The sequence below is a fragment of the Podarcis melisellensis genome (assembly GCF_964234715.1).
Source record: "Podarcis melisellensis genome assembly, chromosome: 10".
NCBI lineage: Eukaryota > Metazoa > Chordata > Lepidosauria > Squamata > Lacertidae > Podarcis > Podarcis melisellensis.
Genome location: NC_138542.1, coordinates 47368843 through 47430641, shown reverse-complemented (window position 1 = coordinate 47430641; position 61799 = coordinate 47368843). Strand labels below are relative to the sequence as shown.

Sequence of the window (61799 nt, the reverse complement as noted above, 5' to 3'; positions counted from 1 at the left end):
GTTTGTGTGTTTAGGCCTCAATCAAGGGCTGTTCATGAAAGAAAATATTATTCTGTTTGATGGTGGTTTGAAATTCCTTAGCTATTTTGTGTACAAAAGCTGTGCTGAAAATCCACTCACCCCATCATTTCTACAGGGCCTTTCAGTCCTCACCAAAATTGAGATTTTCATTATCTTTTGGGGTGGCCACAAAATTCTGAAGACCTTTTGCAGTGACTGCGTATCTTATCTTAACTGAAAATAAAGTATGGGATGTCAATGGCTTTTGACTTTCTTTCTTTCTTTCTTTCTTTCTTTCTTTCTTTCTTTCTTTCTTTCTTTCTTTCTTTCTTTCCCTCCCTCCTTTTCGTTTTTAACTAGAAAAAGGCTGAGCTTTCCCTTCCTTAACAGTGTGTCCCATGGGAATGACAACACCACATAAGGTAGTACCATCTTTTCCCATGGGCAAAATTGACCTGATACATTTTGCTGCCTGAAGCGAAGGACAAGATGGTGCCTCCCTCCCATTGTACTTAGAGAAACTGGGCTGGCAGTTGAATGTTACTTCAACACTAGGGATGGAACAGAGTCCTCCACAACACCTGTGGGCAGCAGACTACCTTAGGGAGCATAAGATAAAAACAGCCCTGTGGCCCATCTAATACCAGCATCCTGTTCTCACAGTGGCCTACCAAGAAAAGCCTCCAAGCAGGACCTGAGTGAAACAGCATCCTCTCCTCCTGCAGTTTCCAGGAACTAGTATTCAGAAGCATATTGCCTCCCGACAGTGGAGGTAGAACACAGTCATTGTAGCTAGCTGCCATTTATAGCCTTATCCTCCATGAATTTGCCTGACCCTTTGTTAAAGCTGCTCAAGCTGGTGCCCATCGCAGCCTCCTATGGCAGCAAACTCCATAATTTAACTGTGTGCTACGTGAAGAAGTACTTTCTTTTGTCTGTCCTGAGTCTTAAGGACATAAGACAAGCCTGCTGGGTGAAGCCAATGACCCATCTAGTACACCTGTCGTCTTCTCACAGTGGCCAACCAGATGCCCATGGGAAACTCTCAAGCAGGAAATGAGCACAACAGCACTCCGCCCACCTCTGTGATTTCCAGCAACTGCTTTTGTTGTGTATGCAGCATGGCCGTGACCTCTCTTAGGGGCAAGCCTGGGCAGTGTGTATGGAGGTCCTGGACTGCCCAGATGACAAGACCCCCCCCTCAGCCTCACTGATGTGGTCCAAAGAAAAGCAAAACAGTACATTTGGCACCCGTTTGGCTGCAGGAGTTGCCAGAAGGAGGTGTACAAGTCGCCATCCAACACTCTCAGGGAAAATTGCAATGCATGAATCTGTCAGTTTTAATTTCTTTTCTTTCAGTCTGAAGTATTTTGTTTTTTGTTTCTTTCCCATCAGGAGTTCAGTTTACCTCATTTCTGCTTCAGCTTTTGATTATTATTTTTTTAAAAAAAGAATAAGTCTGCATGAAAATTTGTAAGCTTTTCCAAACACATTTCTTTAATCTTAGACATTTTTGAAACGGTTTTGCTTAATATACATTTTTTTGCAAGCAATTTCCCCAAATATAATGTAACGGTGTGGTGTAGTGGTTAAGAGCGGTAGTCTCGTAATCTGGTGAACCGGGTTCGCGTCTCCGCTCCTCCACATGCAGCTGCTTGGTGACCTTGGGCTAGTCACACTTCTCTGAAGTCTCTCAGCCCCACTCACCTCACAGAGTGTTTGTTGTGGGGGAGGAAGGGAAAGGAGATTGTTAGCCGCTTTGAGACTCCTTTGGGAAGTGATAAAGTGGGATATCAAATCCAAACTCCTCTTCTTCTTCTTCATTTTTGTATGCTGTTTTCATTAATATATACTGTGTGTGTGTGTGTGTGTGTGTGTGTGTGCGCGCGCACACATTTGGAGAACTGCATTACAACATTCAGAGAAGGGCAAATTGTAAAGGATGGCAGCATTTTGGTTTGTACATTGGTTCAGGATGTCTGAGTTAGGTAAGTTTGCATTAAAACTTAGGTAAGTTTGCAAACTGAATACATTTCTCCCCCATCCCTACCAGGGCTCCTTTGAGAGGAAGGGAAAGAAATGTAATAACATATATAAATAAGTAAAAGCAAAATTCTGCAATGTATTCCCACCACCTAGCAGAAGTACTCCTGGTCAGGATGACAGGCAGCCAGCCATGCCCTGCCCTGCTCAAGTAAGCCATTCCATTCCATTTCATACCCCTACGCACACTTTCCTTTTCTTGCTGACATGCAGTAGTCTGTAGCTACTGCTGGTTCAGTCTTCATTGGGCTGTTTTTGAGGTCTGAAGAGGCAGGGATTAAGATTTGTATGTGCGTGCGCTGCCTTCCACTAACCTTGAAAGTCCTTATTTTTCAGTGGCCCTGTTTTGCCTCAGTTTTTGTCAGCACTCGTCACTTTAATTCACTATTAGAGGAAGTGATGCAGTCGCACCCAGATATGTAACAATAGACCTGAAAGAGGAATGACCCATGAAGATCTTTACTGCACATGAGTGTATTGTGCTCATTGGAAAGGCAACACCAACATCTCCATAAAGGGCAAAAAATGGACAGTGTTCTATCATGGATGTGACCAGGTGTGACCAGGTGTCCTCCTTGACAAAGGGTGGCCCTCCATCTGAAGGGCTGTCAGAAGCTAGGCCTCAATTTTAAGGCATACTCTGTTTGATGGGCTGCCCAGTCCAAGTCTTGATTTAAGTTTTTTTAAAAACAAACAAACCCTGAAGAAGGGAGAGCAGGGGTGCTGAAATTGCCCATCAACAATTAGCAACTGGACAACTGGACTGTGGACTGAGGAGGCACATAAATCAGTAGGGCACAGTCTTACCTGTAGTGGTGAATCGTACTATATCCCTATTTAAATTATAGTAAAAAAATAAATAAATTATCCAGTAGCACCTTATAGACCAACTAAATTTGTTCTGGTACTGTATAAGCTTTCATGTGCATTATTATTATTATTTTATTTCAACTGCGTCAGACCAACACAGCTACCTAGGGTAAAGGTAAAGGTACCCCTGCCCGTACGGGCCAATCGTGTCCGACTCTAGGGTTGTGCGCCCATCTCACTTAAGAGGCCGGGGGCCAGCGCTGTCCAGAGACACTTCCGGGTCACATGGCCAGCGTGACGAAGCTGCTCTGGCGAGCCAGCACCAGCGCAGCACACGGAAACGCCGTTTACCTTCCCGCTATAACGCGGTACCTATTTATCTACTTGCACTTAAGGGTGCTTTCGAACTGCTAGGTGGGCAGGAGCTGGGACCGAAAGATGGGAGCTCACCCCGCCGCGGGGATTCGAACCGCTGACCATGCGATCGGCAAGCCCTAGGCACTGAGGTTTTACCCACAGCGCCACCCGCGTCCCATTCCCACAGCTACCTACCTGAATCTAAATTATAGTAATCAGTTCTAAATCTTCCTCTCTGTGTTATGGAGATCTTTGTCCTCATATTCCCCATTTTATGGCACATTACCCCACCCCTCCCAGTTATAAGAGCCACCCAAGGGAGATGCACCCTAGGGATGAGACCCTGGCAGATTGAGACTGCTGGAGTGGTAGCTGCTGCTAATAGACTGGGTTTGTGGTAAACCTTTTTGAAGCATGCTGTACAGGGAGATCATGCAGACTGATCCCCACAGGGAAAATGACAGAAGTCAAAGGAAGGCTAGGGAACAGTGCAGACTCTCCATGCCCTGCTCTGTGACCTCTAGAAGTCCTGCACAATCTCAACAGGCTTGAAGCTTTCATCAGAAGGCAAAGGCCAGCTCCAAGTTCCTGTGGACTTGCAAGCAAGAGACTGGCTGTGTGTCTAGCACAAATGCATTTATTGGGTTGGGTCCAGACTGTCTCATGCTCAAAGCAGAGAGTTTGTCACATGGACGACCAAGTCTGGAGCCACCCAGTGCAAGCAATAGCATACAACTACAAGATGCGGGTGGCGCTGTGGTCTAAACCACATAGCCTAGGGCTTAAGGATCAGAAGGTTGGCGGTTCGAATCCCCGCTATGGGGTGAGCTCCCGTTGTTTGGTCCCTGCTCCTGCCAACCTGGCAGTTCACAAGCACGTCAAAGTCAAGTAGATAAATAGGTCCCCCAGCGGGAAGGTAAACACTGTTTCCGTGTGCTGCTCTGGTTTGCCAGAAGCGGCTTAGTCATGCTGGCCACATGACCCAGAAGCTGTCTGCAGACAAACGCCGGCTCCCTCGGCCAGTAAAGCGAGATGAGCTCCTCAACCCCACAGTCATCCGCAACCGGTCTTAACAGTCAGGGGTCCCTTTACCTTTTTACAATACAATAAAAGGTGACCAAGAAATAAATTAAACATAATTTAGATCTAAATATAAAAGTATAAGAGGCTGTGGAAATAAAAAGGCCTTCAACTTGCCACCTGGGGGAAAGCATTCCATAGCTGGGATGCCAATGTGCAAATGTGCTATATTTTGAATCTTTCTTTCTTTCTTTCTTTCTTTCTTTCTTTCTTTCTTTCTTTCTTTCTTTCTTTCTTTCTTTCTTACATTTATATCCAGCCCTTCCTCCAAATGGAGTCCAGAGTGCCAAACAAGAAGAGATCATGAAAACATCTTTAAAAGGTCGGCTTAGGTGCCCGCAATGCTTTTTCCAGGTCAGAGTACAGTGGTACCTCGGGTTACAGACACTTCAGGTTACAGACGCTTCAGGTTACAGACTCCGCTAACCCAGAAATAGTACCTCAGGTTAAGAACTTTGCTTCAGGATGAGAACAGAAATCGTGCAGTGGCAGAGCGGCGGCAGTGGGAGGCCCCATTAGCTAAAGTGGTGCTTCAGGTTAAGAACAGTTTCAGGTTAAGAACGGATCTCCAGAATGAATTAAGTTCTTAATCTGAGGTACCACTGTAGACAATATGGAACTAGATAGACCAACGGTCTGACTTAGCACAAGGCAGCGTCGTACGTTCCTACCTTCCTGTTCAGAATACGCAGCGAGTTAATGCTCCATTTTGTTTGTCCCTGCCTCTAGCTAGTGGTTTATAACCTCACCATCTAGAATCTCACTGAGCAATGTGCAGTTTTTGAATTGACACACAAAATGTCTCCATCTTCCACAGAAGCTGCCTTCTATCCTCCCTCCTCACCCACCAAGCAAAGTCTCTCCCTTCCACCTCGCTACCACCCCCCAATCACCAAACCAATCTCTCTCTCTCTCTCTCTCTCTCTCTCTCTCTCTCTCTCTCTCTCTCTCTCTCTCTCTCTCTCTGGAACTTCCTTGCAGCTGCAGAGCTGGCTAGACAATCGGGTGTTTTAGAGAAATACATTTTTGGGCTAATTTGCCATGCATAAGTGTTTCTCCTACCCTTTAAAGGAAGGGAACAAAGAGCGTATTCTCCCAGCACTCTGTCCTGTTGTGAGGCGGCCCTGCAGCTGTACAGAGCTGTGCTACCCTCCGCTCTCCTGCTCCATTCTCTGCTAGCTTTGTAAAGAGATGGGCCTCTGCTTTTACCAGCGCCACGAAAAGACCATGCCGTCTCCAACCCCCTCCAATGTGCTTATTCTTCTTTGGGGAGGCAGATGGAGCAGGTGGGAAGGCCGAGATGCTGCTGCAGCAACATCACCCTACCTATAGCGCCTTTGTTTGTTTGTTTTTTAAGGAAAGCTCCTTATTTTAAGAGACAGCTGTTATTTTAAGGGATATCTCTCACTTGGTACGTTATGTCGCATTTCCAACACCAAATTTAAAAATGGGTCAGATGCAGAAGGAATCAGGCGAAAGAAGCGGTCCTCTGCAGGAAATGAAATTTAACACTTTCAGTGGTTAAACCAGGGTTGGGGGACTTTTTCAGACCAAAGGATGCATTCCACCATGAGAAACACTCCAGGAGCCATTTTCCGAGCACAATTCAAAGTGTTGGTGCTGACCTTTAAAGCCCTAAACGGCCTCGGTCCAGTATATCTGAAGGAGCGTCTCCTCCCCCATCGTTCTGCCCGGACACTGAGGTCCAGCTCCGAGGGCCTTCTGGCAGTTCCCTCACTGCGAGAGGCCAAGTTACAGGGAACCAGGCAGAGGGCCTTCTCGGTAGTGGCACCCGCCCTGTGGAACGCCCTCCCACCAGATGTCAAAGCGATAAACATCTACCTGACATTCAGAAGACATCTGAAGGCAGCCCTGTTCAGGGAAGTTTTTAATATGTGACATTTTAGTGTATCATCTTTGTTGGAAGCCGCCTAGAGTGGCTGGGGAGACCCAGCCAGATGGGCGGGGTACAAATAATAAATTATTATTATTCCAGTGGGATCAAAGGGCAAAGTAAGCAACTGATTCTAGCCATGCAGAGGTCAGAGGTATCTACACACCCACAAGTCACCAACAAGCATTATAATGGTCCAAGGACACATCCCAGCCAGGTAAGAAGATGGAGCTGGGACAATTATTTAAATTGCAGCTGTGGGAGTGGAGCAATCCCCCCTATTTACCTTCCTCCCCATACTGAAGTCATGGCAATAATCTTCCCCCAAAGCTGATATATATGTCGTAAGGAAAGTTGATGTTGACACGAAGGGCAACTTCAGGAGCGACGATTAGAAAAAGAATCCATGAACTCTGAGAAGATTGGGTGAAGAGATTTCGTACAGGACAAAGTCCAGAAGTATGACTCTACCAAAACTCTGTGGGTGGGGAGAGAACCAGGAGTTTACTTGGCCACCAGCCATACAGCTTAAGGTGATTGCTCTACCCTTCCCAGACTCAACTCCTGAGCTCTCCATAGAGTTCCCTGCTCCACCGAAGCCAATACCTGCGGAATCAAGCAGTGACTTTCTAAGAACCAATTTCAGATTTCTCGCAGGGGGTAGAAGTAGAATCCCTGGTGCGCCTGCAACTTAGTTAAGCTTTTAGTTGACATAACGCAGTGATGGCCAAACTTGGCCCGCCATCTGTTTTTGGAACTACAACTCCCATCATCCCTTGCTAACAGGACCATTGGTCAGGGATGATGGGAATTGTAGTCCCCAAACAGCGGGAGGGCCAAGTTTGGCCATCACTGACCTAAAGCATCACTGAAGCAGCAACTTAAACTCGTGGATTCGTGGACCTGCCTGACTCAGCTATGCATGGAGCTCTCCGGGGTTCTGTTTCCTTGCTGAAACTTTTGTGTCACCTTCCAAATAATCTTCACAGATTCTGCCTGGAACAGGAGAATAATGCTGAGCCAATGCTGCTTGGTGAAAAGCCTGGCTTTCTGTTGTAATCAGGCAAAGGACTGTTTCACACATGCAAAGCTGGGTTTGCCCTAACTTTACACTTAACACAAACAAAACGGAACACTCTCAACCATTGCCAGTCAGTTTCCTGGCACACATAACTGTAGCCACATGTTCCATTTTTAGGTATGTGCTTAAAATATTTAACACGCTTGCCTTAATAATGTAATGCATGAAGTCACCCCAAGGAGGATAGTGAATACTTATGGTATTGTGTAGTAGGAAAAGGATTTGCAACCCTGGAATTTGCTGGGATATGATTGGCTCCCAGCTGAAAATAGCAACCATTTGGAAGAATCTAGTTGGTTCTTCTGGAAAGGCTGACAGGTCTGCTGAGATTAAATATCAGCTGGTAATGGGGGGGGGGTCAGAAAGAGAGTGGTGAGCTATCACAGAATTTTTGAGTAACAAATGAAGGGGGAAAAATAGAGCAGAAGTGAAAATTCAATTTTAAAACAAACAAACAAAAATTCCATTATCACCATTCAAACAAAGGCAAAACTCATATGGGTAACATAGATTTCTTACCTCACCATTTGGAATTTGGGTGTTTTAGATTTGTTGGCATCTCTTGGTTGTTCCAAAATATGAAATGTCATAAGCTTTTAACTCTCAATACAAATAACATGACAGTCTACCCATCAAATACTCTGGGATTTAAATATTGCATGCTATCATCATATAATACCAATACTGAATGCCATTTCACTTCCATTATGAAATTTCAAAATACCAGTGGCTGAATATTAAATACTGAAATCGCATATTGGATGTCAAATACAGGTATTAAATATTTGGTAAAATGCCCCAGAAAATAAAAAAAGGTATTTGGCATCAATGACACAGAAGCAATTCTGAAGAGAATTTAGAGAGCAAATTTCAGCTGAAAACAATGTACCGCGAAGCAGCTGTGGAATTAATGCCACTGCATTAATGGGACATTCCAGAACATTCCAACTGTGTGGTATAAGATGGCATAAGACCCAAAGCCTTGTGGGCCTTCTAATCCTATACAAAATAGATACCATATATAGATGGATTTCCGTTGCAGAAAAATAGTTATGCATACCTATTCTTCATTTCCACTGAAGACTGGAGCTGAAATCAAGGTTGCTTGCAGATGATCCATTTGTTGAGCATTCATCTGGATTTATTTAGACAAAGTTTGCAGAGAGGCTAGATGATGTTGGCTCTTTATTGTACATTCATTCTTATTATTTTTTCTGCAGGGAAATTAGATGGCATTGGGCCTCCTCAGATGTCCTTTTTTATTGTGCGTTCGTGATCATTAGCGGTCATGGTGGTGTTTTGGGGTGGACATGCTGCTTCATTTCCAATCAGTGCATGTCCCTTAACTCCCTAATGAAACCACATAGCTTTTATACCACAAGTGTCCCCTTTTTATGTTTTGTCATGCTTCTGTTGAATGATATAGCACAAGAGTGCCACTCCAAATGGCAATAAGGGAGTAACACAGAGGAAGCATCACAGGGCAACTGATAAAATTGAGTGATGTGTGGACAGTCCAGTATAAATCCATAACAAATGCACTATTATTGTATCAATGACATGTTGTAGAATATGCTCACACAAAAACACCAGTCTGGGGGAGCCTGTTTTGCCAAACAATTGTTCTCCCACTCTTTCCATAATACTAGAACCCCCCAATTCTAGTATTATGAAAGGGGGGAAGACAACGTTTTCTCTATCCACTTCCTCCATGCCCTGTATAATTTTATCCACTTCTGCCATGTCACCATTTGCTTGCCTCTTTCCCAATCTAAAAAGCCCCAAATGCTGTAATATTTCCACATGGGATAGTTTCTCCAGCCACATAGGGATGTGAATACATCTGAATCTAGGGCAATATTAACAAGCATCTAGCGGGGAAGTATATTTTTGGGCACCATTCTACAGGCATCCCCCTAACGTATGCACGTCTTGACTTGTGTGCAACCGTGTATACGTACAGTAGAAGCAAGGAAATAATTAAATACAGTAAACCGATTTAAACTGCAAAAAGGCGCAAAAGGGACCTGAAAAGAGCAAGAAACTGCAAAAATGGCACAAAAAGAATGGGAAAATGGACAGCAATTCCAGGGGGACTTTACAACCACAGTCCCATGAGCCTTTGCACCAACCTTTGAGGCCTGTGGAGAGTTGGAATTTGAGAAAGGAGGTTTGGAGGGGGCCATTGTGGTGGAGTTTGACAGATTTTTGTGGATTTTTCAAGGGTTTCCAGAGGTATAGAGGGTGTTTACAAGCTTTTCAGATGGTGTTCCCCACTATACATGATTTCACGTATACATGCGGTACCCGCAAACGTAAGCAGAGAGACACCAGTACTCTATACTGAAGAACTGAGTACAATGAAGAGTTTGGGGTTTCACTGTGAATCTTTTAATGACAGCTAAATGCTCATTATATTAATGGCTCAGCATTGCAGGCATTAGTAAAAGAACTGGGTTTCAGCAAGCTTCCAGTTCTTGCTTATGCTGATGAAATTGCCTTGCACCGAGTCAGAGAATGGGGCCAGTGACTTCAATATTGTTCCCACTGACTGACTGCTGCTCTTCGGGGGCTTTCCTCAGCCCTACCTGGAGAACCTGAGGTCTTCTGCTTGCAATTCACACACCCTACCACTACTGAGAACCAGACCTTCTACTACAGGTGAAATCACCTGAGCTCAAGGATAAAGAAGTCAAAATGGCACGGTGATTTGCATGACGCCCTGGAAGTTTTCTGGCGCAACACCCTCTCTCCCTGGTCCCAGACTCTTGAACTAGATCTGCAGGAGCAGAGATTGCCAATGTTTGTGGTTATAGGAACGGGGGGGGGGGGGGAAGGAGATCAAGAGGGTGGCTGTTATGGGGGGGAGGGGTGTCTATGGATTCGTGCTTCCACATGATTTCCTCAGTTGTTTTCAAAGTGCTGCTGAACCACCCACACCCCCATGTGATCTCTCATTTACGAAAGCAAAGGCGTAATCAGTGCGCAGCCAGCGTTTGTTTATCATCCCACCCAACCCACATCTACCCCCAGCCCCCACCCTGCGTACGTCCATCGGCATTCTTAATATAAAAGGCACTGGAGACTTGGAGACAGCTGACCCTGGAATGTCACGTGGCTCCTTGAGGGGAATCTCTTTTTCTGGTCACTCCCTGCCTCTGTGCTCCTTTAGGGCTGTTAGGCATTGAGGATACTCCCAGGCAGAGCATAGCTCTGCTTCAAATGCTGCCCCACCCCACAGGACACCCGCAAAGGGTTCAGTGGGGAGACCATTGCAATTGATTCTGAGAAATCCCTTTGGATTACAAGGCTTTCCTCACAAGGAAAATGCGGACAAGCCTGAAATTAGCAAGGAGGCCTTGTTGGGCACAAGATTTGTGGGGTGCTAGGTCTGAATAGGGACGTGGGTGGCGCTGTGGTCTAAACCACTGAGCCTAGGCTTGCCAAACGGAAGGTCGGCAGTTCGAATCCCCATGACGGGGTGAGCTCCCGTTGCTCGGTCCCAGCTCCTGCGAACCTAGCAGTTCGAAATCACGTCAAAGTGCTAGTAGATCAATAGGTACTGCTACAGGGGGAAGGTAAATGGCGTTTCCGTGCACTGCTCTGGTTTCGCCAGAAGCGGCTTAGTCATGCTGGCCACATGACCCGGAAAAACTGTCTGCAGACAAACATCAGCTCCCTCAGCCAGTAAAGTAAGATGAGTGCCGCAACCCCAGAGTTGTTCGTGACTGGACTTAACTGTCAGGGGTCCTTTACCTTTTTTTTAAGGTCTGAATTACGCGCTGTATCAAAAGGCCACAGAACAAAAGACTGTTCAGATTAGCTTCACTTCTGTGTAGATAGGAAATCTTATTACATGGTTTCAATATTGGCCATTTCTAATAAGCAGAGGGACAGGATTGGTTAACAACAATAATACTATATATAACAGGTCAGGTGCATTAGCAAGTTAGTATGGGTGGAAGAGGAGCGAGGAACCTCTACCCCAAATTAGGTGCACCAAGCCGCCCCATTTGGCCTACAGAGCCACGTGGGCTAAGCCAGGCCCAGTTGCCTTACATATATCATATTGATGTCAGCTACTAGGCAGGTAAAGCTATGGTTGGATTGAAAGGGAGGTTTCCACCTGTAAGACTGATTGTCTGGGCTTGCAAAGGGCCATGCTCAACCCTTTGCAAGCTTTGGAGATCCCTTGCATAGCATACCCTTCAACTATTCCAATTTGAGCAGGACATTGCAGAATTACAGAAGCCATGCCAGCTTCTGATTGGATCACAGGTGTGTCCCATTTTGGCTCCCACAAGAGCACAAGCCCAAAAGATGTCCATTTTGGGGAGCCGTGCTCTTGCACAAGTCACCTGGCTCCCACAAAAGAGCGCAACCTCTCAGCATGGGGCCCACTGGGGTTGACCATCAATCCCCACCCTCCCTGCTTGCTCTTCTTCCTCATCCACAGCGATGCTACCTGCTCACCTGTCCTCTCCAAGTGATTGACAACAAGGAGGATGAGGAGGAACATCCACTTGCCTTGCCCTCTCCTTCTTGGCAGAATGAGCTCATAAGAAGAAGAATGAATGAGGAGTGGTAACACAAGCAAGGGAAGGAGCCTGCTCAGTGTGGGGGACCTGTTAAGGACATCCTGCTCATTGGCCTTCCAAAATCTGGGGGCCCCTCCCCTTTCCCCAGTGCTTCTCCACTCCCACTGCCTTCCAGATGACTGTAGTCACCTGGCTTAACCCAGCATAGACAGAATAGATAACAATTCCTTGGCATGAGTAACAGAGCTGTTGCTGTGAATTGGCGGAGGGGGAAATACAGAATTTCCTACAGAATGAACTTTTTAAAGGAAGGAGGAAAAGGCTTTACAGCAGGGCTGGGGGAGCCCGTGCCCCCCCCCCCAGATGTTCTTAGACTTCGGTTCTCATCTGCCCAGGCTGGAATGGTCAACAGCCAGGGACAATGTAGTCCCACCACATCAGGAGAGCCACAGGTTCCTCATCCCTCCTCTTCAGACAATTGATACAGCCAGGATAAAGAGGGACGCTTTTCTTATTTTTAGCCAAGATTGCTCATGAAATATATATCATTTATTATTAGCAATGATCTGATACGATTTACCACGAGTAACGAAAGGTCTGTTGCAGGCTCAATTTGTAACTTGTCAGTCACCACTCAATTAAATGTTTGATGTGGGAAGACCAACCGCAACCAGGCCTGCTAATGAAACCCTCAGATAATCTATTGGCTGGGGACATTTGGCGATCTGGGCTTTAAAAACAACAGCAGAAGTGCCTCAATAGCTTCAGAGTTCATGCACATTTAAGACTTTCTCTAACAGGCCATCATCTTCATCCATGTTGAGATCAGTCTTGGCGAGACGCACAAATACCTGCCTCCCCTCATGCAAAAATAAACTGTGTCAATAACAAAAATGAGGAAAAAGTCTAGGATTGCGGCACCTTCCTCCTACGCCTCATGTGGCCTCCATGAAGGGTTAATTCAGCCAGGCTCTTTTTGCTCTGAGTTGTTTTTTAAGAAACAGAAAGAATAGTTCTCTTGTTACAAACATGGCTTCTGGGCATTTAGTGATGCTTTCTCCCCCCCCCCAACCCACCCCACCCCACTCTACCACAAAGCCATCTTTTGTTCCCTCTTCCCAGTCTCCTTTGCTCCCTCCCCCCCTTCCAGCTCCCGCCTCTTCTCCTCGTTGGCTGCCAACTCACTCCAGAATGGCAAAATAAAATGAAATAAATGACCACAGCGCAGTCATGGCAAATATTTCTTTGGTGATTATGTGAGTGGGACTTTGGGGATTTCTGCACTGGGAGCGTCCCATTAGCAGGCTTCAGCGATGGTGGAGACAGGTTGATTCATCCCATAGTTTATATATGTGTATCTCATGCAAATTGTATGTCATGCCCTGTTGTTTAGGGAAATCAAGTGGACAGCACCCGTAACGAGTAAGGAAGCATAATAATATTCAGTGTCGTGTAGTACAGAGGATATTGTGCTTGTACATGGAAGACCCATGTTCAGATTCCTCCTAAGCCACAAGGGTCATAGACTTGAGCAGGTCAGTTCTTTCTCAAAGTCATTTCACTCAATGAAAACAAGCATCAACAAAATCATTCAGCCCAGACACTGAGATCCAACTCCAAGGGTCTTCTGGTGATTGTCTCATTGTGAGAAGTGAGGCTACAGGGAACCAGGCAGAGGGCCTTCTCTGTAGTGGTGCCCACCCTGTGGAACACCCTCCCATCAGATGTCAAGGAAATAAACAACTATCTGACTTTTAGAAGACATCTGAAGGCAGCCCTGCTTAGGAAAAATTTTAATGTTTGATGCCTTGCTGTATTTTAATTTGTTGGAAGCTGTCCAGAGTGGCTGGGGTAACCAAGTCTGATGGGAGGCATATAATAATAATAGCTGTTGTTGTTTAAAATGCATTCATTCTATAGCATCCTCTTTCATTACATACTGCCTTTCTTCCAAAGAAGAAGAAAGCATGCTTCTCACCCCAAACCCAATTTCATTTTCACAACATTTTCACAGCACAACCCTTTGAAATGAGTTAAGTTGAAAAAGACTATGGAAGCTTTACAGCTGAGTGGGGATCTGAGCTACTGTTTCTCTGCCATTCTCAGTCTAACACCCAGCCTTGAGGTGGCCCCAAATGGCAACCTCCAACCACACCATTGGCATCTGGTAAGTTGTGGGTGACTGTTTTGGTTGGTGCTGCTGCTTTGGGGGCTGAAATTTGACCTGGGGCAAGCCCTAGAGCCTAGATATGTCCAGGGATGCAGCCCAGTGATGTGGGACAGGTGTGGAGACAAGCAGTTTGAGTTAGGCCCTGATGGAGTCCAGTGCAGAATGTGTTGACCTAAGCAAAAAAATAATAATGACTGAAGCGAGATAAAAATGGCCTTCCCCCTTGTTTTTTGGACAACTAGACTGGAAACAAAAGGCTGGAATAGATTTCCCTGTCTTCCCCTTGAAGAGCTGGCAACCCTAATATGGCTGAAAAACATCAAGATAGCCTATACATTTTAATGCAAATTTCCTTCCATACACTAAACATATATGAGGCCATGTCCAATGCTAGTTTTACTGGGAGCAGACCCATTGGAATGAATGGACTTAATTTAGTTTTGGCCGTTCATTTTAATCAGCCTACTCTGAGTAGTACTAACACTGGAAAGGTATACTCAGTGCCTGGAATTAGCTTTGTGTTAAACTATGTGGGCTACCTTGACTTTTTGCATCCATAGGTTCTTGTTTTGGTTCTGATCACCCTAATATGATGGCCACAATGGGGAAATCACCTTTGATCATCCAGTGGGGAGTTGCCATTGCTGGAAGCAACAGAAATAGCTGGGAAGCAGGTGGATGGCCTTGCTATATAGACACTGGAGATGCTACTTACCTGGGCTATATTCTGCATGTTGGCCTGCCTTCAGTAACTGTGGACGGTGAGTCACTTACCATGCAGCTAAGCTCTGTAAAAACAAGTAAGGCCATTTGCCTTCCATGGGATGAAAACATCCAGGAAGAAGAAAACTTAGGTCAGCCTCTAGCAACCTGGTATCCTTCCAAGGTTTTGAACTGCAACTCTATCAACCCCAGCCAGCACTGTTTCTCACATGAAATGATATGTTACTTGCAGAAAATCAGTTCTGGCCAATAGTCCGCAATACATTTTAGGTCAGAAAACAGAGAGGCTAGAATTGGATCTCTCCTTCATTATAATTGTCTGTATGTTCTGGACTGCAAGAGACCTGTGAAAGGTTTACACGCTTGGTTGTGGTGGGTTTAAGGCAACTGATTTTTCTAGGCATTTTCTGACATACTGTACGTACAGTGATATATTTATGCAGGCCAGGAAATAAATGCCCAATGGATAGCACAAGTAATAATAATATCCCACCTTAAAGGTAAAGGGACCCCTGACCATTAGGTCCAGTCACGGCTGACACTGGGGTTGTGGCGCTCATCTCGCTTTATTGGCCAAGGGAGCTGGCGTACAGCTTCCGGGTCATGTGGCCAGCATGACTAAGCCACTTCTGGCGAACCAGAGCAGCGCACAGAAACGCCATTTACCTTCCCGCCGGAGCGGTACCTATTTATCTACTTGACTTTGACGTGCTTTCGAACTGCTAGGTTGGCAGGAGCAGGGACCGAGCAACGGGAGCTCACCCCATCGCGGGGATTCGAACCACCAGCCTTCTGATCGGCAAGTCCTAGGCTCTGTGATTTAATCCACAGTGCACCCGCGTCCCAATATCCCACCTTGCTGGGATGTAAAATAATTTCTGCTTTTTATTCCTTTATTGGCTGCATATTTAACTACAAGTTTTTAAAGGGTTTCCAAAGAGTCATCAATTAATTTTTCAGAGCAACAGGAGGGCAGATTGTGGATTCTTATTTAGATTACTGTACATGAATAATGAAAGGCGGGGCATGGGGGGGCTAAATAAAGCCCATGAGATCACATGTTCCGCCTTTTTTATCTGTGTCTCTCATTCCCCTTTTGGATAACAAGGCCTCCATTGATACTCCACAAGAAAGGGGTAGGGAGGGCAGAGGAAAAGGGGTGTCACTGTCACCCCAATGGCCCCCGGTCACTTCTCCACGCTCCGTAATGCGATGTTCCCACCGACAGAGAAAGGCAGAAAAACACAGTGATCTCATGATTCCAGAACTGACTCATGCAAACAACACCCAGGGATGGATGGAAATGAGATGGCGGGGGCAGGAGGACAGGAAGGGGAACAAGGTGCAGGAGGAGTAAAGGAAAGGGGGTGGGAGCAGTAGGGGAGAAACGGGGGGGGGAGTCAAGGGACAGGTGCACAGGTGGGAGGGGGAGGGAGCAGAAGTGGTGGCAGGTAAATCACAGGGAGCAGAGCGCCAAGAGAGGCCTTCGAAAGGGTGAGATAAGAAGAGAGAGGATTTAGAGGGCTTGTTGCAGACCACCAAGAAAAGCAAAGTGCAGGTACCTTACCAAACAACTGCAGACATCCAAACCTTCCTGTTAGCACCTGCAGAGATCCATCCAGCAGCAGTATTTGCAAGATCTTGTGTCTACCACACAGTGCCGGAATTACGTATAAGCTAAACAAGCTATAGCTTAGGGCCCTACTCTCTTGGGGGCCCCAAAAATATTTAAAGGGGAAAAAATGGACGTACATTTCCAAAATATAAGATAAGTTCAGCAATTACTTTGATAAAATACATATTCTGTTATGTGCAAATGGCTTTAGATACAGGTGAAACTCAAAAAATTAGAATATTGTGGAAAAGTTAATTTATTTCAGTAATTCAACTTAAAAGGTGAAACTAATATACGAGATAGACTCATGACATGCAAAGCGAGATATGTCAAGCCTTTATTTGTTATCATTGTGATGTTTATGGCGTACAGCTGATGAAAACCCCAAATTAACAATCCCAGAAAATTAGAATAGTAAATGAAATCAGGAAAACAAGGATTGCAAACAGAGCAATATTGGACCTCTGAGAAGTAGAAGCATGCATATGTACTCAGTACTTGGTTTCGGCCCCTTTTCCATCAATTACTGCCTCAATGTCGCATGGCATGGATTGCTATCAGCCTGTGGCACTGCTGAGGTGTTATGGAAGACTAGGAAGCTTCAATAGCAGCCTTCAGCTCTTCTGCATTGCTTGGTCTCATGTCTCTCATCTTTCTCTTGGCAATGCTCCATAGATTCTCTATGGGGTTCAGGTCAGGTGGGTTTGCTGGCCAATCAAACACAGTAATCCCATGTCCATTGAACCAGGTTTTGGTACTTTTGGCAGTGTGGGCAGGTGACAAAGTCCTACTGGAAAATGAAATCAGCATCCCCATAAAGCTCGTCTGCGGAAGGAAGCATGAAGTGCTCCAAAATCTCCTGGTAGACAGCTGCGTTGACCCTGGACTTAATGAAGCACAGTGGAACAACACCAGCTGATAATATGGCTCCCCAAATCAACACAGACTGTGGAAACTTCACATTGGACTTCAAGTATCTGGCATTGTGTGCCTCCCCATTCTTCCTCCAGACTCTGGGTCCTTGGTTTCCAAATGAGATGCAAAAGCTGCTCTCATCAGAAAAGAGATGTGGGGAGCCATGTCATCTTCTTCTTCTTTTTCTCGCAGTGGCCAACCAGATGCCTGTGGGAAGCCCGCAAACAGAACCTGAGCACAACAGCACTCTGCCTACCTGCGATTCCCAGAAAATGGCATTCAAAGCATAGTGCCTCTTAACTGTGAAGGTGAACACAGTCCTTGTGGCTAGTTGCCGTGCATAGCCCTGCCTTCTGTGAGCTTGTCTCATACTCCAAACCTCAGAAGTGCAAGGTGTTCAGTAACACAGGAAGAATGCATTTGTTTTCTCAGGCAACCTCCGCAGAGAAAGACTTCCCATTTTGATCTGAACAGGTGGGCAGGCTGGTCTGGGAGAAGGGAGTCCCTCAAGTATCCTGGCTGCACCCACTTATGGCATTCGAGGCCAGTATCTTAGTGGTTGTGGAAACTGTGCTGTGGTGTGTGCTCTGATCACCCAGGCTTCATGCCCGATTAATCAGTTTGATATAAAAAATGGAAAACGCAGCCTTGTGCTGAGTCAGGCCAGCGGGCCAGCCAGTTCAGTACAGTGGTACCTCAGGTTAAGAACTTAATTCGTTCTGGAGGTCCGTTCTTAACCTGAAATTGTTTTTAACCTGAGGTACCACTTTAGCTAATGGGGCCTCCCGCTGCCACCGCGCCACCGCTGCGCAATTTCTGTTCATATTCTGAAGCAAAGTTCTTAACCTGAGGTTCTGGGTTAGCGGAGTCTGTAACCTGAAGCATCTGTAACCTGAAGCATATGTAACCCGAGGTACCACTGTATTGTCTACATTGACTGACTGAATGCTCTCCTGGGGATTTCCCCATCACTACCTGGGGACGCTGCGGGTTGAATCTGGGGCCTTCTGCAGGCACATCTACTACTACTGAGCAGTGGACCTTTCAGGACAGGTGGATAAAAATGTAATCTAGTCTTTCAGGTCTGGACTGAATCAGACAAATGCTGGAGATGCAAAGAGGTGGAGGGAACGTTCTTCCATGTGCGGTGGACTTGTAAAAGGGTAAAAGAGTATTGGGAAATGATCCATAATGAATTGGAAGAAAAATGTTTAGAAGTACTTTCCTCCAAAAAACAGAGTCCTTTTTGTTGGGGATAATTCAGACTGAAATTCCCAGGTGTCAAAAAAGGTTATTTATGTATGACCTGTGTTTTGTTAGCCCCAAAATGTAAAATGAGCGAGGTCCCAACCCAAGAAGAATGGCAACTTAAATTGACAGAATATGTGCAACTTGCAGACGTAACATATAGAATTAGAGAACAAGAAGAGCATATGTTTAGAGAAGACTGGAAAATGTTTATTGAATATATGGGAAATAATTGTGTACAGCTGAAAACGCCGGCAGCATTAAGATAAATTCAACAGTGTAAATAAGTTTTGATTGATGCAGGAATAGACTACTGAATGGTATAGTTTTTGTAAAAGAGGCAGGGATTTATGATATGTAAAATGAACCATCAAAAGAGAAGAAGGGAAGTCATTGATATCTTAAGGATGTAAAAATGAGAATTTTAAATTGTAAAACAGAAAATTTAATAAAAATTATATAAAAAGGGGAAAAAAAGAATTGTTAATCTAGTCTTACTGGGACCCCACCTGCACCATATATTTAAAGCAGTATCCTACCAATTTATACGGGACGCAGGTGGCGCTGTGGGTTAAAGCCTCAGCGCCTAGGACTTGCCGATCGAAAGGTCGGCGGTTCGAATCCCTGTGGCGGGGTGCGCTCCCGCTGCTCGGTCCCAGTGCCTGCCAACCTAGCAGTTCGAAAGCACCTCCGGGTGCAAGTAGATAAATAGGGACCGCTTACCAGCGGGAAGGTAAACGGCGTTTCCGTGTGCGGCTCTGGCTCGCCAGATGCAGCTTTGTCACGCTGGCCACGTGACCCGGAAGTGTCTCCGGACAGCGCTGGCCCCTGGCCTCTTTAAGTGAGATGGGCGCACAACCCCAGAGTCTGTCAAGACTGGCCCGTACGGGCAGGGGTACCTTTACCTTTACCTTACCAATTTATACAGTTATGGCTTCCCCCTGAAGAACCCTGGGAAGTGTAGTTTAAGTGCACTGAGCGTTGTTAATCCCTTCACAGAGCTACCATACCCAGATTGGTTGAACAATCAATCCCTCTTTTTCATAGCTGTCAAGTGTCTCGCTACTGTCCCTTATTGATCGATGTCCCTTAAATGATGTCCCTTAAAGTTCAAAGGAAGCAGCTCCTCTCCCTCCCTCCCTGCCGGCCAGGGAGGAGGGAGGCTCTAACTGTGTTGCTTGGCTGTGTTGCTCACCCAATAAGAAGTCTAAGAACGACTGGGGGTGGAGCTTGCATCCTTGTGTGTGGCTAGTTAATGCAAGCTGAGGGGTTTTTTTGAATGCTGGACGCCATTTTGTTGCACGTGCTGCTGCAAACTTTGCAGTGCAAAGCCAGGCCGGGGAGCCATCTTAAGTTGAGGCTGCATAGGCCTTGTGGTGCATGTGATTCAGATTCTATTCAGTTGAACCTCTGGTTGCAAAGTTGGTTGGACAGTGTTCTCGAAGCTCCCAGCATGAGTTTGACCAGACTGCAGGAGGACAGGAAGACTGGAGTGCCTGGAACAGGCGAGGCTGCAGGTCCCTTATTTTGGCTGTTATTCCCTTATTTTCAAGGCTGCTGGTCCCTTATTTTCAAATCTGTAAGTTGACAGCTATGCTCTTTTTCCAGAGAACTCTGGGAATTGTAGCTCCATGGTGGGGGGGGGAGGCATCTACTCTCTGCAACCTTAATAAACTACACTACCCAGGATTCTTTAGGGGGGCATGGCAATTTAAAGTGGCAGAATGCACAGTGCAAATGGAGCCTGGGTCTTATGTGCCATGTGCCGCTACGAGGAACATCTGAGGCAGCTAGGAATTATAACCACATCAAAGGCTGAATCCTCTGAAGTCTCTCCTCTTTCCCCTTCTCCCTAACTGGGCTACGTTCAGGGGATGCATTTCCCCACAGCCCTCTCCCCGAGTGGTGCAGTGACGATTAGGTGACCTCCGGACAATGTGCTCCCATCATTCAGCTCGGAGCACAATACAGCAATTAAGCTCTGACCCTTTGCTCTTTATATCCATATCCTTGGTGCAGTGACACCCCCGCTGCAGAAGGATGTGGGGGCAGGAGACTTGGTTTACACTGTTTCCATTTAATGAAGATGGAGAGCCCTGGAAGAAACAAAGAGCTCTAAGCATAAGAGGAAGTGAAAGGCTTCCAACAGAGAGACTACAGGCCTCCCGCACGACCAGATCCACAAAGCATGCTGCCATGGCCTTGTTCTTTCAGCTACCTGACTTTTGAGGAACCCCCCACTGCAAGTTCTTAGTAGTCATGATGCCCTAAGGCAGGCTTTCCCAGGACTCCAGGATGTGATGGTTCAGTCAAAGCTCCTATATCAGAGTAGAGAAGCTGCAGCCTTCCATATGCTCCTGGACTACAATTCCCATCATCCTTGAGGATTAACCATGCTGGCTGGGGCTGATGGGAGTAGGAGTCTACAGGTTGCCCATCCATGATGTATATTTTCCTTAGTCCCGACCCTACAGAATGGACATTAGTTTGTGCTTAGGGATTGGAGGAAGGAATTCTATTCAGTTCACACTGGAAATGAACTTACCTCACTCAGACTTTCCAAAACAATACGTGAACATCTTCACTTCTCTGAATTTTGCAGCACCATTCTCCAGCCTAGAAGTTTGTGCAAAAATGCATATACTAGAGTGTGCATATTCAGTGCTTATATTAGTGAAAATAACATATAAAGGTGCATTATATTAAGGGAAATGGCTTTACACAAATGTGCCCATTAGGCAATAGTGCCTATAAAGATTTGTATAGTAGAAGAAATTCACTCAAATATGCTGACAATTTTCATGACATTTTTAAAATGGCAAACTCGTGGTAATATGGAGACCTCAACTTAAAATTTGAAAAAATAAGAAACTGAGAGAAACTGAAATTGACAAATTCGCCCATCTCTGGTTGCCCTCCAACTTCTCAAAAGTTTTCTTCCCTTGCAAAACAGACCCCTGCTTTTATCCCCCATACACTGAACACTTTATTATTTCTTTGTAATTATGGTGGGTGCAGGTTTAAATTTACCAAATATTTGTGTGGTGGCTGAAGAGAGGGTGTGCATTTTTCTCCCCATTACTCAATTCCCCCAGCATTCTGCAGCCTCCCTACACGCCCTACTTCTTGATATGAAAAAGCTTATGGAAGGACATCTTCCCTGGGCTTAAATTTAAGGGTGGGAAGTCAAGAAGTGCCTGAGATTGATGTGCTCACTGATCTATTTTTTAATGTTCTTCATTTTACATTAAAAAAATAATAATCTACACTGGTTTCTTTAAAAGCAAAATGACTTAACCCCCCCCCCTAAGTGGCAACAAACAGGTGTCAGGCCAGCAGTAAGCAGCCTCCACAACCTCCCATGCTTACAGGAAAGCCAGTTAAGGATGTCATTGAAATTTCATCAAGTATGGGCATCCTGGAAAGCTGCAGGATACAGACCACCAGAGATATGGTACGTCGAACACAAGAAAAAACGCTGAGGACCACTCCTTGGTCACATTGAAAACAAGGTAAGCACATTGCACCGACAAATCACACGTCACCCATGAGAATTTCATTGGAATTTTCTCTCTCTTTGGTTAATTTGATTGACAGAGAATGGTTAAAAAGAATGGAAGAGTAGCATTCAGTACAGCACTAACAGACAGATACCGTAGATCTGCAGTGGCCCATATCAGACGTAATACTAAGCTATGGTTTAGCATTATATACTGTACACAAGCAGCAGTATATTATATACTCCAGCTGATAACGTCCCCTGCCATTTTCTTCTTTGGCATGGCCGCAACAATATCAGAAGCATCTGCTTTTGCATTAACCAGAATTCTTCAATAAGTCTGAACTTGAGGAACTGTAGTTAGTTTAACTATGGTTTGTGAACAAGCCCGGGTGATTAAACTGTGGCTTCATATGGGTTTGTTTGAACAACCCATACTTTAAATCTAAGGTGGCTAACCTGTTGCCCTCCATATGTTTCTGGACTATAGCTCCCATCATCCCTGATTGCTGGCTGGGGCTGATGGGAGCTGTAGTCCAGCAACTTTGGGAGGGCCACAGAATCTCCATTCCTGGAACTGAAAATTAGGGTTAAGGAAATGTGGGGTTAATGCTGCCTTCCATCTTTCCTTTGACCGAAGACTACAACCACTGAGGGGGAAGGGAGCTGTCTCCTTGGGAAAGTTCTAGGCCCCTTCCTTGCACTTATCTCTTCTGCTGTGGAGATACACAGGGGAAAAGTTGTGCAGGGATTATTTTATTGAATTGATAGTCTGCTCCCACCTTCTCTGTCCTGTCCCATAACCACAAAGGCACTTTTGATTGGCGAACACCTGAAAAAAAGAGAGTCAAACTTACTATTTACCCCAACTTTCCTTACCCAAACAATCTGAAAATAGCTAATAACAAAATAAAAATAAATTTAAAAGGTCTGGTTAACTACAATAACAATTCCCCCCCTTTTTTGGTAATGTACATAATATCTTTTTCTGTTTTGTTTTCTACATGGCTACTGTTTCTTGTTTCTTCTTTTTGTATCTTATCTTACTCTGTGCACTTGTAATTTTGTACTTTTTATTTTTCAATACAGACTATACAAAAATAAAAATAAAACAAATAAAAGCAAAGCAATTTAAAAGAGCAATTATAAAAGCAAATACAGTGGTTTTAAAATAAAAAGCACAACAAGGAAACTCCAACCACGGCAATTCAGGTCTTTACATAGAATACAATAAAACAATCTACAGCCCGAAAGTCTTCTTAAGGCAAGTTCTGACTACTTTCAGGAAGGTCATTAACCATCTCCAGCATCATCATGTTTCTATATATGCCACTTTTTCACAATAAAAAGGAGTCAGTATGTGCCTGTAAACCATTAAATTATTTTAAGCCTATTTGGCTATTTGCTTTTAGGTTCTGAGTGATCTGCACTTATCCTTTTCACGCCTTCCAGAGTGTATCCAGCTTCCTCCACCCACAAAGGCACAGGTATTCCTAGGCATTTTACCCCTTCGGAACTCACTGAAGAAACAAAGAGAACTTTGCCTGGAGAAGAGCCATAACTCAGTGGTAGAGCAGTTGCTTTGCGCGTAGAAGGTCCCAGGTTCAATCCTCCAACATCTGCAGGTAGGGGTGGGAAAGAACCCCATCTGAAATCTTGGAGAGCCAATGCTAGCTTTGTTTGTTCCTCCTCTTACGCCACAAAAAGAGGGCAGGGCATTTTCACGGAGAGCTGTAGCTCAGTGGCTTTACATGCAAAAGGTTCCAAGTTCAATCCCCAGTGAAGGCCTGCCTAAAACTCTGGAGAAGGGGGATGTGGATGGCGCTGTGGTCTAAACCACTGAGCCTCTTGGGCTGGCTGATCAGAAGGTCGGTGGTTCGAATCCCCACGACGGGGTGAGCTCCTGTTGCTCTGTCCCAGCACCTGCCAACCCAGCACTTCAAAAACACCCCAGTGCAAGTAGATAAATAGGTACCACTGCAGCGGGAAGATAAACAGCGTTTCCATGCACTCTGGTTTCTGTCATGGTGTTCTGTTGCACCAGAAGCAGTTTAGCCATGCTGGCCACATGACCCAGAAAGCTGTCTGTGGACAAACTCCCTCGGCCTGAAAGCGAGATGAGCGCCGCAACCCCATAGTCGCCTTTGACTGGACATAACTGTCCAGGGGTCCTTGACCTTGACCTTTTTACCTAAAACTCTGGAGAGCTGCTGCCAGTCAGTGATGAACATTGGTAGCCGACATGGTGGTCTCCAGATTTTGTTGGACTCCAGCCGCCATCAAGCCCAGCATGGCCAATGATCAAGGATGAAGGCAGCTGAGTAGCTTATGTGGTGTCTCCAGATGTTGTTGGATTCCAGCTTCCATTGGCCAGGCTGGCTGGATGGCACAACTTCATTAAAAGGCAGGTTCTCATATTTTCTCCTCTCAACTTCTTGGGAGTTAGATGGAGGGAAGCCATGTGAGGCATTTTCATTAGGGAGCCTAGAAGGGTGTACAAAATGGCAACCATCTTGAACAGAAAGATGGAGAGGCTTCTGGGCACTTTCTTGTGGGGCTGGCTAGCTCCCACCCTGCACCATACTTTGACAAAGGGTTTTGAAATTACACAGAGAAGAGAGAGTTTCCTTCTAACCAAGGGTAAAAGTAATAAAAAAAAGTTGCCTCCTTCCTACGCAGGACCAGTGGGTGTGGGGCCACCGAGGGAAATCTATGATGGGTAGAGCAATGCCTCAAAACAATTGAGCACTGTCCCCAAGCCCTGAGCACCCGAGCTTCTGGAACAAAAGGCTCACACACAAGGGACCTGACTGTGAAGCTTCCATCTGCTTTCATCAGTGACCCCTGGGGGCAGCCAGGTCATGGGGTCATCCCACTTAAACTCAACATTTTCAGCCAGAAATAGAGTTGGGAAGTGGGAAGGGGCTAGCTCAGTGCAGGGGTCTCTACTTCTGGAGGGGAATCTTTGACTAAACCACTTCATTTTTCGTCAGACACATTCTCCCCCCCCCCATTAGTAAGAAAAAAGAGGGTGTCATTGTGAATTACAACTGCTCTTAACAAGAATCTTTTTACATTCCGAAGGTGAAAATGTGATGCATTGATGGAGGGGGCGGGCGAGACCCCCATGAGTAATGAGAGCAAACGATGGCCTTGCTTCTCACTCATCAGCTTTGCCAACCCACAAATCTTCTCAAGGGGCACTTTGACCCACGGCACCCCTGACAAATCCCCTCAGGGCTTCTGGGGGCATAGCCCAGTGCAGATTCCAAGTCTGGTCTCCCATCCTGCTGATGGATAAGCCTGGATAAGCAGAGATACACTTCCAGATTGTATCTATCTTGGGGTGGGATTCAGTCACATACTAGCAAATCCATGTTGTGGAATGATAGCTGATTTGGTGGTCTTGTGCAACAAACCTGTGTCTCCAAGATTGTGGTTGGTTGTGACTGGATGATGCACTGGAAAGTGTTGGCTGAGACTTGCTTTCCTGAAGCAGCATCTCGCCTCTCTGCAAACACATTGGGATGAATGGTCAATGAAGAGCTGTTGTTGTCTAGCCTCCCTGCAAACAAATGCTCAGTAAACAGGTCATGTGGAAGCAGCCAGTGTTATCAGTAGCTCCTGAATAAAAGAGTAGATGATCAAGAGTCTGGAAACCAAGCCTTATGAGGAATGGTTGAGGGAGTTTAGCCTGGAAAAGAGGAGACTGAGAGGAGATACAATAGCCGTCTTCAGATATCTGAAGGGCTGACACATGAAAGATGGAGCAACCTTGTTTTCTCCTGCTCTGCAGGGTAGGATCCGAACCAATGGCTTCAGGTTACAAGAAAGGAGATTCCTTTTTTAAAAAAATAATAATATTTTATTAGATTTTAGGAATAAAAGGTTAGAAAAATACAGAAAAAGCAAAAATACAAAAATACAAAGTCACAAAATACAAAAATACAAACATTAAAGCATGAAAAAGAAAGAGATAAAACTAAAAAAGCACATACAAGAAAAAAACAAAATAAAAAACAAAAATCCCTTTTTTTATTTCACACTTTTAGTTAACTTATTTTCCTGACTTCCTCACATCTCCCTTTCTTGTATCCCTTTTTAAAATTTATTTCAGCAAATTAAATTTAATTATTTAGTTTATCTATTTATCTGTTATAAATCTGATCTTAACCGTGTTACTAGAACCCCTTCAATTCAAATCAATACCATCAACATTCACAAATTTTACAGTGCTTCTGTAAATAAATTTTAAATTTCCTCCAATTTTCTTCCATCAACTCTTCTCCCTGGTCTCGGATTCTGCCAGTCACAAGAAAGGAGATTCCGACTAAACATCAGGAAGAACTTTCTGACAGTAATTGCTGTCCAACAGTGGAACGGATTCCCTCAGAAGGTGGTGGACTGGCCTTCCTTGGAAGTTTGTAATCAGAGGTTGGGTGGAACTGCAAGGGGTTGGACTAGATGACCCTGGCATTCCAACTCTACATTTCTATGATTCTATCTGCCATCAACATTTCATCAATGAAACCAGTGTGTTGGAAAGCCAGACAGAATCACGCACAGAAAAATCATGTTATTTCAAACTAATAATCCTATTATGCACAATGTAATGCACTATGAAGTGCGGTTTACATTTCAGATTTTCCGTCTTGTAATAAAATATGCAAATGACACTCAAGCTTAGATACAAACTGGCATACACAGGTGTAGCCACAAGGTGGTGCAATTGTGCTACAAATGAATTTCAAAAAGCACCCAGGGAAAGAACTTGAGGGCCGGTCCTGCTAACTCTGTAGACAAGATTCCTTTGCGGAGAAGGGTTTGGAGGCAAAAAAAACATCATCTGCAACTTTGTCTGTCCTCAGGGTTTATTATAATTTCACCTTTCTGGAAGCATTCCAGTATAGGGCCACCATAAAAAGGTAAAGGGACCCCTGACCATTAGGTCCAGTCGTGACCGACTCTGGGTTTGTGGCGCTCATCTCGCTTAACTGGCTGAGGGAGTCAGCATACAGCTTCCGGGTCATGTGGCCAGCATTACTTAGTCGCTTCTGGCGAACCAGAGCAGCGCACGGAAACGCCGTTTACCTTCCTGCCGGAGCAGTACCTATTTATCTACTTGCACTTTTGGGTGTGCTTTCGAACTGCTAGGCTGGCAGGAGCAGGGACCGAGCAACAGGATCTCACTCTGTCGCGGGGATTCGAACTGCTGACCTTCTGATCGGCAAGTCCTAGGCTCTGTGGTTTAACCCACAGTGCACCTGCGTCCCTTTAGAGCCACCATACTCACACCTATTGCCAACATCATCCCACCTTTTCTCCAACTCAAGGTGCTCTCCACACTTCTCCCTTGTCTCCATGTTATCTTCACAACAACTCTGAAAGGTAGGTTAGGCTGAGAGACAGTGACTGGCTCAAAGTCACACCATGGGTCTGTTTTCTCATTTTTCTACCCACGTTTCCTTGCAACATATCTTACAATGAAAACATAAAATAGTGCCCCTTATAGTACTATGGTAAAGGAGGTGGTGAGGCGGGAAACATTACCCAATCTACAGCCCTGCCCAAATGTCAATGTGCAGGTAGGCCTCTTGTGCCCATTCATCTAACTGGAGGGGGCAGATGCACAGATAGAAAGCAACGGATCCCTAGATCTGCCTCCAAGTCCTCATCAAAATCAAGAGAGCAGCCCTGGCAGGCAGAGGAATGTGAAGCATGCATAAAAGCATTTGTATCTGATAGCATTATAAGAGGGCTTGCTTCTTTTATTTACAGCACTAGATTTTGGGAGCTACAGAAGTCCTTTCCAGTGCAAAACCTTCCTGTGCATGGCAACTCAGAAGTAAGCCTTACTCCCTAGTCAGCATGTTTTAGGACTGCAGCCCCAAGCCATTACAGATATCCCTCAGCACCACAGATTTCAAATGGTGAAATCTGGGGGTTTGTTTGGAAATGTTTCAGGGATTGAGACTGTGACTAACCTTGGGCAAGTTGCCACCCTGTTCAATCTTCCCTTGCAAATGTCAGGAATCTCACTGCGTTCCAGAGCACATGGTAGATTCACATGGGCTGATGCTGTCTGTCAGTGGCTATGTCCTGCCGCTACTGTTGGAGGCAGCAACCTCTGTGTACCAGTTGCCGGGAATTGCAAGTGGGGAGAATGCTATTGACACCTGGTCCGCCTTGCAGGCTTCTCATGGGCATCTGGTTGGCCACTGTGAGAACACGATGCTGGACAAGACGGAGCTTTTGCCTGATACAGCAGGGTCCTCTAAAACAGAGTCCTCTAAAAAACAAAGGGGACCCGTGGCTGATGCATAGGGATTTCTCAGTGGATGAGTTAATATGGAAAGTATTATTTGAAAAAAGAAAGCTCCCAAACCCCTGCAAGCCAATCCAAAGATATGATTACAGTGGTACCTCTGGTTAAGTACTTAGTTTGTTCTGGAGGTCTGTTCTTAACCTGAAACTGTTCTTAACCTGAAGCACCACTTTAGCTAATGGGGCCTCCCGCTCCTGCCGTGCTGCCACCACACGATTTCTGTTCTCATCCTGAAGCAAAGTTCTTAACCCGAGGTACTATTTCTGGGTTAGCGGAGTCTGCAACCTGAAGTGTGTGTAACTTGAAGCATATGTAACCCGAGGTACCACTGTATTAATTAGTACAGTATTAATTCGACTGTCCCATCTTTTCCACAGACCAGGACCCAAGGTGGCTTACACAAAATTAAAACAACACAGATAAAATACGGAAAGCTAACTCCATATAAAAGATAAGAGTTAAAAAGCAATTAAACTATAATGGAATTAAAATGATACAAAAACAAATCTATTAAAATAATGGATGGTAAGAGCAGCGCAGCATTATTAAAAGCCCTTTCCTTAACAAAACAGTCAGTTCCCGAGAGCCTGTCAGAATGAAGCGGATAAAAATATGGCATTCAGTTCACCCTGAGAGAGTGGCGGATGCCGCCTTGTTGTGCAGGAACAAGATGTGCAAGTTCCTTGCGCTTCCTGTTCTCCCGCAGCAACATTGTCTGAAACAGAAGCCTTTTGCATCTCCCCTGCTGGCAAGATGCGAAGGTTATACTCTGGATGGGATGTTGTCGTGGAGGAAGAGGGAAAATGGGAGACCTGCACACCCTGTTCCTGTGCCGGAAGGCAATGTGCATCTCTCTCAGGGTCAGAATGAACCTTCAAAGCTTGTCTGGGTTAAGAACAGGGCAGAAATTTGATCTGTTGATGGCAAATCAACTTTATTCGCACTTTATGAAGTAATATGCAAATTGTGATGCAACCATCCTTCACAATTCACATTTATTCAGATTTTGCCATGCAGTTCTCCAGCCAAGTGATGTGCAAAAAAGAAGCATATACTAAGTAAAGTGTGCATTAAAAAAGCATTGGGGAAATGAAACACCCAAATACATCTGGTCGGCCACTGTGAAAACAGGGTGCTGGACTAGATGTAGACTTGTCTTAGGTTGTTGTGTATTGTGTTGGGGGAATTGTTTTGCAAAAAAAAATGTGCAGATTAGGAAAAATTCACACTGAAATGTTGATGACTTTTCATAAGAGCTTTTAAGAAATGCAAACTGATGTGAAAGTGTGAAGAACTTTAAGGTTGGAAAAATGAGAAACAGAGAAATAGAAACTCTGAGAGATTTGACAGTTCCTAGTAGTCTGAGTGTATAGCAAAAAAAAAAGTTTATTGTTTCTCTATAACATTCTACTGACGTAAGAACACAGACAGTTGCCTTGCACCAAGTTAAACTATTTGCCCACCTCCTGTGATTGGGAGTAGCTCTCCAGAATCTTGAGCAAAGGTCTATCACACCACCTGCTCCTTTAGTACTGGAGATCCCTGGGATTAAATGTGGTTTCTTCTGCATATGCCCTCCCACTGAGCTATGGTTCTCCCCTCATACAGACCAAGCTTGTAACAGACCCTTCACCATAGGCCAGTTTACTTGGAAGAATAAACCACTTGTCTCCCTCTCTCTCACACACAGCTTCAGCTCTTAGCTACACACGTCACGCTGTCCCTTCGACATGGGTGGTTTCACCTTCAGATGCTTTGATCTGCGTGTTCATTCATGTCACTTAACTGCACGCACAAAACTTTTATGCACTGAGGGAAAGAGAAGCAATTGTTAACAAAGCCATGATCCACACAGACAAATTTCCAGATAAAAGAGCGACTCTCTTCTTTGTGTCAAAAGTCAGGTCGGAAGAACCTTGGTACTTCAGACATTTAACAGTGGTTGGGGAAAATATGACACAATAGGCTTCCTTCTTGGTTTTCTTTTTTAAATTTTAAATCAAAGCCCTCTTTTAGTTCTTGGAATCTTCTGCCGAGGTAAAAACGCTATTAAACATTCTGACTGTCAGGCTTTTGGTTTAGAGAAAAGCAAGTAAGAGGTGACATGATGGAAAAGTGGGTAAAATTACACATGGCATGGAGAAAGTGGATAGAGGGAAATAAGTTTTTCTCTGTCTCATAACACTAGAACTAGATCCAATGAATGTGAATGCTGGAAGATCCAGGACAGATAAAAGAAAGTACAGTGGTACCTTGGGTTAAGTACTTAATTCGTTCCGGAGGTCCGTACTTAACCTAAAACTGTTCTTAACCTGAAGCACCACTTTAGCCAATGGGGCCTCCTGCTGCTGCCATGCCACCGGAGCACAATTTCTGTTCTCATCCTGAAGCAAAGTTCTTAACCCAAAGTACTATTTCTGGTTTAGCGGCGTCTGTAACCTGAACCGTATGTAACCTGAAGCATATGTAACCTGAGGTACTACTGTACTTGTTCAGACAGTGAAATTAAAACTATGGAATTCACTCCCACAGAAGGCAGTGATGGCCACTGACTTGGATGGCTTTAAAAGAGGATTAGACCAATTCGTGGAGGATACAGCTATCAATGGCTACTAGCCACAATGGTTATGTTCTACCTCCACTATCAGTTCTCCTGAATATCAGTTGCTGGAAACAGGAGGAGAGACTAATGCTCTTGTGCTCAGGTTCTGCTTGCAGGCCTGGCCACTCTGTGAGAATAGGATGCCTGGGGTAAAGGAACCTTGGCAGACTCTCCTTATGTTCTCAAACCAGTGATCCCCAACTTCTGGATAAGACTTGGATTGAAAGAAGAAGAGGAGTTTGGATTCGATATCCTGCTTTATCACTACTCGAAGGAGTCTGAAAGCGGCTAACAATCTCCTTTCCCTTCCTCCCCCACAACAAACACTCAGTGAGGTGAGTGGGGCTGAGAGACTTCAGAGAAGTGTGACTAGCCCAAGGTCACCCAGCAGCTGCATGTGGAGGAGCAGAGACGTGAACCCGATTCTCCAGATTACAAGTCCACCGCTCTTAACCACTACACCACAGTAAAGCCTATGTGTTAGACCATATAACTTATTTATTGCTTACATAGCAGGGAAGTTAAATTGGGTGACTTTACTATTTTATATCAGTGCATGAGTAAATCAACTGTTTGTGCCTCAACTCACTCTAGTAAACCACTTGGGTCTTGTTTTTTTAATCCCACATTCCAAATGAGGTTCACATTTCTTTGCATTTGATGGAGGGAGTCTATGATTCGAGGGACCTCTGACATTTTTTATTTTTTTTAAGGCGCCACAAAATAAATGTCGCAGTTTCATGGAAGGTTGTGGCCGATCGACTGATGGCTATTTGCACACACACACACACACACACACACGAACAAATGTAGGCAGCTGCGCTGGTCCATTAGAAATAAAAATTCCAGAGCAACACTGTTATAAAAAATTCAGATCCTCATGCATGCCGCAGAATTAAATCGCCTAATAGACCGTAATTCTACGGTTTTGCAGCGGACCCGTCACACGTCACCGTTCCCGCCCACCTAGCACGAGAGGCTGCTAGGCCCCGCCCACATCCCCTTCTCGCTGCGACGTCGACGCGTTCTGCCTCTGTTACCGCGGCAACCAACTGCTTCCCCCCCCCTCCCATTCTGACGCCAATCCGCGTCCTTCGAAGTGTTGTTATCGCGAGAGACGAGCGGGCTCGGGTTCCTTCTTTCCTCCTAACCTCCTTCGACAGCCTTTGGACCTCGAGGAGAGGGGCGTGGCTATGCAAGCGAAGTGGGCGGAGGCTTCCGGCGAGGTTTGGCACTGACGTGGAGAATCCAGGGGGAGCCTCTGGGGCTTGACAGGTAGAGGAGGCGATGAGAAAGCCAGCAGGTGGATGCGGATGCTGAGCTCGAGCCAGGCGCTTCCGGTGAGGGGAAAAGGCAGGACGACCCCCCCTCCCCCCCCACCAATAATATTAATAATAATAATAATATCCCGCTCCTTCTTAAGGGTTGTAAAAGGGAACTCGGACGGTACCTGTGGGAAGGAGAGCCTCGCAGTCCCCCCCCCCCAAGCCTACCCCGTAAGGGCTGTTGTGAAGAAAAAATAGCGATGGCATGTAGCTGCTGCTGGTTGTTGTTGTTGTTAACCACTGTTGGTAGTATTGTGATGTTTGGAAGAATGTGATGTTTAAGTAAAATTCATTTTCTAGGCTTTTCACACACACACAAGCAATGCTAGATAAGTAAAAACTAAATTTATCTAGTGAAAGCAGACTTCTCTCTCTGTTAGGTATATGAAGCTGCCCAAAAGGTAGAGCAATACAGTCATGCCTGAGCTACAGAAAGTATCCATGCTGGTGCATGAATATAGAATTCTGCACATTAAAAAATATGGGAGCCATGAAATGATAAAACAAAGAAAATGGTCTGTTCTGTTATTGTATGGCATCCATTCTGTGCATTTCGGAGGAACTGCCAACCAGTCAGAGCAGATTTAGATGTTGCTTTGAACACCGGGATGGGGAAGCATAGTTTATGCCGTGGCATTGACATGGTACTTACCTGCAGTGAGATTTGTGTGCTCTGGAGCACTTTATTAATTTATTTAATACCGTCTTCAGACTGCCCTACAGCCAAAGTTATCTGGATGGTTTACAGGGATTAAAACCAACAAAAATGAACAAACAACAACATACAACCAGAATAACGTCACAAAGTCACAATTCACTTTAAAACAGCAGCAGCAAATCAATTTAAAACTGAAGGCAGAGAGCTTTCAGAGGTAGCAAGTCACTTCTTAGGTGATGTGGTTTTTTCTCTCCTTTCCAGGTAGTTTGGAGCAGTCAGAGTCTCTCACAAGAAGCCCTCAATAATTTGGAATCATGTTTTCAGACTTGGACTATGACATTGAAGAGGACAAGCTGTAAGTGTCTTCTTTTTTCTTTTCTTTTTACTCAGTAGGTTTGTATGTATATATGCTTTTTTCTGGAAAAAAAAGGAGCTGTTCAGATAAGGCATTAGTACTGTCAACATTTTGGACTGCACCCACAGAATTTGGGTTGGAAGAAAGTGGAATGAGCACCCTAAAAAATAACCCTGAATATCCTTAGATGGTTGAATTTAGAGCTAATTTGCATATGACTTGGTTTGGGGGCTTAATTCAGTTCATAATGACATATCTCCTACTTGGGTTGGATACTATGATTTTAATTTTATGAGAGAACAGGGATGAGGGTTTGTATCTGGAAAGGAATACATGTACTAGAAGGATAAGTTATTGTTATTACTCTTATGTATGTAAACACATAATACGATTTTCCTTTCTCTGATAATATAATTACTGTGTTTCCCGTGTGTTATGTTTGTTATGTGATCGTTGCTGTCCCAATATATTCTACAATATATTCCAAAAGCAGAGATGACACATTGATGGTGGCACCCACTTTTATGCAAATTTCTGTACCTCTGTTTTATTCTAGGGGAATTCCCACTGTGCCTGGGACAGTGGTCTTGAAAAAGGACTCTCAAAATCTGATTGGTATCAGCATCGGGGGAGGAGCTCAGTACTGTCCCTGCCTCTATATAGTTCAGGTTGGTGTTTTTAGGAGAGGAGTGTTTTATCCTAGAGAAAAGAAGGACAGTTAGGATTGCACTGAGGGTGAGATTGGACCACACAGTTTTGAGCGTAGTGTAATTCTCAGTTTCACTGGACTTCTGCCAGCAACATCCTTACACATAAATGCAAGAACATTGTCTCCCAATGCCTTTCTGTCTGTCACAGGGCAACTTGAGTGGCAGATTTGGCAAGTTAACTGTATTGGTCTATTGGTCCGTTGTTATTTGCTCTTTTTCTCTTTAAAATACTTCATAGACTTGTGAAGAATTATATTATTAAGTTTACTGAATTTCATGTTTGTGACCTAAAAAGAAATCCTAAGGGGAAATCTCATGGTCCAGTGAGAGCTGTGAACGTATTCAGCATTTTTCACCTGCAAGGGATGTGTCACAAGTGACACTAAGGACGTTTTCCCAGTATCTAACAAATTTGAATTTTTGACCTACACAAATGTGAAGAACAGCCATTTTTAATTTGAAATTAGGCTGTTTAATTTGGATGATCCAACAAATATGTGAGCAGATGGGATCATGAGTATGTTTTTTATTGGTGTCCAATATTAGTTTTTCACCATAGAGAAATGCAGATTCAGAGGTATCCCTCCTGTGATAATGGTGTTTCTGCAAGGTTGGGGGGGGAACGGACCCATTTGACCATGATAGTGTGTGCAACAACAGCATTCATGAAATTGATATGAGTGAAAACTCTGAGGTTTAAAGACTTTTTATAAATAATATGAGCAAAGGGGCATGAAAACAGGTGTGCTGCCATTCTGGTTCCTTACTCCCGTCTTTCCCTTTTTCCTGCTTTCACCTTCACTGTCTCTTCCTCTTTAGGTATTCGATAACAGTCCTGCAGCTCAGGATGGAACTTTGGCAGCTGGTGATGAAATCACAGGTGTGAATGGGAAGTCAGTCAAAGGGAAAACCAAAGTAGAAGTGGCCAAAATGATACAGGTGGTGAAGGTGAGAGGTAGGAAGGGGTTTCTGGAATGCAAAGTGTCCATTGTTGCTTTTTAGTGGAAGTCGTCTCCCTTCCTCTCAATTGCAGAACAATAGCTCTGGCTTTTCGTGTTCCAGGGAGAAGTGACAATTCATTACAACAAACTCCAGGCTGATCCGAAGCAGGGAAAGACATTAGATATTGGTATGTCGTGCCGACCTCTCGGTCTCCCTCGTAATGCTGATGTAATAAACAGGACTGGCTTTTCTGTGGCATTTCTTTTATAATTAGCCCAGTTATGATTTCCTCTTCATTGGGCTTCTTCTGTATGACTAGATATAATAGTATAATTGCTGTGCTATCGGCATAGCGAAATGATTCTGCTCACAGAGTGTGTTTCTTTCTTGGAATATAGTGCTGAAGAAAGTGAAGCACCGCCTGGTAGAGAACATGAGTTCAGGGACAGCAGATGCCCTGGGACTGAGCCGAGCCATCCTCTGTAACGGTAAGCAGCATTCAAGGAGGACATTCACACTTGGCCTCTGTGACTGTTCCAAGCGATGCCAAGGACCATTTTCACATTCTCACACACTTACAAAGTGTGTGTTGTCCTGAAAGTGGCCTTCTGCATTGGTTCATAATTTTGTGGCATTGAGAGCTGGGCTAAATAATGAGATGTGAACCAGAAAGTCCTCGGTTCAAATCTCACCTTCATCGGCAGCGTACTCTGTCTCAGCCTTAGCCCCTCATCTGCAGTGTAGGAGTAATAATACTTCCCCTTACCTTCAGAACTGTTGTAAGGATTAATGAGATAATATGTGTGAAGTACTTGAACATTTCGTTGTGCTATATCACAAGGCTGACAGTGAAAGTTGGCAGAAATTTGATGAACTAGAGAATCCAAATACAGTATTCTTTCTCCTGAATTTGTGAAAAGATGTGTGATTTCAGGACCCTCTCCTTCAGCTCTAGGCAGTCTTTTCCTGCTCTAAAGTCTGTCTGACAACTTTTCTCTTCCTCTTTCTCACTTGCCTCACCACTGCTCAAACTTTTCGTAGTTTGCTCTCTGGACTCCACTGCTTTGTCATTCTTCATTCTCTTTTCTAGGTGACATGAAGAGGGTTGCCTTTCTCTGCACAGCACATACACCCGCACTTCCACATTTGTTTCTATGTGACTTGATGCCTGTTTCATAAATCTGTATCATGAATGCGCGTTTGTGAAAGCTCTGACAATGGGTACCCTAACTAGAGGATTTCAGCTCTTATGGCATCAAACTCTCATTGTAATAATGGATTCCTACCCCTTTCCCTGGTTCTCTCTCTCTCTCTTTTTGGTAGATGGGTTAGTAAAAAGACTGGAAGAGCTGGAGAGGACCGCAGAGCTATACAAAGGTAAATAGACATTTTCCTTCCTTGTTGTGAAACGTAGAAAGGGGTTTGTGTCTTGGGACTTATGTTGATCATTTATTGAAGGATTGAATACTTTGAGAAACATATCTCACCCTCATGGCCTATAAGCTTTTAAGGTTTCAGCCCAGGAGGCTACCCCTGATATACGCATAGTAGATAAGAGACAAGATTTATTTTCTTTATTAGATTTATATTCTGTTTTTCCACCACTTAAATCTTTAAGAGGGCTTGCAGAGTTTTTTTTCAATGGGGACAGGTAAATATTTCACCCTAGAACAATATTCCACCCTAGGACAAACCAACAGACAACCTTAACCTATACAAGATGGTCAATAACCTTTATGTTACCACAGTTTTGGTCTTGCTGGTAGGGCAGAGAGTAAATCCTTCCAAGAATCACTTGCATGTCCCTGCGTGCGCGCACACACAGAAACCAACCCAGGAGCAGAGCAGTTAATGACATCCAGGTCAGTACTGCTCTTGCCACACAGTCTTTTCCTGCAGGAAGTCTCACTGACAAGAACCAGCATAGGCTACATTTTTCTCATCGTACGAAGGCGAAGTCAGTAGAGATTCCCCCCCCCCCAACCACACCTGTTCTTTATTTTATTTTCGCAAATGCCTGCTGTGGTGCTAATGTCCTGAATTTAAAAGTAATGATACCCCACCCCATGTCCATAGTGAATGTTTTCTTTTTCCCCTCTAACTCTGTCTAGGCATGACGGAACACACAAAGAGTCTCCTCAGAGCTTTCTTTGAACTTTCTCAAACTCACAGAGGTAAACATGGACCAGAAGACTTTCAGGTTGTGACCAAATCATGGCACATGCTTCTGTGGGCAGGAAATCTCTCATCTTAGACCTTGAAAATGCTATAATTGTCATCCAAGACAATTATGAGAACTACGGGTCTTGGTGCCAGTAGCTTGTAAAGTGTTTTGGGATTTGCTTCTCTCAAGTGTGTGCGCTGACAGGTAAAAAAATCCTTTTGAGCTTCTCTCCTGCTATTGGCCTGCAGAAAAGCAGTTTAAAATGTATCTGTATCAGGTGCTCAAATCAATAGACGTGCTATTCCAAAAGATGGGCTTAGGATCTTATTTCAACCGATTTGAATTGTTTGTGTCACCCGTGGACATATGCATTCCACTAGAGGCTCCACCCCTGCTTGTGCTGCTCCCCACCCTGTCTATAACCCCCCCCCAGCAAAAAAACCCACCCCATACCAAAACCTATGCCACCTAGACCTTGACTACCCCCCACAACTCACTAGATCAGGGGGTTTTCATAAACTGCTTGGAGTAAAGCCTTGCCAATTTCTCTGGAGAGCAGGGAACACCATGAAGCAAATGACTGATAATGGTGGGCTTGGAGGATACCTGTTGGGTTGCAGCCAAGTCTAGTCTCAGAGCAGTATGGGCCTCCATTAAGGGTAGGTAGGTGGGGCAGTGTCTTCTGACCTTGCTGGCCGGGCTGTGATGATATTTGAAGTAGTAAAAGCATGGTGTTTATACTACGGTAATGATCATGAACTGAAATGAGGAAATAGTCCAGATTGATAGACAACAAGCCTGAAAATGCACCTGTTATTTTGACTATGGTCCCCATTTGCATGTTTTGCTGTTTTTGCCCAGCATTTGGTGATGTTTTCTCGGTCATTGGTGTACGGGAGCCTCAACCAGCTGCAAGCGAAGCCTTTGTGAAATTTGCAGATGCCCATCGCAGCATTGAGAAGTTTGGAATCCGCCTTCTAAAAACTATCAAACCGGTAAAGAAACATAGAATCGTAGAATTTTGTAGGGTTGGAAGGACCTCAAGGGTCTTCCAGTCCAACCTCCTTCAATGCAGGAATCTTAGCTAAAGCATTTGTGGCAGATGGCCATCCAACCTCTGCTTAAAAACCTCCAATGAAGGGGAGTTCATCGCCTTCCAGGGAATGTCTGGTGTTTTTTACAGAGACTAAGGTAACACTGCGAACCACCCTGAGACCCCCAGGTATAGGGCAGTATATAAATTCAATTAAAAATAAGAATAAATGGTTTGCAGTCTCCTTTGGAGGGCAAAAGTGAGGTGAGGCAGATAAGTTGGATGACAAAGGGTGGCATTAGGCCAGTTGTAGTACAGCTCTTTACTCACTGTTGCGTGGGGCTTTTCATCTAGCTCTGCTTGTCTGCTCTCTCCACATCACCTCTTCCAGCTAGGCAGGGACACGTCAAGGTCCATTAAAACAGAGGAAGCCAGATATGGGGTAGTGGTGGGGGAAGGGGGGCTCATAGACCTGGAATGCCTTGAACTAAGACAGAGGAGTAGGTGGAAGTGGCAGAAGGGTGCTAATTTTACGTGGCTTTGGATCGGACCAATAACAGGAGTGGTGAGCAGAGCCTCCCTCAGATTGGCTAACAGATGTTGCATCAGGTCCTCTTAAGTGAGAGGGAGGCTCCATTGTGCATCCAGCGTTTTAACTATGCTGAGAGCTGACGGAAGGGTTGATGTTCACAGATCACATCCACTTCTTGAGATTACTAGGCTTGTTGCATGCAGAAGAACCTTTTCTGCTTTGTTTGGTCCAACATTTTTCACCGTTCAGCCTTTCCTTACAGATGCTGACTGACCTGAACACTTACCTGAACAAGGCCATTCCTGACACAAGGCTAACTATCAAGAAGTATCTGGATGTCAAGTTTGAGTATTTGGTAAGCTGTTCTTTTGTTGTTGTTAAGAATGCTCAAGAGAGTGGTCCGTGTAGCCTGAAATACTGACAATAGTGGGTCCTGGGTGTTATGCCAGTAGTGAACAAGGAGAAGGAATTACAGAAGGATCTGTTTGTTCACTCAGGCTTCCTAAAATGGTAAGTCACAGAAACATTCAGAACAAGTAGACATTTCATGCAAGGGACCTACCGATGGCTTTGCCGTGCACTCCCAGGTCAGACATATCAAGCCAAGGGAAACTGGCAGCACCAGAATACAGCTCCTAAATGGAGCAGCTTGTGCGATCGGATTGTAGTAGCATTCACAGCATGCTGTTGGTAGCTAGACAGGGTGCTGTTTTGTTCAGGTCTGCTCATTTTTCCTGTTTTAAAATAAAAACAAGAGCTAGAAGGGGATAGGACAAGAATAGAACCCAAGGGGATAGGACAAGGCCCCAGTTCAAACCAGTAGTGCCATACAAATATGTACCATTCCACAGCTGCAGTGGGTATGTCTTCCTGGCAGCAATTCCATCACAGCATGAATGTTGAGACATAAGAACTAGCTTTGAATAGGACATGTTTTCTCGTATTCAGGCGCAAATCTTACTTCTGTTTAATTTCTTTTCATTCCCTCGGCTTGGGCAATCGGGGAAGAAGAGATGTTGTGAAATGCCACCTCCTTTCTTTTTCAGGGTTTACATCTCTCTGATCTTAGTGTGGGCTATCTCCTCATTGCCAAGCCTGACCACTGAGGAAGCAGCACACTGTTACTTTTTGACACATGCGTCCATTCACTGTTTTTCTTTTTGTTTATTGACTGCGGTCTCCCTAGAACAAGTTCCTACACTAGCATGTGCCGGTTTCCCCTTTCTATGTCCTGAGAACTGTAGTTTATTAAGGATACTGGGAACTGTAGTTCTGTGTGGGGTAAGAGTCATTGTGTGCTTTCAATGCATGGTGTGTGCACAGCCACCATTGGAAGAAATGTGGAACTTGGAGAAATTAGAAGTGACATTTCTGTCCATCCCCACTTAAAAGCACATCCCAATCTGTCTGTATGGATGGTAGGAGTTTGTAACATTGCTTATTTCTTATTCTCTTTCAGTCTTACTGTCTCAAGGTGAAGGAGATGGATGATGAGGAATACAGCTGCATTGTAAGTACTGAGCACTAGCATGTACAGTGGTTACATCCCATCATAGTCCCATCTTTGCTCGTAGGCGCTCCTATTGCCTGCTTGCCTGCTTCCACAAACTTAAATGCAGGGGTGAGTGTACTATGCTCATGCTCACCAAAGTGGCATTCTTCTGAATCTTCCATTGATGTGCAGATTGACACTATTTATGACAGTTTCCCCCAACTCTAAATTGTGGCTCAGGGGAATTAGAACTTACTTCAAGCGCTGTGGTCATTTGTACCTTACCAAGCAAGCAGCTAACAGGATGTATAGCTTTTAAAGTTTAGCTGTTGACCAGCCAGGTTTGTAGCATGATCAAGTGAGAAGCTGAAGTTTGGCCGGGCACATTAGGGAAGCATTTAGCCATACATGAAGCCATTGCATGATTTGTGGTTGGTTGCTACATTGATGTCGTATTTTGGGCAGGCACTGGGAGAGCCTCTCTACCGAGTCAGTACTGGGAATTACGAATACCGCTTAATCCTGCGTTGCCGCCAGGAGGCACGGACGCGCTTTGCCAAGATGCGGAAGGATGTGCTAGAAAAGATGGAGCTGCTGGACCAGAAACATGGTGAGTGGGGTTGCCTTTTCCAAAGACTAGTTTGTGGAGACTCTGATGTCTAAAACTCCCTTCATCCCTGACCATTGGCCATGCTGGCTGGGGCTGATGGGAGATGGACTCCAACAATGTCTGGAGGGCTGCAGGCTCCCCACCCCTGCCCTGGAGCCAATAATGTTCATCTGCCATCAAGTATGCTACTACTTCTTACCTGAGGCTGGCTGTGTTCTTCCCCGCCCAGTCTTGAAGTACACCAGCTGTTCAGCCAAATGTGCCATTGCTCCAGTGCAGGGATGGGTAACTGGGAAACCAAGATCTGTAACAAGATCCAGATGTTTTATGAGCCAGCAGCTGAGCCAAAATGTAAAGAACAATGTTGGTCTTCACAGGAAACACACCCAGATTCTGGACCTTTCTTTCACTCTAGTTGTGACTTTTCCAGATCTCTGTGTGTGTGTGACAGATAGAAACTTATTTGCCTGCCTTTGCTGTAGTGGGATAAGAACGTTAATGTTCCTGGAACTAGAAAAGCAGAGGGATATTTCAGAGTGACATTAGAACATCAGACATACAGTGTGGAGGGAGGTTGAATTAGAGAGGTGTCTTTGTTCTGGGGGAGCTCTCTGAGGTGAAGCTGAAAGATCAAGGATAGAACACTGTGATGTGCAATTTTTTTTTTAAAAAAAAACTTTTCCTTTTTTGAAAAAGTGACCTTAGTGCTTAAGGAGTGTTGAGCAGCATGAACAACTATGTCCTTGTTTAGGAGGAAGGGTGGGGGGAGATGCATACAGGAGCACCTTTTCAAAATGTTGTATCCAGTGCTTATTTTTCTAGAAAAAGAGGTGGCAGAATGCCTCCCTTGTTATCTTAGATTGCCAATGGTGGCCCCCTGAGAGGTGCCAGAACTTAGTTCCAGCTGGAAAAAAAGCCCTGGTTATATCCCATAACAACACAATAGGGTCAGGTATAATAAAATAATAAACAGCTGCTTCCTGTTGAGACCCTGCACCTTGAGATCTCTCCCATGTATGTCAGCTTACCTTCCTTTTGTCTATAAGCAATTGCTGACTCTGCTTGGTTGAATTGATCCATTCTGGACCCTTCACTTTGCAGTGCTGCATATATTATACCAGGAAGTCATACCCACTGAGTTCCAAAAAGTCTATTTCCAAGGGTTTGCTCTTGGTTCCACAGTTTTTGGCGTTTAGGCCTTTTGCTTTAAACAGTAAGTAGCATTTGAACTAATAAGCCAGGCTGCTAAAAACAAGGGTTGCAGTAACTGTGAGGAATCTGTCTGTCCTCTCTTGCAGTGCAAGACATTGTGTTCCAACTCCAGCGCTTTGTCTCGACCCTTTCCAAGTACTATGACGACTGCTACGCGGTGCTGCGGGATGCCGACGTCTTCCCCATCGAAGTGGACCTGGCACGTACCACGTTGAGCTATGGCCAGAAGGATGTCTTCACAGACGGTGCAGAAGATGAGGACGAAGAGGAAGGTTGCGGAAGCCGCGAGTGCAACAGGAAGGAGGAAGAGAATGGCGAGAAGCTCATTGATGATGCCTGAGCTCATGGACTTGATGGAGTGGGAAATCCCTTCAGAGACTGATAAATTCTATTTCTCTAGGCAACTTGTCCACATTGACTTTTTTTGTCTGTATAAGCCCAGTTGGGGAATCAAGATTCTGTTCTGGATGTGGGCAAGGGGGTGGGCCTTGTGCCGAAAGTGCTTTTGCACAATCCCTCTTTCAGAAAACCCTTTCCTCCTTCCTTGTCTCTCTTTCCCCCAAATCTTACTTCCCATCCCTGGAAGTGGCAGGAAAGAGACAACTACCTGGGAGAACACCCTTGAACCTCATCCCATGGTGGCTCTCTGTGCAGAGGGATTGTGACTGAATGTGCAGGACACACACAAACACACCCTTTCATTAACTAAAATGTCAGTAATGGTTCTTGCAGTCAGCCTGACCTCCTTGTGCATCAGCTAAGTCCAAAAACTTGTCCCCATTCCTACTTTCCAGTGTGTGAGAAGAATGGAAGTGGATAAGTTTGGTCTCCTTCCTTCTTTCTCTTAACTTACCTTGCTGTTAGTAGGCAGGTCTTACAACATGCCCCTTCCCTCCTACTAGGCATGGCTCTTATTAGACAAGAAAGGAATCAGGGTGAAGGGAAGCTGGGTGAAGCCAGAACGATCAGCCTCTGAGAGACTAATCAATAAAGGGCTTCGGAAGGACATCCAGGAGAATCAGTTTTTGTCTCTATCATTCTTCTCATTAGGATCAAGTCAGTATGGACCAGCCATATGGGACTTGACACTGGGGAGAGATTACCCAGGTTTACATTCCCAATCCCCTCTGGTTTTAAGGATCTCACAGCCTGCCTTTATCTTGCATAGGTGCTTTGCTGCATGACGTTTTCTAAAACTTAAGCCTTATATAGTATTTAAGAAGGTGTTAGATTTGGAAAAAAGCAAACATATCTTGGCGAGGGGGGATGATTATCCGTGGAATGAGGCCCATAGATTGGCTGAGGTTAAAGATCAAACAGCCAGTTTAAGCATTAAAGCTCTCAATTCCTACACTGCACTTTCATTACACCTACACATTTACTTTTATTCCTTTGGAAATGTTGCTTCTGAGGACAGAGAGCCTATTATGCGCCTTGACCAGTGTCCGCAACCCCCTCACTCGCCCACATGAATCTCCCAACGCCAAAGGAAGAGGGGCGGGGAGAGAAGGCTTGCTTGTTTTCTGAGGAATTATTCCAATCCTGTATCCTGATATTTTTTTCATGCAATGGAATAGCATTTTGTCCTGATTAGCAAGAGTGATCCTTTGGTAATAAAGGGGTGTTGGTTTCAGCTTAACTCTTACGTAGATTGTGCCAACTGGCAAGGAGAGAAGCTACAGAAGAGCTTAAAATTTATGACATATATGCTTTCCCCTTGGTTTTTTTATTTCTGTTGTGTCTTTCTCTATGACTGGCCAAGAAAAGACCATGTGGGTCCAGCGTACTCTTCAGAGCGCTTTTACATGTTGAACTGTGTGACTAATAAAGAAAAATGTGAACGTTGTTGTCTTACCTTTTTCCTCCTGGCTTCTTAACCATTTGGCTTGTCTCTCCTTGATCCTTTTGTTCCTGGTCACAGGAAGAGACATGAAGGGCAGGCACTATTGATCAATTTTGCAGTCAGAAAATATGGCACGGAGACCAGTGCAGTTGCACTTCTCCATATACGGTGGTACCTCGGTTCTCAAACAGAATTCCATTCCCAAAGCCTGTTTGGCTTCCAAAACATTCAAAAACCAAGGCACGGCTTCCCATTGGTTGCAAGGGCTTCTTGCACTCAGCGGAAGCTGCGTCGTACGTTCGGGTTCCAAAAAATGTTCGAAAACAGAAGCATTTACTTCCAGATTTTCAGCATTTAAGAACTGAAACATACGACAACGGAGGCATTCGGGAGCCTTGGTTCCACTGTATAGGACTGTCCCTTGGCTTAAAATTCAGATCATCCCCTTCCAGATCAGGCATTCACCTAAGGATTGCTGTGCAACACCTTTCACTGGCTTAGTGAACATGCTTAAAACTTACATATATATTATTTCAAAGGGAACCAATGCTTACCAGTTCACAAATGTGATGCAAGTAAGAAACAAGCTGCCCTAATGTCTTGCCGTGTTGAATATGCAGCTGGCAGCAAAACTACATGTAAGGAATGAATGGCATGTAAGGAGCTTAGCAAAGAGTAAATCTCATTTCTTAGGTAACCCAACACGGGGTGCTGTATATGTTGGGCACCCATACATTTTCTGCACAAGGATCTGATATTGTTTGGCATCTTGAGAATCTGAACATTTTCAAGCATGTTTGCAGAGAAAATCCTGAGAGCGTATGTGTGTGTGAAGAAAGAGAGGTTGGGAAATGAGACGATGGCTCTATTAAGCAAAGGCTGTGGCTGTAGTGTTCCACACTGCCTGCACCTCTCTAAGATTTTGGATAGAACTGCTGAGACTTCTGGCCATAACATTGGTCTTTGTGAGCAGTGTGTCTAGCTGTAAACTCTACAGAATATGTGTGTGCATGATGAACATGCCCACAGAGGCTGCTCTGTCCTCAAACTCGTATCTCATAGCTGGCCCTGTCATATCTGCAGCATTCTCTTGGCACCAGGAAGCGGAGACTGGGAGAAACCAGACATAAAGATTTGTTCATGGAGATACTAATGACCATATCATAGCTGTAGATAGTAATGGGCTTGTGCTAGGTTGTTAGAAAAACTAACAAGCTTTTGAAAGTGTCTGACCTGCTTGCATTTATTTTCATTTCTGCATGATTCTTCAGAGGTGTTTTGCCCTGAAATTGCCCACTAAAATACATTAAATCTCTCCCCCCCTCCCAGTTCTTAATTGGGCTTTTGATGAATGTGGTGGTGTGCTTCGTCCTGCTCAGAAGGCAGTCAAATCTGATCACAAAACTTGTTCTGGCCACTCAGTCAACACATCCAAGAACCTTCAGCTTGTGTGGGTCCTCAGCTCCTCTCAGGGATGTCTGCAAGAGCAGTAGATTGGCTACATCCTGTCAGTGTTAGTTGTCGCAGAGGGAAAGGTCTGGGCTTCTTCAAGACACAACCTACATGTCTGGCTATGTACGAAAGCAACCAAGCAGGAACCATGACAATTGCTGAATGGACATCCCCAATGTCTTGCTTGAATGTAAGGGAGCATCCTTTTGACCCTTGCAGTTATGGTGGTGAAAAGCCCACCACATGCAGTGGCATAGCGTGGGTTGTCAGCACCCGGGGCAAGGCAAGTAATTTGCACCCCCTAACCCGTGGATTTGCACCCCCTAACCCTAACCCCCAGATGTTGCGCCCGGTGCAGCCGGGCCCCCCTGCACCCCCCACGCTACGCCACTGACCACATGGGCACAACATTGCTGCTGCTCTTTCTTCTCTTAGGCGCTCTTAAACAGGGGTAGGCAAACTAAGGCCCGGGGGCCGGATCCAGCCCAGTCGCCTTCCCAATCTGGCCCACGGAGAGTCCGGGAATCAGTGTGTTTTGACATGAGTAGAATGTGTCCTTTTATTGAAAATGCATCTCTGGGTTATTTGTGGGGCCTGCCTGGTGTTTTTACACGAGTAGAATGTGTGCTTATTTAAAATGCATCTCTGGGTTATTTGTGGGGCATAGGAATTCGTTCATTTTTATTTATTTTCCAAAATAGCGTCCGGCCTCCCACAAGGTTTGAAGGACAGTGGACCGCCCCCCCCCCCCGCCCCCGCTGAAAACATTTGCTGACCCCTGCTCTTAAAGGAAAAAGAAACCTTGTAAAGGCACCATGTGATGAAAGCTTCGGTCTCCTAGGCTACCATGTGCTATTTAGTTATTGCAGGAATAATTCGATCTGCTGCACTTCATGGCTTGTTAAAAACGAGCTTGTCGCTCTCTTCCTAGCTTCAAAACACTTTTTTGTGGTGGGGGGAAGGGAGACTTCATAATGATATTTTTTCTGAGTGCCAACACGGCCCAGTGGCACACTCTCCCTCATACTGAGTCTGCCGACCATTGCATTTAGTGTCTGATCCTTCTGTGATGTAACAGTTCCTCTAAGGTGCTGCCCTGGGGCACCTGAGGTCAGGATGCTGAGGCAACCGGAAGGAAGGGATTTGGCAGAGGGTGTCTCTGGGAGACCTGGGAGCAAAGCAGATTAAATGTGATTTAGGCATGCCCAAGGAGGTAGCTTTCCTCCAGAAATCCAGGTCTTTAATGACCTCAGCAGCCCTTAACCTAATTTGCTTGCTGCTCAAGTGCATGGTTTCATTTCAGCCTCTTGGCTGCTGTTTGCTGGTCACTGCTAACATTGGTTCCTTTATGTAAGGGGGGCGGGCATGGAATTACAGCTTGTGCAACATTGCTGGGAGTGGGTTATCGCTCAAGACGTGGGGGTGTCTTCCTTGAGACCGCAGATACTTCTGGTAAGGAATTACCTGTGTGGGATGATTACCACAGAGTAACAAACATGCTTTAAATTCAGATGCTAATGTAACAGTCATGTACCAGTAGATGTGTTTTTCAAGCAGCAGCACCCTGAAGGACAAACGTTCCCACTAAATGTAAGAAGAGAAAATAAAAATAAAAATGCAACCCTCATAAACTGAGTTAACCGAGACAAGATGGTTAAGGGACCACCAGCTAGTTTTGTTCTGGGTCCCCTTTCTAATTTTCTTTCTTCTCTTCACCCTGATTGTTTTCAGCCATTTTAGGAAGGGGGTACTGGTACAAAATACTTCAAAAATATCAGGCAGACCTCTGTGGCACCTGCCATTCCAGTTTTGTTTTGCACACTTCATGAGATTTGGTTATTTGTACACATTTTAAGGATAATCTAAGAAACTGAGAGGCAAGCAAGGACTCCACGCAAGACTGCTCTGAAGCTATTGGGTCAATAATATTTACAAGATAGCAAATTACCCATGGTCAGTCCACATAATTAAGCAACAGTTCTAACAAAAACTGTTCGTACAAAACTTCCTCAGAAGTTATACGTTACTGCCTGTATCGAAGTATCATCCGGACTGGTTTGTGCAGAGGTCATAAGACACTGCCAGCATTCTGCTGTTATCTTGTACTTTCTGGTGCAATTTCCCATCCCTTTTCTTATCTGCCTTTTTGTGGTTAAAAAAAATGACAGAGTAGTTGCACTCGAAGGTGTCGGAAGGCAACCAAATCTGGAGGAAATAAATAGCCCATCTGGAAATGCTGCTACGTTAAAATAATATTTACACTGGGGGTTGCAGTTTGCAGTCTGCTGCTTTTTGTGCTCTCAATTTGGCTGAAGAGATCCTGTTGCCAGGAGCTGCAAAATTGCAAGTGATGTCCTTTCAGGAGGGCACAGCTGTAATGCAAGGGGTATAGCATAGTTATGAATCCCACTCAGTGCCCAGTATGCTTATCAAAGCCAAAGCACTGTATTTTTCGCTCCATAAGATGCACCCGACCATAAGACGCACCTAGTTGTTAGAGGAGGAAAAGGATAAAAAAAAAATATTCTGAATGAAACAGTGGATATATTGTTTTTGTGGTTCATGCTGTGGCCACAGACATGATATGTGATTTGACGGTGAGTCTGGGGTAGCCCAATGCAAAATTCCTGAAAATCCATGTGGATCTATGCTTTGTAACCATGTTTTTGCATCATTGCAGCCCCATGAAACAGTGGGTGAGTGGTTTTTTTGGTGCAGGCGGTAGCCATGGACATGCTATGTGATCTGATGGTGAATTTGGGGTGACCCAATGCAAAAATCCTGAGGATCCATGTGCTTTTACCTCCCCCTTCCCAGGCAGCCTCCTTTATCGCTAGAGTGCCTTATCTTCCTCCCGGTCGCTTGCCAATCAGCTGCTCAGTGGCTTTGTTTCAACACCCCCTTCCCCTTTTCTTAAAAAAAAAAAGCATGACCTGCTTTTTGCCCCTGGGCAATTTGGTTCCAGGGCCCACGCATTCGCTCCATAAGACACACAGACATTTCCCCTTACTTATTAGGAGGGAAAAAGTGTGTCTTGTGGAGCGAAAAATACAGTAACTTCAGCTGCATAAAGGACTGGCTGAATTTCCAGGATTGTCTGGAAATGAGTTGGAATCAGGCATGTTTAGGATGTTGTGGTAGCGGCAGAGATTATACCACATTATGCTGTTGTTTGGAGATGCAAATTAGTAGCACTGGGCTGCCAAAACTGAAGGACGTGTCTGTGACTGAATCTTTGGTGGAGTACAAGAATTAAGTTAGACAATTGTTTTTTATTGGATCTATGGTGTGCGTGTGCATGTGTGCGTGCATGCGTGTGTGCATGTGTGCACACAAGCTTTCAATTTCCAAAGGGCAATTCTTCCAGTAGAATGGAAGGTAAAGCAAATTCTGAATTGGCATACAAAACAGCACAAATATAGGGCATTACTCATGGGTGCTTAGTATTTCTACCTCTGGCTATAGAAAGGCTACAAGCAGCCCTGCTGGGTAAAGAACAAAGGATAGATTTATGTATTAAAGGCAGACTCAGAAGATGCTTCCACTTCTTCTTACCCCCTGCCTAGACTCCTGTGACCATCTCATACCATGCAATAAAAGGAAATGCTTTTTTGTTCATAGGTGCTGCTTAGTCTGGCCTCTTTCCAGCCACAAACCTTTCCCACCAAAGGAGGACAGTTGCACAGTGGGGCAGAGGCTTTGAAGTTAAAAGTAGCTAGAGCTACCCTGGCCTGCGGCAATCCCTGGCCAATGGACTGGCCATACTGCAAAAAGAATAACAAGGTTTCTTTCCCTTTTGAAAGAGCGCAACAACCAACAGGTACCGTTTTTCCTGATGTAGCAACACTGAAAAACTTTTACCTGCCGTAGAACACCTCAAAGGGACAGAAGCCCTGTTGTGGATAGACACTGAGGGTGCATTTTTGCCAAAAAAAAGAAGGCATTTTCCTCTCATTAGGGCTACATTAGAAGGCTGAGCTAATGGCATGACTTACCTCAAATGTTTGCATTTAACATTTACTTGGCATGCCTGAAAGCGTAATCATTCTACCGTCTTCCATCCCTGTTTTAGGCCAGAGGGAAAAACCCTCTCTTGTTACACAGTCTGGTCTACATAGCAGCCACCTGACATCCATCTAGGACTGATGGAAGCTTATTTTTCCAACAGAAATGTGGCCAACAGTTGGCATCTCCTTAGCTACATACCTTCTCTCTTGTTGAAGATTTGGCACACAGCCAGTCTTTCAAAATGGATATATGACTTTCCGATCTATATGGTACTCCTCTCCCCATTCTACATACGGAAACTGTTAAAGGCTCTGCATGCAGAAGGTCGCAAGCTGACATCTCTAGGTAGAACTGGGAGAGACCTTGGTCTGAAACCCTGGAGAGCGGCTGCCAGTCAGTGCAGACAATACTGGCTGCGGTGGACCCAAGAGTTTGACTCAGCATAAGGCAGCTTGCTATGTTCCTAATATGCTCTATACCTTTGACAAAACTGGGAAAACCATGGCCAAGGGTAAGGATTACAATGTGATGGCCTCCTTTGCTGAGCTCTGGATTAGTAGAGGTAGCTTAGAAAAAGGTATCAAAGATAGACTGATCATTAAAATCTCCTAATTTAAGTGTTTGTCAGTACATGGGGGACAACCCCCAGCTGTGTTGAAAAGCATTACATAATTCTGCAAGCCATTCAGGAGAGCCCTATGGCTTGTATTCCTTCAAATATCCGTTCACAGTATAGTGGAACCTCAGTTTTCGAACTTAATCCATTCCAGAAAACCATTCGACTTCCGAAACATTTGAAAACCGAAGCATGCATTTCCGGAAGCAATTATGTCCGGAAAACTCAATGCAGAAACCGCATGGCATGTTCGGCTTCCGAAAAGCATTCAAAAATGGAAGCATTTACTTCCAGGTTTTCAGCATTCGAAAGCTGGAACGTTCGACTTCTGAGACGCTCAAAAACCAAGGTACCACTGTACCATTGCACCTTTACACATATAAACATCACTACTCTTGAGACTCGGTCTATCTCATCTCAGCATCCAGAAACATCAGTTTTCCATATACGCTCCTCCTTAGGTTGGACCAGACCCATACAATAGCAACATTACATTGTCTCTTGTTCATCAAAGCCGAGCTCCACATAGCTAAAAACTGTCTCTTTCCACTGTCTGGTCAGCATCGCAGCCCCCCGGTACCAAAGCTACACCCTCCCCTTCCGGCCTGCCAGCTCCATCCACATTCCTGTTCTCTGCAATGTGGTTCGCTGCATCACCCCCTGCATTGTTAATGTTGCGGGAGAGATGGTGGTTGTCTCCAGGGTGGTCCTCTGCTTCCGGAACATCTGATTCTGCTTCCTCCGTTTCACTGCCACCTCCACCTGCAGGAGGGTTCTCTGGCTGAGAGTTCTTCTTTTCCTTCCGGCTCAGGCAGCAGTAAGAAGCCACAGCCAGGAACAGAGACGACAACACAACCTCGGAGCCAGCCAGGTAGAAGATAACCTCGTATTTCTTGAGCGCATCCACCAATCGTCCTGGGGTTTTAAAAAAAGACAAAGAGAGAGAGCATAGCATAGCTGTATTATAGCAACCTCCCACAATTTCATGTTGATGCCATATTAAAGCACTTCCTCAGAAACTGGAAGCTGTGCTGCTTGAAAGCTCACAAAATGTAGACATCAAGGCAGAAAATGGTACCCACAGCCAGTATATTTCCCCCTCTCCTTAGTTCCATGCATTCCCCTGCCTGGTCACTGAAGCAGCAGAGATGGTAGGATACAACTATGGAAGGAAGAGGATGAGTAAGTTCTTTCTATAAGGCAGGGGTAGCTGACTTGTGGCTTCCCAGTGGCACACGATGATGGAAGCTGCCATCCAACAACATCTCGAGAGCCAACTTGGGTTGGAGGTGAATCTGGGCTGGCCTGTACGCACACAGCTCACAACCCTCACTTCTAAGTCTTACTCTCCCAAGTTTCTAGTGCTTAACTCTGTTCTCAATGCTGCTTCAGGGTTCAGTTAATGGCGATGTTAGGTAGCCCATAGGGCTAGCAGGTAGTGGGACTGTGTGCTTGTGGAAGAAAAGCAACAAAGGGAGAGTGATGCTGAGGGTTGCAAAGGTAGAGATCAGGTTCCTTGGGCCACCCTGGAACAACACACTTGGCAATAAATATGCTTTGCCACCATGTAGTATATTAAATGAACCAAGGGGGACTTCATAGGACTTTAAGGCATATGTGTGTAAGAGGTGGAGGGGAGTCAGAATGAAAAAGGATTTAGAGAAAAATAAGATGGCTGTGTCACTTACTCCCAGCACTGTCAGTCATCCCTTTTTAAGCCAGCCAAGAAACACACAGAAACTGGGAAGGCAGGCAGGCAGGAATGTGTGCTTTCCATAGTAAGTTGCCTGTTCTTCAGAGAGCCCATGTGCATAGTAAAATGTCAAGTGGAATCTACCTGCAAACTGGAGATGTCCTATCCTGTGAAATAAACCAGTATTCTGGCATGATAGGAAGCCACCATGTTAGGTCAGGTTGGCTGGAGAGAGAACAGAATCCCTAAGGTATTTGCAAGCTATTTCAGCAGGAATATTGGCATTTCCAGGAGAAACACATGGTTAAGGTGTTGCGGCACCTTCATGTGGCCAAATCCCCTGACACACACCCCTGACCTGACAGCCAGTGTGATGGTTACAGGGTCAGTCTAAGATCAGGGAAACCTGAGTTCAAATCTCTACTCAGCTGTGAAGTCCACTTGGTGGTCTTGGGCCAGCCCTTCTTTCAGCCTAACCTACCTTAAAGGATTGTTGTGGAAATAAAATGGGAGACGATCAGGCATGAACTCCCCAGAAGAAGAAGTGATTTAATAAAAATTTAATAAAATAATAATTTAATAATAATTTAATAAAAACTAAACCCCCAAACCCTGGCTCCTAACCACAGATATACTGAGACTCATCAGTGAGATGGGATAGCTTTCTGCACATGTTCAAATGCACCCTGCTCTTTATTATCACTTTTATGAAGTTTTTGTCTTTGGGGTGGGCTCTTTCATGGAAGCCCCGCCCTCAATTAAGCTCTGCGGAAATGAGTGCAGGTAACAGGTGCCCAAGACTTACCTGCAGAGGGTGGTCCGATGAGCACAGCAAAGGCCTCAATGAGCAGCACAAGCCCGATGGCGCTGGAGAACTTCTGTGACCCAATGATGGCCATGAGCACTTCAAACTGCAGGGCCCCCACCATCCCGTAGGAGATGCCAAAGAAAATGCAGAAAATGACAAGGGCCGTGTAATCGGTGGCCCTGGCACTGAAGATATCTGTCAGGCCATTGAAGAGCATAGCAAAGCTGAACAAGTAGGTCACGTGGGGCCGCACCCGCTTCAGCCCAGCAAGTATTCCGCAGGATGGGCGGGCAAAGATGTCTATGAAACCAATGATGGACAGGAGGAAAGCGGCTTCTTTGTCTGGCACTCCTGAGTCTTTGGCATAGTTGACTAGCAATATGGTGGGCACAAAGAGACCTAAGACCATGATGAACTTGGCAATGGCGTAAATGACAAAACCCCGGTTTTTAAAGATAGAAAAATCCAACAGCTTCTTCCCTTTCTTGGGCTTCTTCTTCTTCTTGGATTTATTTGACTTCTTGGCGCTGTCCGTGGTGCTGACAGCCTCTTCGGCCCTTCCTCCCATGGGCAGCATTTCTTTGGCCTCATATTTGTCCTGGGCTTCCTCTCCTTTCTTCTTCCTGTTCAGCTCCAGGGGTCTCATGACTGCTCCGCAGGTGCAGCAGTTAAGCAGGAGTCCCCCCATGATGAGGAATCCCCCTCGCCAGCCAAACTTCTCCAGCAAGACTTGGCCCAGTGGAGAGAGGGCTGAAAGGAAGACGGGACTCCCGGCCGCAGCGAGCCCATTGGCAAGAGGTCTGCGCTTGTCAAAGTAGGACCCTAACATGATCAGAGAAGGCTGAAAGTTCAGAGCCATGCCTAAACCTGTGGGGTATAAAGGGATTTGTGAGTAATAGGTGAGAAAATAGGATTGTGGCCTTAAGAGATGTACAGTGGTACCTCGGGTTACAGACGCTTCAGGTTACGTGATTTCGGGTTACGCACTGCGCCGAACCCAGAAGTACTAGAACAGGTTGCTTCCGGGTTTCAGCACTCATGCATGCGAAGAGGCACTAAATTGTGCTTTGTGCATGCGCAGAAGCACTGGATCTCGACCTGCACATGCGCAGACGTGGCACTGCGGGTTGCGAACGTGCTTCCAGCACAGATCACGTTCGTAACCCAAGGTTCCACTGTATAGGTTTCAAGATCCTGGTTTATCAACTGAGGTCCCCATTGCACAGCCAGTTCCTGAATATAGAATTCATCCATGCAATTTATAACACTGCAGAGTTATTTCAGACTATTATTTGAAGTTATATGTCATGAAGACAGTACCTCTCGATTGGGCTCCACTCAATCACAGAATTTGCAAAGCAAACACAGAAGCCTAGCTGATATCACCAATAATGCTCACAAGGAGCCCAAAGGAGCCCAAGAGGTGCACTTACCATCACGTGTATGAAAATGCTGCGAGCATCATGTTCTTTCCTCCTTTTTGTACTTTCACACCACTCTGACAATTTCTCATGCCACCTATCACTTCCAGATGCATTTCCATGTGACACTGCTTTCCACCCAGCCCCCTTGCCCAACACTAACCTGTCAGCACACCAGCCGTCAGGTACAGCTCAATAATGTTGGTGGTGAAGGAGGCTAGAATCATCCCAGAGGAAGCCAAGAGCCCCCCAACAAGCATCACAGGCCGGCACCCGAACTGGTTCACCAAAATGCTGCTCACCGGCCCTGCAGAGAATCAAAGAAACAAGAAAGGGAGGAAAGGCCTGGGTTAAATAAAAAGGGGAAGAAAAAGTGAAGCGACGTGTGATTTCCTGTTCTCGCTTGGGAGAAGAACTGCCTGAATGTCTGGAAGATGCTCTCTGGCACTCTTATACTTCATAGGCAAACGGAAAAGTAGCCCCACACCTCAAACTTCTGACTGCTGGCTATTTGTCTGCAAGCATTTTGTTCTCTGCCCCAGCCATTGACATTGCAATGTGCAAAGCAATGTCAAAGAATGCTTGCCAGCATTCAACCACTGCAACACAAGAAAGTTTACTCAATTAGTTATTTGCTTTCCCACCCCCCAGATCTGGGGGCCAGAAATGCTGTGGACTGCAGAGGTCTGGGGCACCAGGGCAGCTGAAGTTATAGGAATCCAGGAGGGGAGCTGGGTGAAAGCTCATTCTGCTCAGAAAAGCGGCAGACTGTCGGTGGGAATGAAGAGAGGTGGTTAAGGAGGCCACTCACAATAAACCAGTGAGATCCTTGGCTAGATCTTTGCTTTCATGGCTGTGTACATTTTATCAGCACAGACAAGGAAGTGTTTCACGGGACAGAGTCGTGGGATCCTTACCTGTTCCATACAACATAGCCAGCATGATAGATGAGATCCAAGCTGTGTCACTATAGCCCACATGGAAGTCATGCATCAGCTCCTTGAAATATATGCTCACTGCCTTTGGAAAGGCATAGGAAAAGCCAGTGATGATAAAGCAACCAAACAGTACTATCCAGCCCCAACCACCATCTGGAGGCTTTGCTCTTTCTGGCAGGTGGCCGTCCTCAGCATGGCCCTTCCCCATTGGTCAACCAGGGGCAGGAACTCGAAAGCGAGCGAGATGAGTGGTGCTGCAGGAACAGAAGAGAACAGAGGATGCAGATACAGACAAGCAGCTCCCATTGTCTCCCTTCAGCCTCGTTTCTGTTCATGTGCTTCCCCTCCCTCTTTCAATCTGAAGTAGGGCAATAACTATGTCTGAAGGCAAACTCATGCAAGGGACTAACAGTGCTGCTCAACAAGGCAATAGCTGCAGTAAATAAACACTGCAGCATCAAAATGTAGCGTAAAGCAATAGGAACTAAAGATGATTAATTAAGACTAAAATGCAACTGAAACACAATTTAAAATTCAGTTCAGATGTAAGAGGCCCAGTTTGTGAAACAAGTTGCTTGAAATGCCTGGGTGAATAAAAGGATACTTCCCCTTTCTCTGAAAATCCATAAAGATGGCACCAGCTGAACCTCTCTGAGAAGGCTATACCATAACTGGGGTACCACTGCCGAAAGGGGCCTCTTCCTGTTCCTTACCCACTTGGCTTCATTTGCAGGATCACTCAGAAGCAGATCTTAATATTCAGTCAGTATATAAGAGGGAAGTCACTCTTTCAGGGAATCTGGTCTCTAGCCACTTAGGTTTAAATCTCAATTCAACATCAGTAATACAACCAAAACCCAATGAATTGTTGTATAACATATAGACCTTTTCAATTTTTTGAGGGAGCTGGGTATGTTTAGCCTGGGAGAAAAGGCAACTGAGAGGAGATATGATAGGCATCTTCAAATATCTCAAGCCTGTTTTTTTCTGCTCTGGAGGATAGGGCTTGATCCAGTGGATTCAATTTACAAGAAAGGAGATTCCGACTAAACATCAGAAGGAACTTTCTGGCGGTAAGAGCTGTTGAACAGTGGAATGGACTTCCTCAGAAGGTAGTGGACTCTCCTTCATTAGAAGTTTTTAAGCAGAAGTTAGATGGCCATCTGTCATGGATACTTTAGTTGAGATTCCTGCATTGCAGGGGGAGGACTAGATGCTCCTCAGGGTCCCTTCCAACTCTACAATTCAGTGAGTCTATAATACTTTCATGGAAACAGCAAGAAGCAAAGAACTGGCATTTCTGACACAGCTACTTCCTCTGGACAGTCAGGAGACATAGCAACGCATCTCCAGCTTGGAGCCAGACTATCTAGGCTCTGACACTTTCTCTTTCCCCCTTGAGTTTCAGGCTTGTTTATTCCCCTCTGGTCCTTGGATTTCCTCTCCCACTCTTTGTCTAGCTTTAAATGTTAAAGTACCATGATCTGTGGTGTGATTAAAAACCATTAATACCATCTTTTGCTGAAGGCTCTGCATGCTGCTGTAACGCAGAAAACAATGGCCCCTTCTTCTGAACGCAGACAAATAGGCCAAAAGTTGTGACCAAGAGCACAAATTAAGCAATTATTGTGTGAGTGCATGCCAGACAGATTATTTGCCTGTGTGCAATTGCTATGGTTGAGTACAAAAGTGTGGGTGTAAACAGGGGATTGGAAGGGGGCAGTGGAGGTGTCTCAAAGCCTTAAGCTGGTCAAGAATGTCTATGTAAGTTTGCTACCCCCTCCGCAAGTTTTCCAATGCAACAACACATGACCTTTGTGATACTGAGCATGCTGGCAATGGGGAGGTTATTATAGCATTTGCATCAGGAGGCCATGCTGCCAGATCCTGGGGCGCTTCAGTGGCTGTGGCAACACCAACAGTGTCTTGCAGTACTGTAACTACCGTGGTACCTTACCTGTACCCTAGAGGAAGGTGCGTACAGCTTATGCCCATTGCAGGGAAACTCCAGGTACTTCCCAGGCACTGGGCTGCACCAGCACCTGTGGGATCAGCACTGGGCAAGTGCTCTTAGGCTGCGTTATCTCTGGGGTTGTAAGAAGGCATATTTCCCACTTCACTCTCTATTTATCGCATGCAGCTGTGCTTCCATTCTGTTGCAGTTCGTCTTCCACCTATCACGATGTTATTCACCTCACTGTCCACTATGGTGAAATTACGTAACTCACCTAATTTATGTAATTAGTTACATATTTTTTGTAATTACATTAGCATTGCATCATTCCACCCCATTCATTTCAGTGCAAAGGAAACAGAATGCGAATGGAGGGGAGGGGAAACCTAACATCTGTAGACTGAAAGCACCACCAACAGCCAATGCTGATCATATTCCTGGGATTTATTTCCATTCTGGACATGGGACAAATAGTAAGTAAGCATGGGCAATTTCTGCTCTCGTTTCCATTTTCCGCTAGTAATCTCTGGCCTCCCTAGTTGTCTCTGGAGGAGAGCCAACCCAGCAATACTGATAGAAGCTACAGCACTGGGACTTGGACTTTCACTCCCTGTTTCTGCACTAGATGTCAATTCAATGCTCAGGGCCAGTCCTACCATGAGGCAGAGTGAGGCAGCCACCTCAGGCGGCAAATGTTGATGAGCAGGAAAGAACTGAGTGTGCCTTGTGGCATGCCCTGCACCCTCTAAGCTAGCCCGCTGTCCTCAGGAGGATGCTGTCCCATTTGCCATTGTCAAAGTGACATTCAGCTGCCAGTCTGGTTGGCATTTGTACATGGAACAGGAACAGGTGCCATCCTGTCTTTTGCTTCAGGCAGCCAAATGTATTGAGCCAGCCTGGAGGACACTTGTGCATTTTTGCCTACATGCAAAGGATTCAGCAGGGTAGATCCTTTTGCAATGATGTTTTGTAGACCATATTCATGGCAGTTAATACATTATAGTTGCCACACACAAAATTTTCAGTGGCACAATAAAAAAGCAGTTGAGCTACAAAGTTATCTGCTCCACACAAATAACTCACTGTATTATGAGCCATCATTTAAAATGGCCTTTGCATGGGATCTATAACATGCAAACCAGGGGAGGGGAAACTCTGGCCCTCTAGATGTTCCTGGACTCCAACTCCCATGATCCATCGCCACTGAAATGCTGGCTGGGGCTGATGGGAGTTGGAGCCCAACAACATCTGGAGGGCCAAAGGTTCCCCAGACCTGATAGAAACCTGCCTTAGAAGCTTGTTTGCCCCCCTTTCTCTCAGTTTTGCTAGCCTTCATGGATACAGAGACAGGCTTCCACTTTACTTGTAAATTGCCTCAGTCTGAAGGCTCCAGGAATATAAAAATAAGCAACACCTAACAGCTGGGCAGCAGACTGAACTGGCACAAAAACCACCAGGTAACAGTCTTCCCCGTTTTGTATTTCTACTTAAATTATGGTAATTATTTCCACATATGCATATATACATATAGATCAGCACATGCCATTTTTCATGCAGATTGATGTCCTCTTTCATCATCTTCTTCTTCTTCTTGGTGATGTGTCTCCTCTTTTTTTTGGCCACTGTCTCTTAGCCAGAGGCCTACATGTACATATCTATACAGAGCATGTACACGCACACAGTCTCACATAAAAATAATCAGACTCCAGGGGAGCAGAAATTTCCCTTCAGGTCCAGTAATCAATATGGCTCATATGCACTCTTTTTAAAACAAGCCAAGACAACATAACCCAGGACACAGGGTTCCGCAAAATAAGGGACTCAACACAAACTCCAAATTTTGTTGCAAGACCCGGGAGGCCAGTTCCTGGGACCCCCAAACCTCAAACAGCAGAGACTCTCCACCTGAATGCACAAGCAGCACAAAGGAAAGCATCCAGAGCAAATTAGCTTAGTCTTTAAGAGCATCCCTTGCTCAGTATGTTATGACACCAGTATTCATCCTGAGTTGAAACCAGTTGGGCATCCTCCTTGGGTCACTAATTCCCAACACATATAACAATGCTAACACCTGACATACAAAATAGCATGCTCCATATTAAAATACAGACCTTGGGTGGGCTGTGCCTTCCCTTTCACTTTTTGACTTCCAAGGAGAAGGATCCAAGGAGCGCTTCCTAGTGCCTGGGGCTAGTTTGAAGAAGGAGGGGACAACCTTTCAGAACTCACTCCATGACAGACATCCAATGAGAACCCCTGGAAGAAGCCTTCTGATTTCTTGCATCCTTCTTTCCTAGCCAGCAGAAACCTCAGCTCTCAAAGATCCTGAAAGCCTGGTGCAGATGGTGGTCTTCTTGTGGTGATCAATAGCTGCTTCCAGGCCCTCCTCCAGAGTCCCCTTGGCTTTGTGAAGCCTGCAGCTCAAGCACCAAAGTGTTTACCGCATGGATGTGGGTCAGCAGCTGCTTATGTTTTAAAGTCGCTAAAGAATCATAGGTTGCTGATCTAGCAGAAAGAAACCACTTCTCCACTTTTAAGAGGCTTTCCCAGCCAATGGGAAGGAGCAGAGCCGGCATGCCTGGGCCACAATCCCCCTGTAATCCAGCTTCTCCAAAGTGAGAGGTAGCTGGGAGAGGGCAAGAGTCTTTAAGCTTCCTCCCTCTCTGCTCTTGAGGTTTTCCTGCAGGGTTTGAGGAGGGGAGGGCATTGGTTCTGGCTCCCTAGACCAGGGCAGCCTTATGGGACATAATAAAGCTACAGGAATGATGCTGGCAGGATGCCATCCTAGGGCATGACACTGACAAAACACAATCTCAGAGCAGGGAACATGCAGAGGTCAAGATGAACATCCCAGGGAGCCTCATGCCTCTACATTGTCCTATGAGAAGTAGTCGTGTTCAGGGTCAGATTCACCATAGCACTAACATCTAGACAACTATCCCATGCATTCCCTAACCATGCTAATGGTAAGTAAAGCAACAGCTCCATCTGCAGACAATTTAAATGACTTCACGTTGCATTTCAGTGCACCTAACAGATGCTTAATTACCATAATTTTTGCACCATAACACTCACTTTTTTCCTCCTAGAAAGTAAGGGGAAATGTCTGTGCGTGTTATGGAGCGAATGCCCTCGGGTGGTGGGGGAGATCTGCAGCAGTCGTGAGCAGAGGATCCATGGTTCCCCTTCCTTCCCTCCTCCGTGGTCACAAAGCATGGAGCCACATGGATCCTCAGGATTTTTGCATTGGGCTACTCCAAACTCACTGTCAGATCACGTCTGTGGCCACAGCATGAACCACAAAAATCATATATCCACTATTTCGTTTAGAATATTTTTTTTCTTGTTTTCCTCCTCTAAAAACTATGTGCGTGTTATGGTCTGGTGCGTGTTATAGAGCGAAAAATATGGTAAGTGTTTTTCTGGATGACCCGTTTATTGAACATTCATTCTGATTTCATTTACGAAAAGCTTATGCCATAGTTGCAGAGCACTTGTGCGTCAGTGGCATTCATCGCCCATTGGAACTGATTTGCCTGTAAGGCGTTTACACACCTTCCTGCAAGTCATTTGTTCATCCCATACTTTTCAATGCGTTTCCAAACTGCAAAAAGTCAATAGTGGTTTGTTTGTTTTTTAATGGATTTTAATCAGATTAGAATGGATTAATACCCATTTGGATGACGTCACAATTAATGAACTGTCAAGAACTCCTGTGAGAAAAACTGATGAATAGTTCCTTACTGCATGTTTCAGATTCATAATATCATGGGGGAGGGGGGCAAAATAAGCTTCCTTTCATGGTGTGTGTATGAGAGAGAAAACATCAAGATCAAAAGAAGGTATCTATATTATATGAATATTCAGAAATGGACAGGTATAGTCAGAAAGTCCATGTTTACTATGATGGCTACATTAAAATTCCATGGGGTTTGACTCTCTAAAAATCTACCTATCGCAAATTACGGGCACTTTATAGGCAAAAATCAGTGTCTTTTGAAAATGGTCACTGTTCTTTTCCCATCTCCACAGCAAGCCCCATGGTGCTATAGTATTGTAGTATCTTCGAGTGAGAGCCCTCTCTGAAAATACTAGTTGTGTGCATTCATTACAGTTTCCCGATTTTGTGCAAGTTTTTCTTTCTGGTGTATTGCAAGAAGTAGTTAAGATGTCTTCATATTTAAGTATTTGATGCTGCAATCTGCTCAGAAGTAAGTCCCACCGACTTCAAAATATATTGTGCATGGAATGCGACTGTTAACCTGTTGCGGGAGGGTTGTTGTTGTTGTTTTGCAAGATCAAGGGGTGGAAAAATGGCAGTCCTGAAAAGCGCACCATGGGAGGGTAGAGAGATTCTGTTGGCACAATATTTCTGAGGGCAAAAGCAGTGGGGGTGAGGTTAGGCCACCGTAGGGAGAAAAAAACCCCAAGCTGGCACTCATGTCACCAATGAGCCCAGGTAGGTTTTAAGACCTACCCTCACAAGTCCCAGAAGTGAAAGGCCTTGGTTTCTAATCCTCATAAGCTTCTTAACTTCTTTCCCTTCCTCACCCGCTTCCCTATCTATACATTCCTGTCGGGGGGGGGAGGGAGGAGTAAGAGCACAGGTAGGGAAGGGAGCGTGTAGGGGCTTTCAGAGCTCACAGACGGGGTTTAATTTCTATTAATAAGGCTAATCGGCTAAAGGAGCCACAGCAGGTCTCCCCCTGCTCCCCCTTCCACTCCCGGCCGCGAAGGCTCAGGCAACAATGGGGGGCTTGTGCAGAGGCCCACGTGAGGCCTTGAGATGCAGGCATCTCTGAGGGAAAGAAAACAAGCTCCCTTCTCACCCACTCCTTTTTACAGCAGAGAACCCAGTCCCGGCCACCACCACCGGGGAGATTTTCATTAAACCAGGTTTAAAAGATGACTGACAGGCGCTACACCTGGCGCCACTGAAGGAGAAACCAAACTCCACACAAGTGGGGAGGGCAGGGCAGGTTTGTGTGGCAAGAGAGAGGGTGTGGTGTGTGCCAACCCAGCATAGTCTCTGTTTACTGTAGGGAAAAGGTAAACGTCACATCTAACAGCGGCCCGTTCACCAGCTGCAGCTGTTCCAAGAAAAGGACAGCCTTGCCGCTCTGAAGCATGGCG

General features: G+C 45.2%; 2 protein-coding genes across 4 annotated transcripts; one reads left to right on the top strand and one right to left on the bottom strand.

Annotated features, from left to right (window-relative positions):
- The first annotated feature begins 32002 nt into the window (after positions 1 to 32002).
- On the top strand, positions 32003 to 43774 carry PICK1 (protein interacting with PRKCA 1). 3 transcript variants are annotated; one of them, XM_081928381.1, is made up of 13 exons: positions 32003 to 32240; positions 33149 to 33238; positions 33795 to 33906; positions 34768 to 34896; positions 35011 to 35077; positions 35289 to 35378; positions 36214 to 36267; positions 37002 to 37064; positions 37916 to 38049; positions 38882 to 38974; positions 40079 to 40129; positions 40577 to 40721; positions 42020 to 43774. In XM_081928381.1, the coding sequence occupies exons 2-13, from the start codon at positions 33198 to 33200 to the stop codon at positions 42271 to 42273; spliced, it is 1233 nt and encodes a 410-aa protein (XP_081784507.1). In that variant the 5' UTR covers positions 32003 to 32240; positions 33149 to 33197; the 3' UTR covers positions 42274 to 43774. The 3 variants fall into 3 exon arrangements, with proteins under 3 accessions (XP_081784507.1, XP_081784506.1, XP_081784508.1); XM_081928380.1 differs by having other exon boundaries at positions 32004 to 32240; positions 33145 to 33238; XM_081928382.1 differs by having other exon boundaries at positions 32005 to 32175; positions 33145 to 33238.
- Positions 43775 to 49833: 6059 nt separating this feature from the next.
- Positions 49834 to 59293, bottom strand: SLC16A8 (solute carrier family 16 member 8). Its single transcript, XM_081929200.1, has 5 exons — positions 58778 to 59293; positions 54692 to 54966; positions 53938 to 54081; positions 52351 to 53220; positions 49834 to 50767 (listed from the first exon to the last, which is right to left on the bottom strand). The coding sequence occupies exons 2-5, from the start codon at positions 54918 to 54920 to the stop codon at positions 50382 to 50384; spliced, it is 1629 nt and encodes a 542-aa protein (XP_081785326.1). The 5' UTR covers positions 54921 to 54966; positions 58778 to 59293; the 3' UTR covers positions 49834 to 50381.
- Between the last annotated feature and the right edge of the window lie 2506 nt (positions 59294 to 61799).

Coding starts and splice junctions, on each gene's coding strand:
- PICK1 (XM_081928381.1), top strand. CDS start 33,198: ATGTTTTCAGACTTGGACTATGACATTGAAGAGGACAAGCT. Junction 33,907..34,767: donor CCTGCCTCTATATAGTTCAG/GTTGGTGTTTTT, acceptor CTTCCTCTTTAG/GTATTCGATAACAGTCCTGC. Junction 34,897..35,010: donor AAATGATACAGGTGGTGAAG/GTGAGAGGTAGG, acceptor TTCGTGTTCCAG/GGAGAAGTGACAATTCATTA.
- SLC16A8 (XM_081929200.1), bottom strand. CDS start 54,920: ATGGGGAAGGGCCATGCTGAGGACGGCCACCTGCCAGAAAGAGCAAAG. Junction 53,221..53,937: donor GACGGCTGGTGTGCTGACAG/GTTAGTGTTGGG, acceptor TATACCCCACAG/GTTTAGGCATGGCTCTGAAC. Junction 50,768..52,350: donor CATCGGACCACCCTCTGCAG/GTAAGTCTTGGG, acceptor TTAAAACCCCAG/GACGATTGGTGGATGCGCTC.